Consider the following 63,099-nt stretch of genomic DNA (forward strand, 5'->3'; position numbering starts at 1 on the left):
AGGTTTTGGGACAGGGATGTCTATGTGTTCAGATTGTAAAGCACTCTGAGACAAATTTGTAATTTGTGAAAATGGGCTGTACAAATAAACTGAATTGAATTGAATTGTTCTAGTCCCTGTCCCCTAACATCTCCCTGTTCCCTATGTGACAATAATATGACTTAACATATCCATCTTTTCTCTTTCTCTGTGTATCTCCAGTCGGGTCGTCAGGATGGAAGCAGGGTGTGTCGGCGTGTCCGAGGACAGCAGCAGCAGACGGCACCAGTCATGGAGGCGGAGGGCACTGCACAAGCAGCCTTCGTGGACGTGGACCAGGGCGTGACTCTGGCCTGCATCGCCTTCCTCTGTCTGCTGCTGGTGGCTATGATCATCCGCTGTGCCAAGGTCATCATGGACCCCTACAGCGCGATCCCCACCTCTACCTGGGAGGAACAGCTCCTGGAAGACTGACACACTCCAGCATACATTTACATAACAAGGATATATGTTTTCCTCCAGGCATCCATATATGACAGTTTCCAGACAGAAAAAGGTGGTTCTTCAAGGGCCGTGTAGTAAGAAAGTGTTATTGTATGAAACCTATGAATCCACATTTTACAACCATGTACATTATTTTCTTTTAATAGCCTTAAGAGCATTTCTGTTATTCTAAAACTATGACGGAGACAGTGAAAGTACACGTCTTCATGGCTTATTTTATTTGAATACACAATCTAAAATAGTTCTGCTATGGTCGTATTATATCGTCTAGGTCTAGTCCATTAATCATTTACAGAGCATTGCACTTTGGTTATGGTAGAAAAACCCTCTTTGGTTATTATACAGAACAGTTTGAGTGTAGAAATTCACACAAAACAATAATTTACAAGAAACCCGCACAGCAGGTAAGGTGCACATTGGGAAGATAAAATGGAAAGATTGCTTTATCCACAAATGGAGAGACTAAAAAGAAAAAGTGGGTAAAGCTCTCACTGATACAACTACAGAGTAAAGCACATATACTTGGCTTTTTGTATCTACCTAGAGATGTCTTGAGGAACTGCCTTACATTCCGGTCGCACTAACAAAAACAATCAGTAATGCCAAGTGGATGTCAACTTTTTACTGCATGCACTTTCTCTTCGTTGGCTGGAAAGCAAAATTAGCAGCATGTCAATATGAAGAAGAGATGTCACAAAAGCTTAAGGGCAAACGGTTGGAAAATAGAACAAAAGATTTTTAGAGGCCCGTATGGAGACAACAATCAAGGCAAAATGAGTGAACAAAAAAAGCTCATTCATAATCAAAGAGCGTTGCCATCACTTGTTAGACTAATTTCAAGCATACTTCTGGTTTACGACAACTTGGTTGTACATCCTTCTGCTCAGTAATATTAGAATACTCATCCAGTTTATTGCTGAGGTCGGGCAACATAGCAAATCATTATAACGAATAACACAACTGTCTGATGAGTACACATCCATCGCAGTTTGGATTGAATCCCTGGTTTAATTTTTACCTTCGCATTGAAAATGCGGAAGGTTATGTTTTGATCGCCGTGTATTTATTTATTTATTTGTATGCGTGTTCCTCGCATAACAAAAAAAGTCTTTAACCGAATCACATGAAATTTGGTGGGATGGTTGGTTATTATCCGGGGACCATTTGATTAGATTTTGGGATCGATCGGGTCAAAGGTCAAGGTCATGAAAAAGGTCAAACTCTTCTTGAATCGCATGAAATTTTATGGGATGATTGGTTATTATCCGGGGACCATTTGATTAGATTTTGGGATCAATCGGGTCAAAGGTCAAGGTCATGGAAAGGTCAACATCTTCTTTTTACCATAGCACGGTCAATTTTTATCCAATTGGCATGCAACTAATGCCAACATGTTCATAATTCAATGCCCAATCTTGTGATATGCGAAGGTATGCGCTCTACCGAGTGCCCATTCTAGTTTACACTATGGTACTGAACTTGGTGGTTTCAATAATCTGGTTCAATGGAATGCTTATGGTTCCTTCCATGTAACCATTTCTAACCAAAACTACAAAAATATGATCCAAGTTGTGACAGGGAATAAACACAAAGCTTTGAAGAGAGAGTCACAATAAAGTCAACTGTACACATTATAATGTGTGTGGAAGAGTATGTGCACCCAAAAACAAAACTGCAAAACAGGAGGCATGCTGTGTAGTATTTCCCAGTAAGTACTAGTACACACCATTGCCTCTATTGATAAATGGGCATTGTCTGCTTTTCCTTTCGCAGACATTAGTTTAGAACAAGCAGATGTCTTCTTGTTGCTGTTCAGTGAATCCGTCTCTGACTTATGTACCATGACATGTTTGTTCTTTGCATGTTATGAAGTGCCTTTGCCAAAAGTAAACCCCAGAAGAGCAATTTAGCACAACAGCAGCCCCCAAATCTCTTTATCTTAAATTCCTCAGACAAATCAACACCATTGGGATGGGAAAAAGACGGATTACGCTTCTCTTCAGGCCGCAGGGTTTCAACAGCTGAGCTAGTGAAAGTCAGAAAAATACTGCTATGCTTAAAACTTAACCTTATATGCTGTATAAAAATGAAGTAAGCCCCATAAATAGAGGATTGAGAAGACACAGCGCTACACACATCCATATCATTGGAACAGAGGTGTGTCTCTAGCTTTAGGTTATGGGTGTCCACATCTCTCAGAGGACCTCTGTTGGACCCTCAACACCTCAACCTTGGTCAAGAAGGCACGCCAGCGTCTCTTCTTTCTAAGGACAAACAGCCACATGTCTCCTCAGATTCTCCCGCGGCACCATCCGGAGCATCCTTAGAAACTGCATCACAGTTTGCCATGGGAACTGCTCTGCTTCAGATGGAAAACTACTGCAGAGGGTGGTTAAAACTGGCCAACGCATCACTGGTACTCCACTCCCTGTTCTGTTTCTCCTGTGTTCCGTGTCTCCTATGTCTCCTCTGTGTCTTCTCTGTCTTAATTGTTTAATTCCCTGCACCTGCCCTCAGCCACTCTTGTCTCGTTACTGTCTGATGTCGTACACCTGTTTCCCCCCCTATATATTGTGTCAGTCTTTCCCTTGTCTGCTGTCGGATTGTCGTCTATAGTTCCGTGTCCTTTTCCCGTCGTCCTGTCCGTGTTCCTGGTTCTGCCTGTTGACCCTGCCTGCCCCTTTTGGACCTTGTTTTTTTGTAAACTGTTTTGCCTCATTAAAGAGTGCTTTTTTGTTATATATATTGCGTCCAGCCTGTCACTCTGCGCCTGAGCCTCACCCCGTCACAAGAACCTGACGCTCCCTGCCATCGAGACCATCCGCCTCAAGGGCTGCCTGCGGAGGGCACGCAGCATCGCCAGGGACCCCCTCACAGCCCAGACACAGACTGTTTGCCCTCCGTCCCTCTGGGAGGTGCTACAGGAACCTCGGTTCCAGGTGCAGAAGGCTCGGGAACAGTTTCTTCCCCTCAGCTGTCAACATTCTTAACTCTACACCACACATACTTGTGCGTACTTTCCTCTACTTGTGTCCTCGTGACTCGTGAAACGTCATCAGTCTCAGCCCGAGTACATGTTCCAATTCAAAGTTCGCTTCTCGCAAAGCACGGTCAAAATGCCCGGATGTGACTTGATCCTCCCACTTTCCGGAGGACGCATCAGAGGAGACTTGTGCGTACTCTGGCCAGCCGATATCCCAGAATGCATTTCACCAGCAACCGGAAACTGTAGCGGAGGAGAAAATAAACAACTGACAGATGACTTTTTATAAATACTACTGTTGATAGGCCGCAAGGTGAACATCGAAAAGTCCTTTAGAAAATGAATCCCGCTCCACAGTCGCGCATCTACACAATATTTAGTTCATAAAAAAGAAAGTCGTGCTTAGCTACCAAAAAAAAGTTTGTCGCTGAATTTGCCGTCGATTCTCGATGCGACTATGTTTTATGCCGAACTAGTTTCTTCAGAGCGTAATATGATCTTGGTCACGAGTAGTGGCACGGTTCGACACGTGATCGGTCTACACCAATGAGGTAGCTGCTTTTTGTCAACAGAATGGCAAGATGGCGTCCTCGAGCAGTACGGAAGACGAAGAAAATACACCGGAATATATTAATAAATCAAAAAACAAACATTGTTTTATGCATATTACTTCAGTCAAGCACGAGGAGGTACATCATTTCACCACTACACGATGGAATACATACAGGACAAGCCTACAAACGTGGCTCGGGTTGGACGGTGAGTCTCGGGACGTGGCTGAGAACTTCGAACACTGTGTTGATGTGGAGTTTGACAATATTCCCGAGGATGCTGGCTTCCATCACACGTGCTACTGTAGATTTACGGACAAAAAATCCATGGCAAAGGTGGAAAGAAGGAGAAGTTCGTCAACCGAGCAGGCAAACGACAAAGGGATACTCTGTCAAAGGCTGAAACATTAACAGCAGGTAAACACACACACACACTGTGGTTGAGTGACTGAAAGGTACATTATGTGTGAGATATGTCAACAAACTCATTGAGCTATCCTTTTTGTTTTGTTCAGGCCAATTGCAGAAAGCTGCCGAGTTGAAGGACGACCAAAGTATTCTTTTGCATATAAAAGACAGACTGTGTGGCTCTGGAGGTGCAGTACCACAAAGGCTGTTATAATCAGTACACCAGGTTTTTGACGAGGCCTGAAAAACCAGAGAAAGACCAGTAAGTTATTTATTATATTGCATTTCAAGGAGCTACTAACTTAAAATTGCATAAGTAAACATTCAATCCGCATTCTGTTGTATGTGCACACAATCACAACACATATTCATTTATTTCCTTCTCATTCATATGTATTCTAGGAATGAGCCCACGTTTGATGTCAGCGATAAGATATTCTGTGAAAGGATCATTGGCCAAAGGCTGCTTGTCAACCAAGAGGTGCTGAGAATGGGCCAGCTGAAGAAGGCCTTCATTGAACTGGTGAAAGCAAATGAAGGTCTTGATGCTTCAAACTACAGGGAACTGCAATGCATTTTTCTCTCACGTCTTATTATTTGTCATGTGCAAGTCCAGCTTTACACAACATGTGTGTGACAGGCCTGAGAAACTGTTTTTAATTCTTGCTGTTTGCACAAACATGTACCAGTTGGCAACAAGGAGAAGTGTGTGTGTGTGTGCGTGATGTTGTGTGCCTTTCTTGGGCATCTTTGGTGTTAAATGTGCTGTATGGCAGATAGGTTCTAGCCTGTAATGTCTTGTACCACCTGCACCACTCTCTGCTTTTCATGATACTCCTGTGACTCTTAATTGTCACTGTTTTATTGTGTTGCAGACAGGATATGTTGAAGGAGAGGCTGGCTCGTGATTTCCCCCAGCTGGTGTTTCACATTCCCACCAAGCGCAACATCTGCGAGCTGGTTTTTGCAGAGACCCTGTCAACCATTGACATTACCAAGGTGTCATCAGCTCTCGGAACCAGTGTGTGTTCAGCCTTGATCGGGAATTCACACATTCTCTGGGTGTGACTCCACAAGTGCCTTTTATGGCAAAGGGAAAAAAAAGACATTTTCTGTTGCATGTGAGAAAGGTGAGTACCTAAAGGCTTTTAAAAGTTTAGGTACTCACTTTAACTTGGAGCAGTCAACATTTGCACTTCTTTGCCAGTATGTGTGCCGCTTATATGATCAGCCAGCTGCCGATAATGTAAATGAAGCTAGGTACAAGGCTTTCTGTATGGCATCATCAGCCTTGCCAGAAATATGCATTCCCCCAACTACTGATGCCCTCCAACAGCACTGCAAACGGGCAAACTACCAGGCTGCAATAATGAGGTCCTGTCGCAAACAAAAAAGAAGTGCTCCGTCACCTGCTGGATATGGTTGGCAAATAGAGGATGGGACCTTGCACATCACCTGGATGACCAGAAATCCGGCCCCTGACAGTGTTTTCCATGTCATACACTGCAGCTGCAAAGGTGCCTGTGAGACAGGAAGATGTTCCTGTTTTTCTGCAGGATTGTGTTGCACAGACTTCTGTCGTTGCTGTAATTGTGCCAACACCAAAGACACCGAGCAACTGGAAGACAACTGTCCTGACACTGACAGTGAGGACTGAGCGTCCTTAATGTTATTTCTTTTGTAGTTTTGTACAGTTTTATATATGTCATATTTTTCATAAAGATTGTTTCTATTGTTCATCAGTGTTGTTTTCATTTGTGGAAGAATGAATGAACGAACGAATAAATGGTCATTGGTATAAGTACAATTACTGCCTTTTACTGCCAAAGACTGTACTTCCTCCTGAGGTAGGAAGTACAGTCTTTGCCTTGATTTCTTCAGTGTGTGCTGGGTGTTCACAGTCCATGTTAGATCGTCAGTAAGGTGTATTCCCAGGTATGTCAAACTTGATCTAAATGACTTAACATAAGCATAACATGATCGTATATTTGCCTCATTGTTCTTATTGGACGCGGCTATGTATACAGCACTATTTAGAATCCATTTGTCCCTTTTAAGGGTGTTTTCCTCTTTATCGGTAACGTTGAATCCAACCACGGGAGCCGCCATCTTGCCATTCTGTTGACAAAAAGCAGCTACCTCATTGGTGTAGACCGATCACGTGTCGAACCGTGCCACCCCTCGTGACCAAGATCCTATTACGCTCTGAAGAAACTAGTTCGGCATAAAACATAGTCGCATCGAGAATCGACGGCAAATTCAGCGACGAACTTTTTTTTGGTAGGTTAGCACAACTCGTTCTTTTTTATGAGCTAACGATTGTGTAGATGCGCGACTGTGGAGCGGGTTGAAACGAAAACTGTGTTCACCTTACGGCCTATGAGTCACGGAATGTAAATGTACGATGTTTTGTTTATTTGACTGTAAAAAAATATTTACAGTGAATAATTAGAGTAAACCCAGGAGCAAGAACAGCTGATGTGGTGACGTCATCAAGTCAGCTGCTCTTCCAATCGCAGAAAGACCGTCCTCCCGTCCTCCGGAGTCTGGACTCCCAAGACCAGACTCCCAAGTCCAGACTCCAAAAGAACACAAGTCTGTACTCGTGTACTTTCAATTGAGAAACGCCGACTGTCTATATTGCATTTGTCCAGCATAGACAGTGCACTTCTACTGCTTTCTTCTGCACCTCTGGTCAGATGCTAAACTGCATTGCATTGTCCTCGTACTTTATACTCTGTGGAATGACAATAAAGTTTAATCTGAATCTGAACCTTGTGATTGTAAACACTGATGAATTGCAGCCGGAGACAAAGACAGTATAAACATGTGTCTAGGTAAAGAAATAAACTGTTGAATTTATTCAGCGTAGGCGTTGTCATGTGCAGCGCCATCTTGTTCGACAAAGGCAAAAACCACCTCAAGCATGTTTTTGTGAGTGAGTGAGTTTTGGGATAATTGAAGTGCCTTCACATATGAAAACAGACTGGATTGCAGTTCAATAAAGATGAATGTGAATTACAAAAATCCCTGCCCTTTGTTTGCTTTTTATCATTCAACATAAATGAAACTGGAAGCCAAGATAATCTCATTATTTTGGACAAGTAATTACATCACACCAAACGCCTGATTTCATACTCATCCATGGGGAACATCTGCCAGCTCAAAGGCCTTTTTCATCAACTTCTGTCTCATGTAATAGGCTAAATGTTCCAACGATGAAAATCTGTAATCAGGCTTTGAGTCAAGGGCATCCTGTGCACATTTAACCATCCACAGGGCTTTGAAGGTCTGGTTCAAGGTACAGTATATTATGGTAATGAGGCTGGCTCATTGTGAGAATGTAAAACAGTGATTTAATTTGCCTTGACAGTTAAACTGTTTCCCGTTTCTCTCTTTCCTTTAACCTTGGCTCTGTACTGGCAGCCTCCTGTCAGCTTCAGCTCTGTTTCAATGAAAAGGTCAGCGTGCCTCTCATGTCGAGCATGTTTATGGAAGAGCGGGACGCCGTTCACAGCATTCGGTATGCGCTAGCTTCCTGTTAACTCTACACATTTACATTTTGCTGCACATTTCACATCAACTTTCTTTGATTCTCTGTGTGTTTTGAGGCATATGGTATGTCGGTGTAATAAGTATTCCCATTAAAGGAGAGGCCACAGTCATATTACTTATGGAGTTCATGCCATATGGTGATTTTCAAAATGATTCTTTATAACAAATGGTAAGATTTTGCCAAAAATAGTAAATATTCAGCATTGAGGAAACAGACAAAACATCATGAAGTAATTATAGTATGATTAATACAGACAAAATATGGAACACAAGCCAATCAGGGCAGACTGTTTTTTTCCCCAGAAGACGTGCAGAAAGGAGAGTGTTTCAAACTGAGTTTAGTTAATACAGGATTATTGAGACAGATTATTCATACTGTACACCGATGGGAGGAGCCACCTGCGCATCAGGACAAGCTAACATTCACACAACGTAGGCACAGCCACGGGAGTCATTTTGGGGTTCCATGAGCCTGTTCCATGAGTCTGTTCCATAATTCTGTTTCATGAGTCTATTCCATAATTCTGTTCCATGAGCCTGTTCCTTCCTCTACCCGGTTGTCACGATCCTAAAATTATAACTTCTATACGATACCTGCCATAAATATCATGATAGCCGATACCAGAATTCAATACAATACCATAAATACGATACTGGTATAACACACATACAAACAATTATAGTCTAATTATCGTCTCGCCGAGAGGTAATGAAAACACCCGTAACTCTTTGAGAGAAAGATAGGCCTTCACCTTGGCTGAAGGTCCTACCTTGAAAAAAGTTAGTTTTGACAATGGACAATTTGTAACTCACAACTAGATTCTGAACAAAAGTTTGCTTTTGAGAAGCTAAAGGGACAAACATGATGGTATGAGTCTTAAGATTGAGATCCATCGGAGTTTTGATATCATTTGACCACAGACATCTGAGAGGAAAACAAAAGACGCAGACACTGTGATATGAAAAATGGATGATTTCATTACAAAGCCAACACATATAAAACATCAATAACACTGATCTTGGTTTATAAGTAACACTGACGTGATGTGGGAGCATCTCTCGGCTGGATAAATATCGAAGAGGATTTCTATAAAAGGTCGGAGTACAACGCTACAAACCTTTGAGACTGCATTAACTGAATGTGAGAAAAGCATCAATTAAACTGGAAACAAATCCCTTTCAAAGGAAGACAGGATGAGTTTGTAAGCAAATTGTTTGCTTGTAGTTGTCTTCATTCTGAGGGTGAATGTTATAGCAGAGTGAGATACTTTGGGTTGTATGTTTGTGTCTGCCAGTATTTAAGCTTCACAGAAGGATGCTCCCTGAAACAACAATGTGTGTATCAACGTTGCAGGGCAGGGAGAATGGTTCCCATGCAGGGCCCGAAGCCCACTCTGTATCCATCTCCTTGGCCGTAACCTAGACAGAATAAAAGACAGGAAGTTAAAGATAAATACATCAATATAAATATATACATGTGATTATGGACATGATTATGTGACGTAAGGTCATCTGACAACACTAAATTAATGTTTTTTGGCTTAAACATTTTGTTGAACTTATTTATTGTTATTATTTGTATTATTAAAAGGGGAAAAGAATCGTTTGAGGCCTGTTAAACGTATTTCTGGGGAATAGTGAGTAATTTCAAACTGGACATGGAGGGGCATGGAGAGGCAAACAGCGCCAGTTACTGTCGCATACAAGTAAAGGACACGGATACATTGAATCTGTACCATAAGGTTTAGTAAAAGATTATGATTTGGCTTGAAGTAGGTTTGATTCTTTTGGTTTCACACAGGACACAACAACTGGTCTCCTGGGAGAAAGTCCCATGTTTGACCCATCCACCACTCTAACCTCCTCCCTACGAGGACTTTGATTAAACATATTGGTGATACATCAAAAACAAATGTAATTAATTTTGTTGGACGAGAAAGATATTTTCAAGAGACAAGTTACCACACAACACAGTTTAGCCCTCAAAAAACAGAAAGAAAATATCGTGATTTTTTCATCATATTTTTGGGGAACATATGCTTTTATAAACTCTTTTTTAAACTCCGACCTGTGATAGTGACTTCATCTCCATCCCTCAGGAAGGTTCTGGTTTCTCCTCCTCCCAGATCAACATTTTTAGAGCCCCTCCATGACAACTCCAGCATGGAGCCAAAACTCTCTGGATCCTGTTGAGACGCAGTACACAAAAACACATTGAGACAAACAGTCTTTCATTTATAGCCAGTCCCTTGGCAAACATGTATCATCCAACACACTAAAAAGTGATGAAATTAATGCTAGTCTTGTTTGAATTTATTACAGCCTCTTTTTGAATTAGTCCGATATTTGCTTGATTATAAAGTCACCAGTTCATATCCATAAATGTAATACTAGAAGTTACAAAGTTATTTAAACAAGAAGGAAAAACGAAAAGAAAAGAGTGACAATATACAAAAGCAAGGAGATAAAAATGTGCAACCCCCTAGAATATGCATATACATGTATAGGGTTATGGAAAATAGAGATCCAAAAATCCAAAGTTTTTCACCCCGGAGTTCTGAAGATGCTAAATTCAAAATTCGAATAAAATCTATGATTGAAGGATAACCTCAGCATTGCTGTCAGCATGCCGACAGCTAGCTGCTAACGGTGCTAGCCGCTAACGGTGCTAACAGCGCGAACAGTTCAAACCACAGCAACAGTGCTGACAGAACTAACGCCTAGCAGCTGTCAGCTAACACAGGGAGAGGGGCTTCATTTTCTGCTCAGGTAAATTACTTTACTATATATGTACAAAGACAATAGTTGTTCGATAACGTGTGAAAGCTCGGCATATCGAACCAAGAACATTTAATGCAATATTTAAATATTGCATTAAATGTAATATTCGGGTGAAAGGTCAAGGTCAAGGTCATGAAAAAGGTCAAAATCTTCTTGAATCGCATGAAATCTGGTGGGATGATTGGTTATTATCCGGGGACAATTTGATTAGATTTTGGGATCGATCGGGTCAAAGGTCAAAATCTTTTATATCCAATTGGCATGCAACTAATGCCAACATGTTCATAATTCAATGCCCAATCTTGTGATATGCAAAGTTATGCGCTCTACCGAGTGCCCGTTCTAGTTTCAAGCTGTTTTACAGGTAACAGATTATTCACCACTCACTTTAACATCATAATTACATGTGAACCGTGGCGTCGTTAGGCCTATTTTAGGGGGGCGTCTAGGGGAGGATGCTGTCTCTCGTCAACGACAGCCAGGATGACAGACAGGAGTTAAACTCAAAGTAAATGATGCACGGAGTGAACTTGTAAGTCCAGGTAGTTACAGAATGTGGCTATCGGTGATTGTTAAAGATTGTTACCCGCTTACATTGCGCTCTACTTGAGGCAAATGTAAGGGAAGAGATAGAAACTGTCTCCAGTGAGCGAGAGTGTGAACAAGCGAGTTCGGAATACAAGAAATAACCATCGACATCATTCTATTCTTTGCATTAATATATATTATTATAATATTTGTATCCATTGAATTGTTAATGATAGTGTCCAAATGAGCATGACATATCACTATGACCCTGAAATTCTGTCCCTAACAATGAATAACCGGACCCCCCCCCCCCCCCCCCCAAAAAGCGAACATAACCAGCCCCTTGGGGCTTAGCCCCCCCCCCCCCCTTCTGTGAATCCTACAAACACCCCTGCATGTGACTTACCTTGCCACAGGGCAGTCATGTACCGTGTGTGATAGAAGATGTATTCACATACACAGATACACAAATCAAATAATAGATCTTAACTGGTGTTTATCGAGGACTGAGCATAATGTACGTGCACACACTCACGGGTCCACTTATGGTACCAGAAGCCAGCAGGTCTCCAGGTCTGAGGTTGCAGCCGCTGACTGTGTGATGGGCGAGCTGCTGCTTCATGGTCCAGTACATGTACTAGAAACAGAGATAAGAATATGAGGGAAGCGAGTATGTGCTTGAACGGTGAATAAAACCACATTGTGCTTTTGGAAAGCTGCGATGGACATTTATGATCGATAGACTTAACAATGACCAAAAAAGACAACCAAAGAATTACCACTGACAGGAACTTAAAGACCATCAGCACAAAATCCAAGTCAGATAATGTCACAGTTCTAAACACAGAGGCTAGATTCACTCTGCAGACACAAATGGCTGAAATCAACTCTCTTTTTACACACTTAAATTGTTTTAAATTGTTTTTTTGGCACACATTTTGAATCAATCAATTCTGTTTCAGGGCACTTTCATATGTGCTCCTCCATCAGGTCCACGTCTAATTCGTAATGAGCCAATAATACAAAACAGGGCTCCAGACTGCGACCAAATGGTCGCATTTTGCGCCTAAAATTAGACAGTGCGAGTAAATTTTTCATCAACTCGCGCATGCGCGACCAGTAAATTAGCAGATTTCTTTTTTTTGTTATTAAATATTTTTGTTGTTTACAAACTTGTTCTACACTTCAGCCCACTATAGTTAGCGGTAATGCCTGAATGACTGGTTTGCTAACCGACATTAACTCCAGAAGAAGAAGAAAGGAGACTAAAACCGAAGAAGAAGGCTGGCCTGTGTGTGAGGGGGGGGGGGGGCTAATGTGTGAAAAGAGGCGCACCGCAACGGAGACGCAACGAGGGCGAGGGCCGCAGAGTGAGAGGTCAGAGGGGATCCTCACGCACCGAGCGGCGTCCCCGTCCCCCGAGTTGAATCTCTGGGTCAACTCAGCCGACTCTCACATGTCTGCCCCGACAGACTGATGCTCACGGTAAACGCATTCGATCGGGAGCGCGCGAGGGTTTTGATAAAGTTAGCGGAAGGATTTAAGTGACAACATCCGGTTTTGCAAAGTTAGCGGAAAGAACCACGTGAAACAACATCCGTTTATCAAAATAAGATGTCGACAAATCATACACTAACATATAAAAGTAAACAATGAACTGATGTTGTATCTTTATAGATCGTTTCTGAGATTTAGCTTAAATTATGCTAACATTAAAACATTTTTACTGTACCAAGGAAGAGTTTATAAAAATTAGTCAGTCTTTTGTATGCTAAACAAAGTCCTGTCTATAGATTTCCCCAAGAGTTCCAGGAAATGAATGATGCAGATGTGTTCCATACATATCTGAAATCCCCTACAATAGCAATCAAACAATTTTAATGTATCAATTAGGTAAAAGTCCTAAATGTTTAAAGAAATCGGTAATTTCTTTAATGTTTGAGGTGCTTTATATATGTATTTCCTCATAGTCCTAGGCAATAATGCTACACAATAAATAGAATGCTTCAATCGACACCGTGATCGGTGATCGGTATTATCGGATCGGCAGATACTGATTTCAGTGATCAGTGATCGGTATTATCGGTGATCGGCAGATACAGATTTCAGTGATCGGTGATCGGCACCAAAAACCTGATCGGTGCATCTCTTGAAACCAACAAATATTTTGATTGGCCACAGGGTGACGGGTGGAGATTCCCCCTGTTATAATAGTAGGGGAAACACTGCAGTTGATAAGCGTGTCTTCTTGTCTGATCAATACACAACTGTGAGGTGCGTGAATGGACAAAGCGGCCAGCTGCTGATCACTCACTCAACAGCTCGACCTGCACGAATAGACGGTGCGCGCGCAGCGCGCAAACATTTTTTTTGGGGAGCACCGAAGACCCATTTTGACGCAGGAAAAACCCTGTGTGCGCCCCTAAATGTTCTGCTTGCGCCCCTAAAATTTTAAGTTAGGGGCCACTGTGCTCCTAGTAAAAAAAGTTAGTCTGGAGCCCTGCAAAAATATGACTCTTGCAAATGCCCCTAATAGCCGTTTACAGAAATTAGCAGATGTGGAAATTTGACGAGGAAACGTTTGGATCTTTAACACTCTGCAATTCTCAAAGAACCTCAAAGTTCCCCATGTTCTCTGCCCGTCTGTGTCTGCGTCATTAGAACATCTTGGATGTGCACAGACACTCGCAATCATGACGTATGTCGCATGCATTAATTGACCATACTTAAGAAGAGAGGGCGTGGCCTATGTGGTTGACCTGTTAACTACCGAAACCGCCCTACATGCTGTATGATTCATTTCTGACATTATGTAGCTCGGTGATCTAGCACACTGAGTTGTTACCTTAAAGTTTGACTTGCAGATGTTCGCTGCCTCTGACATGCCTTGTCCTGAAAGAGCAAACAGATGAAAGCGACATATTGGAACACTCATTCACTAGCTGGGTCATTGCCAACATTGATGGTCTACTTTATGATTGAACAACAATAGTCTCTTCATCAGAAACAATGATCTAATGATGTTTAGTAGTATAAAACAGAGATGCTGTTGAGAGAAACAAAAAGTGACTTTTTTTCGTCCCGATGTGTGCGCACACGCCGGCATCGGAGCTCTGCGGCGCGCGAGACGGAGAGCGGAGAAGAGTTAACGCGACAGTAGAGACAGAAATGACATGCTGCTGTGTGGAGACGATCAATATCAGATCGGTCAAGTACGCAAAGGCGCGAAGTAACAAAAGTGGCATTACGCATTGTTGATTATTTTCGCCCATGCGTACCAGTTATGTGCACCCCTGTTTACAATGCATATGTTTTGTGCTTGCGTGTTTGGGAGGCATGGGAAAGTGTGGAAAGCAATTGGTGGTCAAATATTAAGCGAGAGAGAGAAAAAAAGAGAGAGAGACAAAGAGAGAATATGGGTGAGGGAGAACATGAAAAGCCTTTAATGGCTCCCCATTACCGTGGATCACCTCAGGGCTTTTAGTGCTGTGTGTGTTAGTGAAACAGTCGATCGGAGGTTCAACTTGGTGAACTGTACCTTTAAGTGACACAAACAGGTTAATATTGAGAGTGTAAGGGTCAGGGTGCTGAAGGTAGGGGAGGGGCTCTGGGTCCTGTAGAAAGAGGAGAAACAGAAACTAAATGAACAAGAACCAAATGAGGAGGAGGCTCTTATGTCCACAGACACACATCACACACACACACACACACACACACAACAAAATAAAAAAGGAGGGAGACACAGCTTTTCTAATTCTTAAACCCGTTAACTCCAATAAAATAAAAAGGTGGCACCGAAGTTCGGGTCATGTAATCACCAATCCGGAGGTCTCAAACGTGAAAGTCTGTCAATCAGTTTTGAAAGACCGAGTGAGGCCTGTACGCAGGTTTAGTTGGTAGTGCATCAAAGGTTTTCTACATCACGGTACGGAAGACCTGAGGAGCCAGTTAGAGAAAAAAAAAGTAAAATCTAAATAGTTTTTCCAATGTGTCTATAAGATCAGGTGAAAAATAGGTTTTGGCAATCTGTCTAAAGGATCACCAGAATCACATCATCTCAAGGCCTGTGCACCATCGTCTGATGACTCACCAATACTTTAAAAGTGAACGTTGTGGCTCCTGTACTAACCTGGATGGGGTTGGGTTCTGCAAAAGGTAACAGCGCCTCCATTGGGATGACCCAGGGTGAGATGGTTGTCCCGAAGTTCTTCCCCAGAAAAGGACCGAGAGGAACATACTCCCACGCCTGGATGTCCCTGGCTGAGAGTGGACACAGACAATTCTGCATAAGTATGCAGGACTGAAACATCTTCTGGTGCCTTCTGAACAGAAGTATCCGTCACAGCACCAGCATGATGGAGATGGTCAGTGTGGAGGATGTGATGCATCGTGTGCAGGAGAACATTTCAAAAAGGCAAAACACTAACTCTCCAGAAAACTTTGAAAGCAGAAAGAACACACTATTGCTCTAAGTGAAGGCAAGAAGAGAGTCTGCCTAATGTCAATAATAGTCGCTAAAGTATTTCTCATACATCCGCCATTCACTCCTCTCACACACGCTCACTCATAATGCCCTTGCTTGTCGTTGTTTGAGGCTGTCAATCATGACATTAGCTATGTCTCTTCTATCTAATAGCACAGTGACACAACTATCATGTTACTGCCACTTTAAAAAAAAAGTAACATTCTCTCTCAGCCTTTTTGAAAGCTCATGCTTTCACTCAAAGCTCCACCTCCCCATCACTGCCCAGTCTAAATCAGCTCCATCCGTCTCATCATCCATTGGGATTTATGTTGCTGCTGCTCAGGGTAGACGTCTACTTGCGCATGCAACACACTGTTTCAGGCAACATATAATTGATCCTCACCAGAGATATATTGTCCATGCATTCTAAAACATGCTGCAGCAGACGCATGTTATCCTGTACACAGCATGACATCCAGGATAAACCGCTCTGTATTTCTACATGAAAAGGAATGTGATCAACACTGTTGATTGTGAGTAAAAGTAAAACTGAAAGTTTTTCACGAAAGTTTGATAAAAAAAAATCGAATTCAAATCGAATTCAATTTAGTCCGAGAAGATTTTAAGAGGACGTTTTCTTTCGGGTCAAGTTGTGCACATCAGTAATTCACCTCTTCAACTTCAACTTCATCTTAAGTAGCAGTCTTCCAGTTGATTCAAATGGCTGCTCTCTCTGTGTATTAGCTCTGAGCCATCACTGCTCTCAGGCATAGGGGCAAAGCGATAGCATCAAATCAGTCCACAGCTGAATTCACAGATTCCGTGTTCCTCACATGACTGCTGATGAATGATGCACGTGGATCCAGTGGTGTGAGGTTTTCAGAGAAGGTCCCAGGCAAAATGAGAAAACGTTTATTTACACGAGAATGTTTCAAAAACCACCAGAAATTATCCCAATCATAGAATGTTTAAGGATGATTATTGTCCTGACATGTTCATATGATATGATATGATATTCCTTTATTTGTCCACCAGTGGGGACATTTCAAAAATCACAGCAGCGGTGCACATAAGAGCATCAATGAAAATAAATATAAAACACAAAACTAAATCCTAAAAAAATAAATAAATAAAATAAAATTAAAAATAAATAAATAAAAATAAAATAAAAATTAATATTGCCATATTTATTATTTCTTCACATACCATTTGGACAGTTTCATTAAAAGTCTTGGGTCTTTAGACATATGCAGCAAAAGGGATCTTCAGTGATCTGGAGATAACTAATATAGCTAATGTCCTTTGATATGATGTTAATTTGATACATCAAAAAATCTAAGAATATTTGTGACATGCAATTTTTTTTAGCATAATTTACGCAATGAACATCATGCTGTATTGAAGAAGACTTGAAACTAGAGATTGAGACCATAAACTCATGTTTACTGAGGGAATAAATCAAGAGAGAAGTAGTCATTTTCCCATAGACGTTAATACAAGCAGAAGAGATTGCCCCCTTGTGGACATTAGAGAGAAAGCAGCTTTACAAAAAGAAGCATCGACTTCACTTTGCGGACCCTGAGTTGCTGGTTGGTTGTGTTGGAGTTTTCATAATAGACGAGCACCATCAGTTATATCTAATGTTTAATTATATCCAAATGTTTAAAACTCACTGATATGACATTGGCATAATGACAACTGGTGTGAATATAGTGTGTCTGAATGGTTTAACATATAGCCTTGATAGACTTTGATTGAGTAGGGTTTAACGTATTTATTTTCTTCTTAATTGCTAAGAGTCAGCGCACCCGAGGGTGCGAAGAAAGTTTTTTAACTCCTATTAGAAAGAAGTTATCTACAGGAACATTTTAATTATGGGGAAGTAGACATGAAAAGGGACTTTCCCTCAAACTGTGATAAACTGGGTTTGATTATAAAATAGACATATACAAGAAAACAGAGGAAGAGCTTAACATTTAAAGGCAATGTCAGTCAGCCACACACACACACACACACACACACACACACACACACACACTCACTCACTCACTCACTCACTCACTCACTCACTGCCAGATGGTTCCGTTACAAAAACAACATTTAATACCAAGTTCCCTACTTTTTAATAATCCCATTATTAAACATTTTAAATATTTAAAATTTTCAATTCCCTAAATACAAGCATAACAAAAAGTAGAAGGACATTTATAATAATAATAGCCTTCAATCTTATATAGCGCTTCTCTAAGTACCCGAAGTCGCTTTACAGAGTCCAGAGTCCAGTAGCCATACACACACACACACACACACAGTCCTACCGGTGGTGGTAAGCTACATCACTAGCCACAGCTGCCCTGGGCAGACTGACAGAAATAAATAAATGTATTTAATCAGACCTGAACAGATGGACTTTCAAAATCGCTCCAGACTCGGATTTCAATTGTGACGGTGGGTGTTCTACCGAGACTTAATTTCTTTGCATTTATGTAACCCTTATCTCCACCACCTAATTATAGGAACTTTCATATGGGGTGTGAAACAACCACGAGTTAAGATGTCCACACTACAAAGGCATACAACTAAAAGGTGGTCTTTGAGTACCCAATTTAAAATATTTGTTGGGGTCTTTTGACTTGAGACCAATCTCAATCTGGTTGAACCTAGAACTATCGGTATCTTGGAAACCAATTGAAGAAAATCTTGCCGCACCCCGGAGGTTAAAGGACCTACAATATTTTGTATAATTCCCATTTGCTGTAATTGATTTGTGCTGGGAGAGATGGAGGAACGTGTTCAGCAGGCTGCAGGATGACTGATGGAGGAGTAAAGAGGGATATTGGAGAGAATGTCAACCGCACCATGCCTGTCTTCTCCAGAGACTTCATCTGAATTAATAATGCATATACATACCCACTCATGTTTTGATGTGGACTGACTTCGCCATTTAATCTAAATCCATTTCTAGCCGAGAAAATCTGAAGTGGCATCGACATGTATAATGCAGAGCTAAATATGTATGATGATGAGTGGAATGTCATTGCTAATAAGAGCTGTTGATACGTCAGCATACCATCAGCCTCATAATTATAAAACCACAAGCAAATAATGATGATGTTGATGTGATGTGTTGTGCTCTTACCACTCCAGTCATTCATGAGCACCATGCCAAAGATGTGTTCATGGGCTTTCTCAATGGGAATGGGCTCCCCGAGCTGATTCCCCCCGCCAACAAAGAAGGCCTAATCAGAGTAAAGAACAAATATGACCTTGTGCCAGATTAAATATCACACAGCCTGGTGAAAAGAGAATATTATAAACATGCCAGGGGATCAGATTAAGTAAACACTGTAATCACCATCTCCAGCTCAATGTCCAACTGCTTAGACGGTCCAAACACGGGAGGTTTTGCTAGGAGAAAGAAAAAAGGAAGCGTTTATTATAGTGTTTATTCCTTTTTATTACTTTAGGTGAGAACCTTGTATAATACCTTTGGGATTCTTTTCTCGACTGCACTCATTTCTGTGTCTTTTAATAATAATGTTACATTTGTACTGTTCATCTTTTATTTTGCGAATAAATAAATAAAGAGCGGTTAATCAGCCATAATAAATTCAACTCTACACAAACACACACACACACAGACACACACACACACACACACACACACACACGTGCATGTAGAGATCTTACTCTGGTCAGGTTTCATCTGGCCTGAGGGCCGGCGGATGGGGGTCCCAGATACAACCACTGATGATGCTCTTCCATGGTATCCAACTGGAAGCCTCAACCTGCACAACACAATACTGAAGACTGAACAAGGCCCACAGGATGTCACACAGGTCAGTCTACTTTGTGTATTTTGAGAACTCCTCTGAGAGTAGTATTTACGTCATGATTAGCGCAGACAAGTCTTCAGCTCAGTTACATTAGAAAGACAACGAGGGACGGTAAGATTTTCTCAATACTGCCAGGGTGATCAATTGGAAGTCAGGCGCAGAAATGTCACAGAAACGACTCCTTTGAGTAGTTCAATACATTGCTGCGTGTGTTGGTTTTGATCACGCGCTGCCATTAAACCTCCACTGAGGGTGAAACATACGATATGATAGAAAGCTTGAAGCCACAGTAACAGATATATAGTAGTGTGGTCTTCTTATCTATATTACACAGATTAAAAAAGATTTAATACATCTTAACCCTCCTGTTACCTTCACATTTACTAACATATTCTACCCTCGGGGTCAATTTAACCCCAGCAATTAAAACCTCCAGAAAATTATTAAAAATTAATATTGTTTCCCAAGTTTAAGTGTGAGGTACTTTATGTTTACCTAAATAGCCCTTTAAATATACACTACCGTTCAAAAGTTTGGGATCACCCAGACAATTTTGTGTCTTCCATGAAAAATCACTTTTATTTATCAAATGAATATAAAATATAGTCAAGACATTGACAAGGTTAGAAATAATGATTAATATTTGAAATATTAATTTTGTTCTACAAACTTCAAGCTCAAAGGAAGGCCAGTTGTATAGCTTATATCACCAGCATAACTGTTTTCAGCTGTGCTAACATAATTGCACGGGTTTTCTAATCAGACATTAGTCTTCTAAGGTGATTAGCAAACACAATGTACCATTAGAACACTGGAGTGATAGTTGCTGTAAAAGGGCCTCTATACACCTATGGAGATATTTCATTAGAAACCGACACTTCCACCTAGAATAGTCATTTACCACATTAACAATGTAGAGAGTGTATTTCTGATTAATTTAATGTTATCTTTATTGAAAAAACAGTGCTTTTCTTTGAAAAATAAAGTCATTTCTAAGTGATCCCAAAGTTTTGAACGGTAGTGTATAAAAAAGTTGATATTTCTTATATGTTTGACACAGTGAAAAACAGCCTGGGGTCAAATTGACCCCAAAGAACACCGACGTTAAACATTGAATGGGGTCAAATTGACCCTAAAGGTAACCGGAGGGTCAACGAATTATTGCCAAAACGTATCCTGAACACTGGAATCAGTTAGAGCAACCTCGTAGTGTCCCTCCACATATCACTGTTACAGAGAGCCTGGAACAGTTAGTTTAAAGCTCTCTCTCAAAGTCTGCCCCAACACTTGAATTGTATTTAAAGCCTTTTTTTTATTCCCCAACCAGCTGTTAGTGTCTGCTGCTTAGATTGATAGTGTACCAGTTTGGCATCAGTGCATTCTCCTTCCCACGGAACATGGTGCCAACGTTGGTGGCGTGGTCTCTGGAGGAGTAGAAGTCGGTGTAATCGCCTGTGAAAAACAGATCAGACAGTTCATGAGTGGAAAAGACTGAAATATTCACACAGCATGAACCCGACTGGGTGAGCCGAGCGTTACTATGGAATATGTTGTTAAACAGAGCCCCCTAGTGGTGATGTACCTCAAGTCACTTTAATTATGTGTATGCATTTATTAATGTGTTGAAGGCAACTATTGGTAACTTTGATTAAAAAAAAAAACTTATTATTATCTCAAAGTGTCACTCTATCCTGACAGTACATGAGAACGATACTCAAGTAAAGGTAAACCACCAATCACAGCCAAGGAGTCACGCAAGATTCTCTAACTGGACTGCCTATTTCTTGCCTCAGATGTGTTTAGAAACATGCTTTAGTGTACAAAAAAAAGAGAAGAGAAAAGTGTGTGAACCGGTTGACAAAAGTGAGTCTTTAACTTGAAAAGCTCAACTAAACACATTATTCAGGATGTGTGACATCAATAGATAGAAGTGAGGTCACAGCTTTAAGATTAACAGGACCGGCTCACCAATGTCTGCAGGAAGGTGCATGGTGGATGCACTCTGATCGACAAATGCTCTGCAGAGACGAAGGACAGAAAAACAAAAAAATATTGGTGAAATAAGCCATTTAAAAAAAAAAGGAACAAGAATATGCAGGCAAATAGAAAATGATTAGAAATAGCCTGGGTTATAATAAAGACTCTAGAATTAACGATTACCCAGAACAATACAAGTGATGGGTTTGACATGTTTCTAAAAAATGATTTTTTGATGTTGTCATGATTACATGATACAGCAAAGTGCTGCTGTCCCATTCATATTTACACCATTTCAAGCCCTCACGGCCTCTCACACTCAACCACTACCAGACTGACCTGCTCTGAAGGCTGACATCATCTCGCAGAGTGCTCTCATTGGCTGACAGCAACCCCTGCAAGGTCCTCCTGGCCTCCCTCCAGGCCTCATAACCAAGAGCCATGAAGGCATTCAGTGTGGACTTAAAGGGAGACACAGATAACAAGTCTGATACAAAGAGCAGAAATGCAAAATCACAGGTCCAATATAAATTAAAAACAGCTACTGGCAGAAGTAGAAGACCTCAGATCCTGGACGTAAGAGGAGCCACGCTGTGATATCGCAATAATTCTTTAGAAGAAAAAGTTCTGTATTTATACTTTGACTTCAGTAGTACTTGCGGAATGTCAAAATAGCAGGACAAAAAGTACTGATGATACATACCGATCTTGCCTGTATTTTTTATATTATATTATATTTAATATTACAGAATGAATGTGTAAGCATCATATTAATGTATCTGATTATGCAAGAGCTGATTAAGGAATATTATCGACTTACTGGACTTACCGTAGTATCAGTATGATGCTAATTTGATTTTTCAGATGGAGTACAACTGATTGATGTCAGGTAGAGAGCTAAACTGATTTATGGTCCCTCTTCTCTGATTATCATCAGTGATGAAACTTACCTGCTCAAAGACATCCTGATGTTTGGAAAGCACAGGTCCTCGAAACAAAGACTTTATCACACTCAGGTCCAGAATCTGGTCTCCAATGGCAACACCAATGCGACGTTTGGGCTGGGGAAACAAAACACACTGACCTGATGACCCACAGACACTTCCACTACCCTGCATCTATCAAGTGGTTCTAAAAATGTTCTTTTAATTTACAATGTCTCATTCGGCAAGCCAGGTACTTTTAATGCTTTAAATTAGGAGCCATGAAAAACATGAATTAAGTAAATAGTTCCAGCTATTAAAAACAAAAAAAGGTGGAATATGGACCCCAATACAAATAAAGAACTTGTGAGATGTAATAAAAAGTATACCTCTGCGGTCAGAAGGGACCCACGTTTGTTTGCTGAGGTTAGTTAGACCAGTGCACCCTTTCAAAACTTAGAATTATTCAAGGGAATAAATATAATTACAACAACCAAAAAACCGCTTTTTATTGTTTTAATATGTATCAATAAAAGTTATGTTTGCATTTGCAGTTATGCAATTGTATAGCATGAGTATAATAATGTTGCACTCTTTTAATGGTGTTCGATTGGGTGTTGGACTAATTCTGGTATTTGGGGACTTCATGAGGAGAGTGGAACGGCCCAGGATTGTCAGTGCACTCCACACACACACACACACACACACACACACACACACACCCACACATCCTCTCCCTCAGTACACTTCAGCATGATCAGATCGTCTTTATCCACATAAACGTGAGTATTTTATTTTGAAAACCACGACCATAAGTCCTCAACAACACTTTTCCTTTATGCAAACCCAGTATAAATAATAAAAACTGCACTTACATGATCAGGTGTGGAGAATATTCCATAAGGAAGGTTATGGAAGGAGAAATCCGACGAAGCATCTACTTTTAGGAAGGACATCTTCTCTTTTGCAGTGGTATTCCTCTCAACTACTGAGTGAGAGTAAATGAGCAGCAGCAGCAAGCACTTCCAGATGTTTGACATGAGACAAGCCCAACTCCTACTGCCGAGCCAATCACATGCTGCCACTAGTATCCACCCTCCTACAGCCTCTTTGGAAGTTAATGCAAACCAACCTGGTCAATGACTAAGCAAAATTAGAGTCAAGTTACTGATAAGCCTAAGTTTAATGTAGCGCCAGTTTAATGAGGGAAAACAATCTTTGAAACATTCCAACATGTAGGGGAAGATGGAGTCAAGCAATACAACATAAAAAAGAAAGGAAATAAAAAGGGTTAAATAATAATTATTTCCCAAACATCTGAAGTGTGATGATACATCATGAAGAACAAAACGGTCTTGATAGAGACTTCCAGCAGGTTTGCCTACAGCTTTAGGCTTATAATACTATGATATCAGATATATTGACTTAAAGTTACTTAAATATTCACGATATGATTCGAACTCAAAGATGCTGACGAGACACACGTGTATTTATTGAGCCGCTTTTGATTATTCGGTTAAAAGAACTACAGATTGGACTGCTTATACGCTCCTTATACTTCCGGTATGCAGCTGACGTCACAGACATGCGGCGTTGCGATCCTACTTTACGTTTCAGTGCTTGCTGACAGTAACGTTCGCGGCTTTTGCACCGTCCTCTTCGACTCTCATGTGTTGACATACTTGTTAATGTTTAGCTACTGGAAGCACACACAAAAACGATGTCGTAATAGTCTCTTCCACAGTAACGACAACCGAAACACACTTCACATAGTTTTTTGTCACACGTCATTTGCACTTTAAAGTTAGCCATATTTGAAGTAGTCCGGCACAATGGCCACCTTGCGGACAGCAAAGCAAGCGCTGAGAAAAGAAATAAAGCGAAGGGTTGCAGCGTTGAGTGACGAGGAGAAACAACGACAGTCTCTCGTCCTCTCACGGCAGGTAAGGAAGAGTTAACGCAGACTGGCTGATGTGGACACTATTTTAATGGTTATTAATAGGCAATTGGATGTTGTGGCTATAACCAATTAACACTAGTCTAATACCCCAAAACTGGCACTTTCACCTCGTCACGTGTTTGAGTGTGACCACATGTCGTTTGGACTGCAGCACTTTTCATTTGTGTTCACACATAAAGTAAATAAAATAAATGTCCGTGCTAGCAATAATTATATTAATGCTGTTATTTTCACAAGTTAATCATTTGGTTGTCGCCACAATTCAAGAAATAGTTTTCACTTACTTATTAGTTCGTGTACATCAGATAGTTGTGGTCAAATCAGCTGATGCACTCATTTACTGACAGTCCTGGTAAAACATTCAGCATTTAAGCATTCGAGCTGACAATAGACTATAAAGTAGTCTGTTTACAAGAAGAACGCTATAAGCCCAATATATATATACACAAGTCTTTGCAGCTGACAGCTAGCATCGGACATGCAAAAGCTAGCGGAGGTACGAGTGACTACGTCCGGTTTGTAAAACAAGGGTATGAAACTAATATTAATTAAAACATATTTATAATATGTATAACAGGTGTTACATGTGCCCCATATACCTTTATTATATTCTTATAATTATTAAAATACCAATAAATTGTGAGGAAAATATCTGAAAAACAATGTCTAACAATGACTGACATTCATTTGATTTGAGGTCATCACACAGCTTTTTGGATATATACCTTTTGTAAAACACCTTATTTTAAAGACAGAACACAGAACGCAAAGGCTGTGTCTTCCAAAGGAGGCAGCCGCTGGATTGGGACACAGCTATTGTGCTATTATAAGCTGTGTGACCAAAAATCTGTATCAAGGTATTTGTTTCACAGTATTTCACAGTATTTAGAAAAGAGATATATTTGTGCATGACTGGGCCTTTTTATATTCAAGGATCCAAGGATCAGTTATTGTCAATATACAACAAAGAGATACACAATGAAATGCAGCTGTAGTCTATTCTAGAAGGACTGAAGATATAATATATTATATCTTATCTTTAGTCCTCCTGTCCAGAGGTTATAGTTGGTTATAACCTGCCACATTTACAATGTATTAATGAAATATGTTTTGTTTTCTTTGTTATTAAAATGAGAATTTCTTCTAATTGTTAACGAGGGAATCTTTTGCATTTTTGCCTAAAAAAAATTACTGAAATAGTTGTTCAACTCATAGATTAATTGGCTTATTGTTTCAGCTCCAATATAGTGAGTTAACTGAGGAGAAACTTAAATGTTATTGATAGCCTTAGTGTTTATGAATCAATCATGGAAGACGATCATTAATTTAGACCCCCTGCTCCTGTGCTTAATAATGTCACATTTGTAACTTTCTCTTCCTCTGTATTTTCTTTTAGCTGTTCAGACATCCCAAGTATCTGTCCTGTAAGAGGATTGCTGTGTTTCTCAGCATGGACGATGAGGTGCGCACCGAAGAAATCATCAAAGACGCATTTAAATTAGGTAAAAGCTGCTTCATTCCAAGATATGAGAGCAGCAGCAGCCACATGGACATGCTGCAGCTCAACAGTCTTCAGGACATGGAGACGCTGCCTCTGACATCATGGAACATCAGACAGCCTGCTGAAGATGACCACAGAGAGGAAGCACTGGCTACAGGTAAGCTTTGACACACACACAGACACACACAGACACACACACATCCATTTATACTCTAAAATGTACACTCACAGGTCAGACGGTATATCTCCACCAATGTTTATTCTTAATGTAGCTACAGCTGTTTTTCCTTTTTCTTTTGTGCTGATCCGATCTGTTGAGTTTTATGATCCGTTGCATCACTAGTTAATTTCTAAATGGATTTTTATTCATATGTTAATTTATTTCATAATGTGTTTTTATTTGTTATTACTGAACCCTTTGAGGTCCCATAGTGTCAGACCCAAAATATTGTCTCACCGTGATGTTCAATGGATTCATTCTCTGGAGACCACAGTGGTGTGTTCATCCTGAATGGGAATCCAGGTGTTATGATGAGATTTTAGATTTAATAGAAGTGATAAACCGAAAAACATAACAACTTGTTCAAATCCATAGCTCTGCTGTGATTTTAAAAGTGTAGTCCCAAAAGAGTATCATCATAGATGCAGCAGTCTCTATTTACAGGCAAGGGCTGGCATTTTCCAGATCTTCATCACCGATTACACTCATCTGCTCTGATTATCTAGGCGGTCTGGACCTGATCTTGATGCCAGGCCTGGGCTTTGACCAGTTGGGGAGACGTTTGGGAAGAGGGAAGGGCTTCTATGACACCTACTTGGAGCGCTGCATCCGACACTCCAAGGGAAAGCCCTACACCATCGCCTTGGCCTTCAAAGAGCAGCTGTGTGAGGAGATCCCTGTCGACGACAACGACGTGCTCATCGATGAAGTCCTGTACGAGGCGGACGAGTAGCCATTCGGTCACCGTGAAGTCAAAACCGGCTACATTGACATGTCAAAAGTCCGCCAATCATTTAACGTGGCCTTTCACATGAACACGATCGCTGTGGTTACACTCGCATCTCACTGTGACCTTTGTGGTCGTATGCAGCAGATGAGAACTGAGCTGTGTCCACACGTCACATTTTAAGGGTGACCCTCCTGATCGCATAGTGATCGGATATAATTTGCGGTCAAATGAACGGCTGTAAAACGGTGAATATATACATTTAATTTCCTATATATTCCTCACACTAAATGCCCCTTGATATGTTTGTTTTTCAAAAGCTTTTATTTTGAAGCAGCATAATCGTGAAATGTTGGCATCAGTATTCATGTAACGGGACGAGCCCAGAATAAACTAATGTTAGTTATTCCACCTGTGATGTAACTAACATCCTGCTATGACTTGTCCTATATGTCATCTGTTATTTCATGATACAAGTTACGCTACTAATTCATGTATTTGTTGATACTTGTGATGACAGATGTTGTGCCGGTGTTATGCTCTATTGTTATTTCATGCTGCTGACGTTGCCATAAAGAAATGTTTGGTAATCAGCAACTGCCTAAAATGAACAATTGCTTAACGCAATTATGGACATAAATGAACGATTCAATTAAAGGCGAATAAATGTTTAATATATCTCCGAATGGCGGATGGGCCCTGATTGCTGTTTTATATATGTAAGCCATCAACCATCTGTTTCTACTGCTCTCACATGGTGACACAGTAGTGATGTTATTAGACGATTGAGCAGCACTGCTGGAGCATAATGACTGTGTTCTTACAAGTAGAACTAGAAGTTCTACATGCAGGTTTAACAGACTGTTGACCACATGACCGAAGGTCACACGATAACTTGGCAAACTCCGTCCATGCGTCTTCCTCCTCGTACCTGGGGCGGAGTTAAAGTGGCACTCTATTCATTCATATTCAAACTCCAGCTTATAAGGACAATACGATGTCACTCAGCTTGTGGTGCAAAAAGCACCAACAAAAATATATTTTAAAAACGATGTAGCAATGTCTCTTTTCATTCTGGATTAGCTGGAGGGACTTAAGGGACTTATTAGAGCAGCCTGATAAGGAATTGCAGTAAATATATATATATATATATATATATATACACTACCGTTCAAAAGTTTGGGATCACCCAGACAATTTCGTGTCTTCCATGAAAAATCACACTTTTATTTATCAAATGAATAGAAAATATAGTCAAGACATTGACAAGGTTAGAAATAATGATTAATATTTGAAGTATTAATTTTGTTCTACAAACTTCAAGCTCAAAGGAAGGCCAGTTGTATAGCTTATATCACCAGCATAACTGTTTTCAGCTGTGCTAACATAATTGCACGGGTTTTCTAATCAGACATTAGTCTTCTCAGGCGATTAGCAAACACAATGTACCATTAGAACACTGGAGTGATAGTTGATGGAAATGGGCCTCTATACACCTATGGAGATATTTCATTAGAAACCAGACGTTTCCACCTAGAATAGTCATTTACCACATTAACAATGTATCGTGTGTATTTCTGATTAATTTAATGTTATCTTTATTGAAAAAACAGTGCTTTTCTTTGAAAAATAAAGTCATTTCTAAGTGATCCCAAACTTTTGAACGGTTGTGTACACGACCGTTCAAAAGTTTGGGGTCATCCAGACAATTTTGTGTCTTCCATGAAAACTCACTTATTTATCAAATGAATTGAACATTTTATAGAACATATAGTGAAGACATTGACAAGGTTAGAAATAATAATTAATATTTGAAGTATTAATTTTGTTCTACAAACTTCAAGCTCAAAGGAAGGCCAGTTGTATAGCTTATATCACCAGCATAACTGTTTTCAGCTGTGCTAACATAATTGCACAAGGGTTTTCTAATCAGACATTAGTCTTCTAAGGCGATTAGCAAACACAATGTACCATGAGAACACTGGAGTGATAGTTGATGGAAATGGGCCTCTATACACCTATGGAGATATTTCATTAGAAACCAGACGTTTCCACCTTGAATAGTCATTTACCACATTAACAATGTAGAGTGTGTATTGTTGATTAATGTTATCTTTATTGAAATAACAGTGCTTTTCTTTGAAAAATAAAGACATTTCTAAGTGACCCCAAACTTTTGAACGGTAGTGTATATATTTTTATATATATAAAATATTGACAGGGAAACAGTATTTGATACAAAACAAGCACATTGGCCGGCGCTCTTCTAGGTTTTTATCGAGTCTCCTTTTATTCCGACAGTACAAACATGAATGCACGTGTATGGGTCCAGTTTGAGCATGTGTGTATTTCGGACCTGAGTGAATTAACTAACAGACACTGGACCAAAGCATAATTGTCATATATCTTTCTTGAAAAGTACCAGATGTGATTGCTTGGAACAGTTCTCTACTTGTGCGAGGAGCTTTAAGAGCGAGGAAGGGTTGTATGGAAAGAGCTTCTTCGTCTGCAGCCTCGCCACCACCTCTCGGAGCTCTGACACACAGAGCACTGCTCTGGCTAATGTTTTACAGGGCGGCCGTCCCGACATGGTTGGACATGAAGACGGTGAAGACCCTTCCCGTCTTCTTTCCCGTGTGGCCAAAGGTTTAGAGGCCGACGACTCGTATTGTCGCTGCCCGATGGACATCGGTGATCCACTCATCTTTTGTTTCACATCCAAGGCACAAAATCTACTCGTCTCACATACAGACGGTCCTGGTTCCTCCGGAGAAACCTCCATGCTCTCTGGATCAGACTGGTCAGAGCTATCGTAGTCGACGAGGTGAAACCCAGCAGCCGGACGGATGGTTCCCACCGGGGGAATAACACCTGTGAGCTGGACACGGGAGCCGACTTCGACTCCATCGGGCTCGCCTGTACAGGTCACCTTCAACGCGTCACCACCGGTTAGTGACTGCTGTGCTGACCGATGACCGCCTGGCAAGCCGATTCTTCCGCATGCTGCGGCGAAGCCCCGCCAGTCAGCTCTGAGGTACTTGAGGTACCGCACAAAGTACTCTAGAAAGCAGGTTTCGGTGGAGATCAGGAAGTCGAGGAGGATGCTGTGATCGAAGGAGATGCTCTGAAGCAGCAGCAGGAAGTGGCAGTGAGGGTTACAGCCAGAGGAACACGCCGCCTCCAACACGGCAGAGTCATCCAAGCCGGAACACCGTCTGCAGGCGGGGACAAGCAGTCCGGTTAGACGCCTGTTGAGAACACCATACCTGGCGCTCTCTTTCGGACTCTTCCTCTTCTCTGATTGATTGCAGGTGTTAAAGGTTCACTTGGGGTTTTTTTCAACCTGGATTATATTTACCTTCGCATTGAAAATGTGGAAGGTTATGTTTTGATCGCCGTGTATTTATTTATTTATTTGTATGCGTGTTACTCGCATAACTCAAAAAGTATTAAACCGAATCGCATGAAATTTGGTGGGATGATTGGTTATTATCCGGGGACCATTTGATTAGATTTTGGGATCGATCGGGTCAAAGTCATGAAAAGGTCAAAATCTTCTTTTTACCATAGCACGGTCAATTTCTATCCAATTGGCATGCAACTAATGCCAACATGTTCATAATTCAATGCCCAATCTTGTGATATGCGAAGGTATGCGCTCTACCGAGTGCCCGTTCTAGTTTCCAATGTTTTTGTTTCTCAGTGACTGCTAGGGACAGTCATTTCTGAAACTGTTCCAGTATTGAGGGAAGGTGCACTTATAATAACACATTACAGTGAACCCCATATAAAACCGGCCCAACTAAAACAGAACAACGTGGGAAAATAATATCCAAGTTCAAAGATCTTGTTTTAACACTTTAAGGTAAGGTCCCATTCCCCCTCCATCCTCTGAACATATGCTCCATCTACCTTTCACATCAGTTACATGTGAGTGACTGCCTCTTTTTTTTGCTCCACCTTCAAATCATACAGTCACGTGGTCCCATTAATAAAAGTAATCAGCCAAACCATTTTTTCTCCCGCAATTCATTTTCCTGTCATGTTGATGAACATGAATTACACAAATGTTACCGTTGTACCTGTGCTGCATGAAGATGGAAAACAAAGCTTTGGCTGCCTCCATCATGTCGTCGTCCTGGTCGCCAAACAGCAGGCTGACCCAGCAGCAGCGGTGACTGACCTCCGTCAGCTGGACACCGCACCGCCTCAGGAAGCCCCACAGACGGTGCAGATACCCGTAGACCTCTGTGGCACCGCCCACTCCTGCTGTGACGGGACACAGTGACGGATTTGGGAGCACCAACAAGACACTGGACCACGTAAAATGTAGCTTCACAAAACATAATTGATAACATCGTTCTAATTTACTGAAGAAGAAAAAAATTAAACGCGACACATAAAACCCATGCTGCGTTTCCATCGTGGATTCTCACCTGTTGCCCCGGCCGATTGGATGTGAAGCTCCAGGGACTTGAGGAGAAGCAGGCTGACGGCTCTCAGCATCACACAGTCGGGTGTCTGGCCGTCCTCGCCTTCGACACGCCTGGTCCCCCCAAAGAAAGACGCAGACCCCACTTCGACATTCTGCAGCCAATCGGCAGCCACCGCCGTCAGCACACTTTGAGCCAGCGCGTTAGCGTCGGCGTGGAAGTGCTCGTGTCTCGGCCCGGCGGGCGGCGCGTCTCCTAAAGCCCAGTCCTCTCCCGCCTTCTGCAGCACGGCTCTCTTCAGGAGCAGAAGCGCTCGCTTCTTGACAAAATACTGTGCCGAGCCGCTGACCGTCGCCAGCAGGGCCGGGGAGCGAACGTGGGTTATCCTCTGACTCTCCAGACAGACGACACCTCCACGTATCACACTGGACGCGGTCAGCACCTCCAGCAGGTCCAGCAGGAGGCACGAGGCGGTTCCCCAGCGTCTGCAGCTGCTGAGATCCACCACACAGCGTGTTCCCTCTTTTCTCTCTCCGGGGAGAAACGTTGAGCATAAAGCCGACAGGCTGGAGTCAAGAGCGGCCAGAAGTTTCCCAAAGAAGTCTGCTGGGTGAAAATGAATGCATTCAAAACTAGAACGGGCACTCGGTAGAGCGCATACCTTCGCATATCACAAGATTGGGCATTGAATTATGAACATTTTGGCATTAGTTGCATGCCAATTGGATAGAAATTGACCACGCTATGGTAAAAAGAAGATTTTGACCTTATCATGAACTTGACCTTGACCTTTGACTCGATCAATCCCAAAATCTAATCAAATGGTCCCCGGATAATAACCAATCATCCCACCAAATTTCATGCGATTCGATTAAATACTTTTTGAGTTATGCGAGTAACACGCATACAATTAAATAAATAAATAAATGGCGATCAAAACATAACCTTCCGCATTTTCAATGCGAAGGTAATGAGAGATCGGACACAAGGATCACTACAAGTCACCCGGGCTCCTCCATTAATCTTTTAAACGGAATACTGTTGGAGCTATTTATTTGTTGTTGTTGTGTATTTTATTATATACTTTATTATATACTCATATACTGTAAGCCTAAATAAGTATATTTATTATTTTTGGACAAAAGGTTAAATGTAACCCCGAGACGAGTTTCAAGTTTAAAAAAGTGCCTCCAATTTATTTTTAAATGCCCCTGGATTTCAGTCAGTGGGGGTCAAAATGGCCCCCTTCAAAATATGTAAATGTCCTACCCTGTCACAAACACATGCATATTCACTCAACTATGCATATTTGTAACACTTCCACATGAACAGTCCCTCACAAATTTCACCACGGATGATTTTAGTGAGGAGGAGGCATGTATTGGATCACCGCTGGATTCTCAAAATGTTTCAAACCATCTAGCTCGCCAGGTTTGTGTTTGAGGAGTATCGGGCATACGGTTGGATAAATGAGACTTGGATTCGACTACACGCACGTTTTTAAATGCACGTTTTGATAAAGTTTGGCCATTGTTAATTCAGGGTTAAACAGGGCCAAACAGTTCTATACAAATGATCATTTTGTGGGTGGAGTATTCCTTAAATTAATTCATGAAAATATGCCAATTATGCAGCTACTTTAGGGAAAGCAATTACTGCTTTTCTCTGTTGTTTTATCATTGAAAGCTAAATATCTTCGGATTGGACTGTTTGGCTAAAAATCCATCCGAGATGGACTGGCGGCCTGTCCAGGGTGTCCCCTGCCTTCGCCCAATGTCAGCTGGGATCGGCTCCAGCGCCCCGCGACCCTAATGAGGATAAGTGGTATGGATGGATAATAATGGTTAAAAACAGAGGAATTTATAGAACACATTCTCTGAAGGTTAATGTAATTACTTATTATTAATAGCAGAAACATTTACTGTGTTTTTTATTTTTCGCCAACGTGTAGCAAACCTAATGTAACACTTTTAAAATGATGTTATATTCTTCATATGGGAAAAACATCAGCTCTCAGTAAGTGAACATGGAACTAAGCTCGCAATGGAATTTCATTGAAAAGTTTCAACGTCTGCATTTGCAATACTCTTCCTGCAACAAATGCCATGAGCCTAGTCTTAGTTTTGGGAGATAGCAAAGAATCAGAATCAGAGGAACATTGAGCAGAGGACATCCGAGCTTCTGCTGGCTCATTAACATGAGCTGTGACCAACATGTTTAGTTTGCCGGTCACTAAATTAACGGACAGCGTGAAATGACGAAAAGCACCTGGTTTTACCTTGATGAGCTCCTTTAAGAAGTCTTTTCAGGATTTCAGTCAGTGACCACAGACAAGCATCTAATTCCGGACCGAGGGCCGAGCTGTAAAACGCCTGCTCACACTTCTGCTGCCAGACAGGACTGATTGTATCCTGAGAAATAAAAAGTATATATTATACACATATAATGTTGGAACATAGAGCAATATGTCAGATACTATATGAAGCTATTATTGATCGAATAACTGCTGACCAGCTCAGAACCAGTTGGTAGTTTTTGTGTTTCCCTGTAATCCCAATCCACCCTGGGCTGTTCTTGTCCAGATGTGTCGGGCAGCTTTCAGACACAAAGCAGGAAACACACTGTACAGTTGTTTAGCCTCTTTTTATTGTTAATTTGTGTGCGTCTTTGTATGCATTTTTGTGGTTGTTTTTCCCATTTTCATAGTTGTTGTGAGTCTATTTGCAGTTGTTTTGCATCTCTTTGTTGTTTTAGCATGTTATGGATCTAGAACTAAAAATCTTTTGAAATGAGGACGGATGAAGCAGCAGAAAACTAACCAAGGGAACTAATGGCCAGCTGTTCTAAGCACACATGGCGTTTAAGAAATGTAAAACTGTATCCAAAACTGTAGATACTAGCGCCTATGTTTTGTACATGTTACCACCTTCTGCATTGTGTTTTCTTTTATATTTTCTCTTTCTTATTATAGTGTTATTTCTAAACTGTTGACTCGGAGAGCCCTGCACTAGATCACCAATGGGTCTGGACTGTTGGTCGAGACGCAAATGGAAAATACAACCTTGAATTTTTTTTTTTTTTTTTTCCTTTTTCTTTTTTTCCCTTTATTTTAAGACAAAAGACAATACATAGACATAACACCTAGAGGACAATAAACAATGCAGACGACAAAACAATGGACATAACATCATAAAGTCAAAGTATTTCTGAAAAAAAAAGAAAGAAAAAACAAAAACAACAAAAAACAAACAAAACAAACATAATAATAATTAGAAGGAGAAGAAGAAAGAAAGACAGATGCATGTGTATATGTGTGTGCGTGTGCATTTATGAATTAACTAATAAATAAGAGGAGTGGTGTCATGTTTGTAAAAATATAGTGAATGATGACCAGATGTTGTGGTGTTCTGTTGTATTGTCAATGATAGATGAGGTGAGTTGTTCCATTGAAATATATTCTTACATTAAACTTTTCCAGTGTGAGATATGTGTGTTATTCCTTGATTTCCAGTTCACGAGGATTGTTTTCTTGGCGATAGTTAGGGCCACGAGAAGTATTTTGCAGTTTGTTTTGCTCAGGTTTATAGATGAGATGTCTCCCAGTAAACAGAGTGAAGTGCAGTGCAGCTCAGAGGACTCACAGACTGCTGGAGCTGATAGCAAACACAGGTTGAGGCAGTCTTTGCAGCTAGATGAGAGATGATCTGGTCCTCCGTCTGGAAGTGGTCCATCTGTGGAAAAGTAGTCCTTTCAGAAAACGCGTATGCTGTTAAAATACATTATGCTAAAAAAAAAAGGAACACTTCTTTTCTTAGGGTGAACTCAAGCTGCTAAGACAGTTCAGTTGGACAAGAATATGCATTTACGTTTTTAATTTTTAAATCAGCCCGACCAGAGTGTGGGGACTTACAAGATGTGACATGAGATCCATGTCTTGAAACAACACCTCCAGGACCTCCACGCAGTACGACGCAGCCGCAGGAGACAGGCTCCCAGACGTCAGGCTGGATGTGATCTTCTCCACCAGAGTCAACGCGAGGCAGCTCAGCTCCACGCTCCTCGCAGATGGAGAGCGTGCTCCGTCCTCGCCGGGGACGAGTCCACACACCCCGGAAGATATCAGACGAGCCGCATCCGCAGCACTTTGGCCGGGGCATGAACCCCTCTGAAAACATCTGTACACATCTGCCAGAGAGTCGAGGGGCTCTCTGCTGCTCGCTTCGCGCTCCATGATGCTGCTGCCTCTTCCGTGTGGACCGGCCATGTGACACACGCGGAAGCAGGGTTGCAACAAATAACAAGGATGCCAGTCGGAATCAAGTCACCCAGAGTGAACGTAATAAGACCGGATGTATGTCGCACAAGCCTTCAAAATAAAAGCTGTTTTCATTGTCGCGGACTAGATATCAAGGAGGACCATGGCACGAGTTGAATGATGACAGTAAACATGCATGACTGATCAAGTTAGCAGCTTGTATTAGCAGCAGCTCTGTACAGCCTTCGGATAAATATTATTGGTGGCTTCTTTTGATATATTAATGTAAGTTGCAGGCACGTACACAGATAGACCCCTATTGTTGCTCAAGCACCTGCCCTTATGCCCTGGATGAGAAAAGTGCCCTTTGTCAACTCTGTCACAAAACATTTTTGGCAATGGGTAACCTTTTTCTGTTTAAGCACCTGCCCCCCAAAATGTCTGTGCCCGTGCCTCGTAAGTTGTATTGTCACACAATTTTACAGCACAGCATCCAGAGAAGTTCAGCCTCTGCATTCAACCCATCGTAGCGCAGTCCGTGCTTGCTCTGTGTGGACACTAGATCCAGACATGCTCAGCTTCCCACTGCACTACTGCCACACCAGATAGCACATGAGATAACACACATCTTTTGATAAACAAGCAACTTTAATTTTACTGTTGAACATTCATTTACAATGTCCATAAAAAGTGGAAGAACGAGGAACTGTTAAACTCTATAAGTGTGGCCTTTGTTTTGACGTAAACGTTCTTCAACAGGTGTATATATATATATATATATATATATATATATATATATATATATATACTACCGTTCAAAATGTTGTGGTCACCCAGACAATTGTGTATTTTCCATGAAAAATCACACTTTTATTTATCAAATGAATTGCATATTGAATAGAAAATATAGTTAAGACGTTGACAAGGTTAGAAATAATGGTTTTATTTTAAATATTATTTTTGTTCTCCAAACTTCAAACTCAAAATAAGGCCAGTTTTATAGCTTCTCTCACCAGCATAACTGTTTTCAGCTGCGCTAACATAATTGCGCAAGGGTTTTCTAATCATCCATTAGTCTTCTAAGGCGATGAGCAAACACAATCTATTAGAACACTGGAGATGGAAATGGGCCTCTGTACAACGATGTATATATTTAATTAAAAACCAGACGTTTACACTTAGAATAGTCATTGACCACATTAACAATGTATAGAGTGTATTTCTGATTAGTTTAATGTTGTCTTCATTCTTTGAAAAATATGGACATTTCTAAGTGACCCAAAACTTTTGAACGGTAGTGTATATATGACCAGAAGTTTTCAAACGGTAGCCTACAGTTAACATAGGGTAGTAGAATATGTTATCTTCCACAGTGTGTATGTTAATCATTGTTTGGTTCTCGTTAGTTTTGTAATAGTTTTTGTTCTCCAGTTATGTCAATTGTACGTGTTATAGTCATGTTTTATTCTGAAGGATTGGAGCCGCCGGAAATCGTATTGTTTTTGCTGCTGGGGTCAAACTGTTCACAGAGAGACTTTGTTGTTAAAGCGGATTGTTCAATAACGAAATGATGCGCAACACTAAAAGCGACTGACATTTCGGCAAGTTTTAAGAGACACTATTGCCGTTAAGTGATGGATTTGAGTTGAAAGCGACAGAAATATGCAGCTTTCACAACTTCAGTTCTTCCTGTCTGGAAGCTGATTGGCTCAGTTAAACGTCGGCTCAGCGTCTGTCAAGTATGTTAAGTCTTTGTTTTATAGTATCAAAGCTGTTGTGTTCGTCAGTACATTTGTGGAGTCCACTTTAATATCGATGTATTGGGGTTTCATCTGGAGTTACCCACTGCAGCAAGTCGCTTAACGTAACAAAAAGTCAACACAAGCTAGCAAGCTAGCGTTAGTGAGTTTGTTAGCTTGCTGGCTAGCCAGCGGTAGCTAACTGTTACCAGCCTTAATCCGAAGGTTTTGTCACAGAGTCTTTCATTTATTACATATTCTGCAATGTGTGAAATTAATTGACTGTATCTGCCCGTTTGGCTGCGTCGGCGTCTGATAGTTATTGTCCTGTTTTACTTGTGCGTGGTTTGTATTGTTGGTTATTTTAGCAAGTAAAGCCTATTGTCCACTGTTTTTTCATCAACCGGTGAAGCTAACCAACTAAAAAGGTGTCGTTCGTGTGAGATGTGACAACCGGGACATGAAGAGTGAGAGTAAGATGTGCTCAATAAGGCGTTAACGTCATTTAAAACCTGAGCTCTTTTGTATTGGCAAGTTGAGAATTTGCAACATTCCTCTCATTTGGCATTCCTGTCATTTATTGATAATATTGCTGTAGTTGTTATTAGTAATCGTCATAATGTATGCATACCAAATCCATAATATGTGGTGACGGTAATGGCTCAACAATGCATCAAATAAAGATGATTATTATATCATTTCTGTGTTTCTATCCAGCTTCCCACCTTTTTTCTGACCAGCTCGAAATGATTTGTGTGTGTGTGTGTGTGTGTGTTGCAGGAACAGCAGAAGAAGACAGAGTCCTCTCAGCCTTCCTCACAGTGCAGCTGTATATTTACAGGTGCAGCTCCGATATGACTAAGAGAAGCCCGTCTCTTCAGCTTGTCAAAAGGTAAATTAGTTTTTTCTTTACTTGAATGTTCATTAAATAAGTTTAAATACTTCAACAAAGTAAGATTGAAATGGGTGTGATATTCAAATGTGTGATGATGATGATACAGTAATTTATGTGCCCGCCAAGGACGAAGAGCAAGCTGCACTTAAAGCTCACGTCCACAATGACACGTGTAACTAAATGGCTTTCAGATTCCCGCAACCTGGATGTTAAAAAGACTGTTAGTAAACTTTGTATGTTCTTCACAAAGAGGCCTTGCAAAGTGTTACTGGAGCCAGATGTTTATGTTATGCTGGTGAGAGGCTACAGGTAGTGTCAGATTTGAAATATTTAGGAATTTGTATTGATTCTAATCTCTCTTTTTAAAAAGCAGGTAACACATATGCCAACGGTTTGAATGTTCGAGACACAACCGGTCAAATTTTTTAGAACACCCACAAATTACCAGTTTTTATTGAAATGTAAGCAGTTCAAGTCCAGTGAATAACCTGAAATGGTACAAAGGTCAGCGGGAAACTGCCAGAGGTGAAACAAAAATGTTTAGGTTACCAAAAACTGAAAAATAATGCTCATTTCAGAGTTATACAAAAGGGCCTTTTACAGGGAACAAGTAAAAACAACCTACAAGTGCAACACATATGTGGGAACTTCTGCAACAGTGTTGGAAAAGAACTTCTGAACAATATTTGATTTCCATTGTAGAAAGAATGCCACGAGTTTGTTCGGCTGTTATATCTGCAAAAGGTGTCAAACATTTAGATTACATTTTGTCAAGACGAAATAATTCCATGATTTAATTTTTTGGAATCTCCAATTGTTTATTTGTTCTATGCTTTAATTTCAGAGTACATTGAGAAATTAAACGTTGTACATTTCAATAACAACTGGAGAAATTGAAGTATTCTAAAACTTTTGATAGGTAGTGTATCTAAGAAACATTCTAAACCATGCAGGCTGCAAAATTGTCATTTTAATGCAATGCGTATCCCCCATCTGACTTACTGCTTAACCAGCTGGGCACAAGCCAGCAGCAGAACATTAAAATCCATTAATATTCTCCATAAACAAGCTCTTAAAAAAAAAAATCACCATCACTGAGATATCCTCATCAAGCACCATATCTTGAGAACATCATTACATTCACAAATGTGTGTTAATGTGTACATTTTACACGGTATGGCTCCGCCTCCGCTGAGTGATTTTATTAAACATAGCACTCTAAGTGGCAGATATACAGAATCTGCTTTAAGAGGTGATTGTGTCATCTCACATAGGTCGAGCTATTTGAGTAAATCTGCATTTCCTGTGAATTCAGCGACCTCGTGGAATGCTCTTCCATCAAACATACGCACAAAAGACACGTAGAAAACATTCCAACAGAGCCTTAAGGAATGTCTGGTTGCCACTCAGGTGTGCAGCATTAATTTTCCCTCTGTCCTGCCTGCTTGTTTGGTGTACAAACAATACAAGATGTTCCATAAAACCAATTCCCTTTGCAGTTGTAATGTCAGCTGGCAGAATATTAATACTGCAGTGGATTGTTAGGAGACCGTCTTTATTGAAGGGCGATGTTCTATGATTTACCTTTTTTTTATATAACAATCTGAGAAAATTCAAAGTACCACTAGACTAAATAATAAAAAGCTACTGATATTGTTTGCTGTTTTTCAAAATTCCCCAAACAGTTTTTTCTGAACTCATTCTAAATCACAGCTGAGCTTGTGTGATGCCAAGCAACTCCACAAACAAATTATCCTTGATCATAAAATGTGTTAACTTTGTATCGCTTGTTGAGTTTTGCCTGACAGTTTTATGTCAATCAATTATTATAAATGGGTAATTTAAAATTTAAATTAGTTGTATAGTCTCACACATGATCGTGAGCCGAGGACAGACGCTGGCTGGCCGAGGGCAGTCATACCAGGAAAGAGTTGGCCTGTTATGACTCTGTATTAATGTGAGTTAGTGACCACTGAGAGGATATGCTATTGGAGATATTCGTCATTTTAACCAACGGAATTTAACGCTGACTCAAAAGGAGCAGCTGCGACCTGAGTGTTTGGCACACTGCTCGGCCACTTGGTGTATTTTGCGAACCACGTTGTCAGAACTCTGAGTCACTCCCCCATGTGTGCACACAAATGATTTGTCACATTCAAATTTTTCGCTCACATATTCGGTGAAATGTTCACACCATTAGCAGGCCAAAGAGGTCACAACACAGTTGAGTAAGTGAGTGTGTGTGAAGATGTTATTTCATATTGCGGCTTTGAGCGAACGTAGTGTGAACAATGTCAGAGTTCGTACGGTCATGGGAAATCTGGAAAAGTCATGGCATCTAAAAATGGTTATTTCCAGGCCTGGAGAAAGTCCTTTAAAAAAAAAAAAAAAATCACAAAAGTTTTGGAAAAGTCATGGAAATATGTTCTATTCACATGTTCATTTACGCTGAGTTTGAAATAATTCATATGTTTTGAAAAGAAAGACGCTCAAAATATCAGCAGGTATACCCTCTCATACTCGTGGCGCAATTTCTTTTTTTCCGCGCTGCGAGTGAACGCACCTTCACTGAAAAGTCCGGTGACCATAGCAACAGAAGCTCAGGGATAATCCACTGTCATGTATACACAACATTTTCGTTTAAAGTCATGGAAATCCATTGGTCGAAATGTGTACGAACCCTCCATTAGACTATGTTTAATTCCAGTTTAAAAAGCACTGCCATGTGAAAATATGCATATTATTTTGGATGGGAGAACATGATCATAGCACAAAGGTGAGGTCACCAACCCTTGGTGAGAACCTTCCATACCCACCCAGTTCCCCCGAGACATACTGAATGGGCTCCCCGGTTCTTTCCTCGGTTAAGTACACATTAACGTTCCCATTCCGAACTCTGACAGGATGCTGAACCATCACTGCAGAAGGAACCCTGAGCTTCATGAGGAGCTGCAGATCCAGGCTGCGGTGGCAGCGGGGGATGTCTGCACGGTCAGGAGGATGCTGGAGCAAGGATACTCGCCCAAGATCCGCGACGCCAACGGCTGGACGCTACTTCACTTCTCTGCCGCCAAAGGAAAGGAGAGATGTGTTCGAGTCTTTCTTGAGCACGGAGGTTAGAGCCGTTGTCTTTTTTTCTCTTCTTTTGTCACGTTGTTGAGGTTGGCTTCCTGGTGAGCATGATGTCATGATGGGTCTTAACACTAGAGGTCACTGTCGTACTGGAGGAGACAGCCTCCTTTCATTCACCTCTGTGTGAATGAAAAGCCATTCAAGAAAAATACATATCATGACGTCACACATGTGTCTTCAGACAGTAACATAATAATAATAATAATCATTTGTTTTTTATCGTGCTTCTCAAGTCACCCGAAGTCGCTTTACATAGTGCAGAGTCCAGTAGTCATACACACACACACACACAGTCATACCGGTGAAATATGTGATGTAGAATATTTTTTAAATCTATTTATTAGGATCTATAGTACAGTTGGCACTATGAAAAGCATTTGATGTACATAACAAATCAAAATACAACATACTTACATTTAGGTTTTAAATTTTCACTAAAGCAAACGAAAACACTTTTTATCACATATATCCACATTTTAATGCATAATAATAACTGTAAACTATAGTGTATTACATAATTACAACTATGGTCATTATAATTAATTTATAATAGAGTTCACTGAGTGACCAGCAATGATTAAGTATTATATACTATATAATACTGGCCCTAAAAAAATCATCTTAAAATGGGCCGATGAGAACCACCTGCGGCTGAACGTGGCCAAGACCAGAGAGATGGTGGTGGACTTCAGGAGGAAGGCGACAGCTCCCTACACTGAGTGTCCTGGGAGGAGACGTGACATGGGGGGAGGACATGGTGGAGGCGTCTCCGTACCACAGACTGATGACTGGGAAGCCAACTCAACGCGCTGTACACAAGAAGGATGAGTCAATTTTCCTTTCCTGACTTTTTTTCCTGTTCTTGCAGGTGCAGCAAGATGCTGGAGTTATTCTACAGTCGGTTGTCGCCAGTGTGCTGCTGCTGGGGCACTGGGGAGCAGCAGCAGCATCGAGCACCAGCCACCAGCCGCCTTAACAAACTGGAAGGGGAATCATCGCTCAACAATCGCACCTGGAAGGATTTGAGAGGTAGGTGGAGAGGAGGTCGTTGAAGAAACTGGTGTCCACCCCCTCACCCCCTCCACCTTCCACCTCACTCCCACAGGGACAGAGGAGCTCTTCTCCAGACGCGCCAGATCATTACAGAGCCACAAGGAGAGATACAGGAGATCATTGAGGCAGTAGCCCAGAGGCACCTTGCCCAGTCCACCTCTGTTTTTTATGTTTTGTGTTTTGTTTTTATTCTTGTGTGTTTTTGCTGCGATTGTACAGCCTATATCTAATCTAATGTGTTATAATTATCGTTATAAAGCACGATGTACGTGGGCATTATGAAAGGGTTGCAGCGCTTTTCAATACAGATGTTACAAAGTACTTCACATAACAAGAAAAGCAAAAGAATTGAGCACAAGTAACAATACAATAACGATTAAAACAGACCAGCACAAAACATCAGTAATAGTTATATTACCTAGAATTACCATAACTCCAATATTGTAATATCACAGCATGGGCATGTGAACCGGACATATATTAGCCCTCCTGTTATGTTGTGGGTCAAATTGCCCGTTTTCGAAGTTTGAAAATCTTAGAAAATATTTACTATAATATGTACTATGAGTACTTTTTCTGCATAAAACTTCTGCTGCTTACCTTTTTGAGTGTAATCCCCCCCCTGGTTTATATTACAGAGATGATGTTCGGTTCAATTTGACCCTGAAGTGAAAGTGGAGGCTTTAAGTGGTCAGAAGTGTCAAGTTTACACCATTTCTTTCTTTATAAATGTGAGACAATCTTTCTTACTCCCTCCCACCATGTTTCACCACATTTCTCACACACGCACACACACACACACACCCCTGTTCACAGCCCCATATATATATATATTGAAGTTGTACACATTTCAAACTTCAAACAAAAAAATCGGTTGTGTGTTTTGGGAACCATCTCTATCCTGCTGTGTGCCCATCACCCCAAGTGAACCACACTTCCCCGACTAAACAATATTTCTTATATTCTCACTTTCCCCCTAAATACACTTTTATTGGACATGAAACACTAATGTAAAGTTTTTTTTCATGTCTCTCCTAATAAATATGTACTATAGGATTTCTAATAGATTGTCTGTCTGACTGACTGAGTGATACACACTCTATTGCATCACAATCCCAGACGCACGCACACTCTTTCTAACGACCCCACCTGTGCGAGAAATACAGATACTATTTTGACGGGAACCTTTAAAACTCGGCCCATATTTAATTGGGGAGGTGCAAAACATACAAAAGGGTTGCTAAGAAGTCCTACCTACATTACATACTATTGCACCAAAATAATTACTGGCCTTTGGTCATCTTTTCTAATATAATTGCTGTATCTTCATTGTCATTCTAAATAAACACAACTAAAGTTTACTTTCAATACAAATCCTTATGACATATTTGGCTTGATTTTGAGAGAGCGGGTCAATATGACCCTGAACATCACACAGGTGTCTCATCTCTATTTATCTACATCACCCCATGAAGGAAAAAAACGTACAAAATGCAAATAAAATTTAGCAGAAAATATATGTTATGATTACTGCAATTTATATCTAGATTTTTCAAATGTACCTAAAAAATAGTTTGAACATGTATTTTTCATTAAAAGGAGTGAGTTCTCCTGATTGAACTCACTCTCTACGAAGGAGTGAATAACTCCATTCCACTCGAAACTGATTGAATTGTTTTGGATGATTCAACATTCACTGTGACCCGGGAACATCATTGCTGTACCTAAGAAACAAACTTAACAGAAGGGTTAAAGAAAGAGTTATTGATGGCATTTCTACAGCTGGGAAACCCCAACGTCTATAACCTCTGTTTTGGTTACAATTCTATAAAAGTTTCCTGTAGCTTTAATTATATTTCACACCTTAAAGACATCTGTGTGTCCTTGCATTACCTAAACGCAGGAATGGATCCCGAAACTCGGTATTAAACATGCCTCGGATTATTAAAGATTGAAGTATTGATAAGCTCCGAACTTACTCGTGCTTCTTAATCGTATTTTTTTATTTTATGGTGTAATTTAATATCACACTGAAGCGAGCATTTCCACCGCTTTCTGTGAGCTCCTCAAACTACACACAGATTTATTTATATATAAATTATAAATAACTTCTAATCTTTAAAATCCTATTTGTTTTTTAAAGCAATTAATTAGTCCTAAAAAAAGTATTGATAAGAGTAGCTCCATGTAGTAATACAATCCTAAAGATATCAATTCCTACCTGAGGGTCACCGTATCCCTCAAACGTTGGATTACTCCACTAAATCTCACACACTTTCCTTTTAAGTAAACGTTGAAGCTTAGTGAATCGGCTCTTGCAATCTCAACCCTGACACATTATCACCTAATAAAGTCCCGATGGTGTGGACGTCTTGGCCACTCTCCAGCTGCCATCGTTAGCACATCGACAAACTGTTCCCCTTCGAGGAGATTTCTCTAAAAAGAAAGTGATATGAAATGTCCTGCAAAACAACTGTTGACACGAGTGTGTGAAAATGTTGTTCTGTCTTTTGGATGTTTAACAGGGTTCGTACGGTCATGGAAAACCTGGAAAAGTCATGGAAAAAACTTAAATCATAAAAGTTTTGGAAAAGTCATGGAAATGTGTTATAATTACATGTTCATTTACGCCGAGTTTGAAATAATTAATATGTTTTTTAAAGAAAGACGCTCAAAATATAAACCGGCGTACTCTCTCAATCCGCAAAATGTTCTATATTTTTAATGTTTACACCAAGATTTCAGTTTGGTCATGGAAATTAGGTTTAAAGTCATGGAAAAGTCATGGAAAAGCCATGCAAATCCATTGGTCACTGAGGAAATATGTTGCTTACTAATAATGTCTAGCTATGTCTCAATCCTTTAGTTGTAAAAGTGTATCTAGAGTATTCTAATAATAATAATGAAGAGTTTCACTAAGAGCCTCACATTTCATCTCCTGCTGTATTGATTCTCCTCTCTTTTCCACTCTCCCATGTGCAGCTGACCCAACAGTGAAGGACTTTATTGGCGGCTTCACTGCACTTCACTACGCCGCGATGCACGGCAGAGCGCGCATCGCCCGCCTGATGCTGGAATCCGAGTTTCGCAGCGACATCATCAACGCAAAAAGCAACGACGGCTGGACGCCGCTGCACGTGGCCGCCCACTACGGCCGAGACTCATTCGTGCGCCTCCTCCTCGAGTTCAGGGCCGAGGTGGACCCCCTGAGCGACAAAGGGACCACGCCGCTACAGTTGGCCATCATCCGCGAGCGCTCCAGCTGCGTACGGATCCTCCTGGACCACAGTGCCAACATCGACATTCAGAACGGCTTCCTGTTGCGCTACGCCGTCATCAAAGGCAACCACTCGTACTGCCGCATGTTCCTGCAGCGGGGGGCGGACACCAACCTGGGGCGGCTCGAAGACGGCCAGACGCCCCTGCACCTGTCTGCCCTCAGGGACGATGTGTTATGCGCCCAGATGCTGTACACGTACGGGGCCAACGCCAACACCAGGAACTACGAGGGCCAGACACCGGTCGCTGTATCTGGGAGCATGTCTGGGATCAGCCGGCCGTGTCTGGACTTCCTCCAGGAAGCCACCAGTGAGTCTCAGCAAACACTCGACCCGTCACACGAGCATGTGCCACTGCGCTCCATAGTCACACACAGTTGCAATTCAAAAAAACGATGATGTGTTTTATCTCGGCAACATTTAAAACCCTAGAGGTATTAAATATACTTGATAGAACCACAGAAATGAAAAGAAACGACAAATTGGAAAGTTTAAACAAGCAAATGGTTGATGTCACACACTTTAAGTTAGTTTGACTTTAACCCTATTCTTAAATTAGTCATAATGTAATTTCCTGCAACCAATAGATTAAATAAAATCTTATTTTTTTGGAATTGGTTACAAACTCAAATAGGAAGAAAATAAATTATCCTCAGATGCGCTGAAATAAATGATTTTAATAGAGGGCTATACTAACAAAGTACAATGTTGAGAGTTTTTAAATAGTGGTATTTAATGGCCTACTGTTGCTTTAAATTACTTCACGGAACTTTCATTCTGTGTTGATTTTGGCGGTCGCTGTGGGCGAACACGGTCGTGTTTCCGAGCGCCGGAGTCTTTTAACCCTCCTGTTACCTTTGGGTCAATTTGACCCCATTCAATGTTTAACCCTCCTGTTACCTTTATATTTACTGACATATTTACCCTTGGGGTCAATTTGACCCCAGCAATTAAAACCTCCAGAAAATTATTAGAATTATTATTGTTTTCCAAGTTTAAGTGTGAGGTACTTTATGTTTGTTTGTTGACTACCTAAATAGCCCTTTAAATATATAAAAAAGTTGATATTTCTTATATGTTTGACACAGTGAAAAACAGCCTGGGGTCAAATTGACCCGAAAGAACACCGACATTGAATGTTTTAATCCATCATCATCATCATCATCATCCTTATGCAACCATTTGTAGCAGTAACTAGCACACTCACAACCAATGCTCACTCATGCGAACATTTTAGTTGCAGTCTGGAGCCAGTGTCGCAAGAAACTTCTTTGTTACATCTATTATTCATTCATTATGATACACATATACTTTAATTCATATATATGACACCTTAATCGTTGATATTCTCCTTTCCACTATATATTGGCTGACGGAATTATTCTAAAGCTACGGGTTCCGCGGTAAAACAGATTTGTATAAATTGGTATCGGTGCAAAAAAAAGTCCCGGCATCTCTAAAAGTCGTATTTGCTCCCTTTATTCGTTGGAGCTGATCCTTGACTCAAAACCACCATATACTACAAACCATGAGTTTCATGAGATTGATACACGCCTCTAGTATTGAGACTTTAAGACTTGCAGTACGAGTACAACTGAGACCTTCGCCATTAAAGGAAATCAGCGAAAGTGAGTGGGATGTAGGACAGGACGACACGTTCAGCACAAACAAGCGATAGAGCTTGTGAGGAGGAAGGAAGGCGAACAATGTAAAGGGTTCACGATGGCTGCTTGCCAGCACAAGGTCATAATGACTAGTGTTCAGTCTCGGAACAATCCCAGGGTGGAGGAACTGGAGAGCACATTACCTGAAGCGTTATGATTGAGTGAACAATGGCTACATTCCTCCACTGCCCCCTGCACTTTGATATCAAAGATATCAAAGAGCTGTGCACTGATTCAGACAAGTCCTTTCAGAGACTCCAATCCCTCAGCCAGATCACATATCTGTGGGTTATTGATTACACCTCTGCCTCCTGGATTAACTCCTATGCCATGAAAGGCTTGTCCCACACTGTATGACAGGCACCTTTTCAACTGCTGCACACATCAACGTTTCTCATGTCAAATACTGCGACATGGACGGTGCATCCGGAAAAGAATTCACAGCGCTTCACTTTCCCCACCTGTTGTCATGTTACAGCCTTATTTCAAAATGGGTTGAATTTGTTTGTTCCCTTTAAAATTCCACACGCAACACCCCATAACGATTACGTGAACGTTTTTTTTTTAGGAAATCTTTGCAAATTTATAAATAAATAAAAAAAGTCAAAGTATTTACAGCCTTTGCCGTGACACAAAAAAGTGAGCTCAAACTCAATGTCAAATGTTATCCAGGTAATCGTTATGAGGAAGTGTAAAGGTCAAACCGACCTGATCTCTGACCCAGGTGCCTTCTGTCCGTTGTCCCCCGTGTGAAACAAGAAGTTAGCGTTGATTTATCCGTCGTCTAACTTGCAAACTTCAGTCATGATACTTCTGTAGTTATTTTTACCCAAACGACAATCTTTTTTCTCATAAACCTAACCAAGCAGTTTTGTTAAACCCAACTAAGTTGTTTCCTGTTACGGTGGAAGTAAATTGAAATTGTGTTGCTGGATTTCGTTTTTAAAAATGCACAGAAAATGACATCTTTAAATCCTACACACGTCTTTTCGGTGCCGTCAGCCTTAAACTGCCATGAGACTGTATCAGCCTTATACGTTTTACTAAAAGGACACATTATGGTTTAATATCATAAGAGCCATGTATTTAGCACTTGAATGAGCCATTTTCTATTAAGACGTAAAGACCCACACAGTCAGGTTGTGCCACTCAGTCAATGGTCCGATCAGCTGGGATGTTTTCAAGGAGCTGGATGAGTGTGTTGTCTCCTGTTGACAAACTATGCAAAATGGACATATCTTTATCTTTGGTTTTCCTTTTTCCTTTTCTTTTTCTTGTCGCTGATTTCCCAACATAAATACCAACTATGTTGGTAGAGCGCATACCTTCGCATATCACAAGATTGGGCATTGAATTATGAACATTTTGGCATTAGTTGCAGGCCAATTGGATAACAATTGACCGCGCTATGGTAAAAATAAGATTTTGACCTTTTCATGATCTTGAACTTGACCTTTGACCCGATCGATCACAAAATCGAATCAAATGGTCCCCGGATAATAACCAATCATCCCACCAAATTTCATGCGATTCGGTTTAATACTTTTTGAGTTATGCGAGTAACACGCATACAAATAAATAAATACACGGCGATCAAAACATAACCTTCCGCATTTTCAATGCGAAGGTAATAAAGACATTGCACCAACGAATGAGTCGGGCTGTAGTAACGAGCTCCCACTCGAGGCGTTAACCCCTTTGTGTAATAACTGTTTCTGTTCCTCTTTCAGGACAACCTCGGACTCTACAGGACTTGTGTCGTATAAAGATCCGCCACTGCATCGGCCTTCAAAGCTTGAAGCTGTTGGAGGATCTGCCGATTGCAAAGGTTATGAAAGACTATTTAAAACACAAGTTTGACAATGTGTGAAGGCGACAACAATAGAAGAGGAGACTTTAAAACAAAACTCCCGTTGATCATTTATAAAGACTATGCAATCACGATCCTCCTCGTCTGGAAGAAATGTCCACAGGGTCGGTCTAGCGTCCGGTTCTCTCTGCTCCTTTTCTCTACGTCAGCCTTTTTACATTAGGAACGGCGGCTGAAGAGTGAAATGCATCCGTCTCATGTGAATGGTTATGGTCTTTGTGGTAAGAAGAAGATAGCAGTTGGCATTATTTCCATGTATGTTGTCACTGTAAAAAATGTGCATGTTGGTTGTGATCTTCGTCATCACGTGCATACTTGCCAAGTCTTTTTTTTCTTTTTTTCTTCTTCTTTTTTTTAAACACCGAGCTATAGTAAACTAAACACCAATTTTCTCTGGTTCAAATCCGCAAAGTGTCAAACTACTTGGATAATAGCTTTTTTTTTAAACAAAACTCCCTGATTCTGTTTCCTCGCCCAATTGTGAGATACATTTAGGTTGTTTTTGTCTTTGATTGTTTCTCCATTTAATTTAATGCCTATTGTTATTTATTCTTTATTATGTGCATTCCTTTTGGAAAATTGTTAGGAAGAACAGAAATAAATTATTACTTCCCAAAAGTCCCAAAATAGCCTGGTTCCAAACCTTTAAATCACTGCCCGCATCTCCACTGTGTTGAATAACTTATTTAGCATCGTGGCGTTGTACCCGTTGACAGCTGACCAATCAGAGCCAGCGAGCTATGTTGGAAGAAAAAAGCAGCGTTTTATTTTGAAATTGTGCTTCAAACAGAACGCAGGAAGGAGAACATTAGTATGGAGCTGGAGATGTCGGCAGGTAGCCCATCCCATCATTTAGTTGGGGTCAAATGAAATGACCGGACGGATTTATTACACTAACTTATTGTCACAACTTTTGATTAATTGATTGCTGTGAGGATATCATGATAATTACAACAAACGTAACAAAAAGGATTACCAACCCTAGCTTTAATCTGAGTCTGGCATATATTCAGCTCTTAAATTCTAAATGTTAAAAATGACAGTTAAATTGGGCTTAATCTGAAATAGTGCCTGCCCAGCATAACATCAATATGTCAGATCAGCAAAATGCGCTCATTGAAGTGCTTTTTTAGAATTTCAACAGTGAGCTGAGAGGACATGTTGAGTTTTTGGGACCGCCACTGTGTGCTGCAACAAAATCAGAGTGTACGAGTCCAAACTAACACACAGGGTTTGATTTACTCAAACATTGCTCAAGGGTTTCTTCCTCATACGGGAGAAAAACTTGCACAGATACATTTGTATTTTATACTAACGAGCAAGAATATAACGTGCAGTGGAAATGATTTTGGAATCTTTTGATACTCATGTCTACACTATGTGTTGGACTTTGAGAATGGAGTAAATGCACTGTGATGGAACTCTGTTCCGGAAGCACTACCTTTACTCCCGGCAGCCGTTGTTTATGATCATCGTGAATGATGACGAAGGTTTTGGATAACACTGACACAATCGCCACAAGCTACAGTCAATGTAAATATATTAAATGTACAACAGATATTTTTGTAGAATTTATTTAAGCAATGATCTCTGGTATTCTTAATGTATTTAAAGTTTGGAAAGTATTGTGATCCGTTTGGTGTGTGACTCAAGTATTTTTTTAATTTTTGTGTGTGTGAGTTAAAGAACTCTGTTGTATGAGAATCATTTTGGAATCTACATTTAGATCTTTATGGCAGAAACGTTGGGTGCTTTCTTAAAATTCATCATCTCTTGCAGGTCACTCTGTTTCGGAGATTATACTGTGAATTTTTAATTTTGAAGAATTCAAAATAAAATATAGGTTTTGGGATCTAAATGATCCCCCGTGCTCCAGGAAAAACTAATGTTTTCTGTGTCTCTGCATGTTTTTTTGTTTTTTAATCCATGGTTACATTGTGTTGCACCTAAAGTATGTTTTTCTAAAATGTTGTATTCACAAATTAATTCAAACAATTCTCCCCTGCATTAACATGTCAGTGTCATTTTCATATTCAGATTTGCCTGCAGCTTTTGGAGCGAGACATTTGGTAGAAAAGTGCACATTTCTGACATGTAAACTGTGCTACATGCAGGTCAACTGAGATTAACACTTGAATACATTTCAACAACACTATAAAGAGGAGGATGAATAGTGAGTGTGTAATTTAGAGGAGTTGCATTGAACAACCACAAAGATACACTCATGTGTCCTTTTCAGGGGCTGCATCCATCAAAATCTTCCTTTAACCCTCCTGTTACCTTAGGGTCAATTTGACCCCATTCAATGTTTAATGTCGGTGTTCTTTCGGGTCAATTTGACCCCAGGCTGTTTTTCACTGTCAAACATATAAGAAATATCAACTTTTTTATATATTTAAAGGGCTATTTAGGTAGTCAACAAACAAACATAAAGTACCTCACACTTAAACTTGGAAAACAATAATAATTCTAATAATTTTCTGGAGGTTTTAATTGCTGGGGTCAAATTGACCCCACGGGTAAAATATGTCAGAAAATATAAAGGTAACAGGAGGGTTAAAAAAAAACGAAGAAAAAAAGTGAGTCTAGATTGACAGGACCAGTCCTTTTTTGAAGGCCCCTCCTAATGCAGTCTGTTTTCTTTCTGGTATCCTCTGTGTTCCCAAAGGCCCCTTAACTCTGTGTCACCAAACAACACACCTATTTCCTCTAAGGCGGAGAAAAGTATTGATATTCCATCGATATTATGATATGAGACTAGTTAGTCTTAAATGTCCGATATGACATCACATGGGTTTAAAGGCTGCATTACACAATGTGACGTACGATGGACCGGTAAGATCGCCGTCGTCATCGACCACTTTACGTGGGGCCTTCATCCATTGGATGCTGCGTTGATGCGTGTTTAACGGTGCCCTTGGAGGTTGGTAATGTTTTTGGTGAAGATTTTATATTTTCCAGTGGTCGTTAAGAGTTTACACATGATTTTATTTTGTCAATCACTACAGATTTGGGAGATAATATATACTTTGAATACCTCTGTGTTCTACTTTGACAGCCATTTGAAAGCTCGCAACACTAAACTTTTATTTTGATAAGGATTCACTCGAGCAGACGGTTTCCTCTGAAAGAGGCGGTCGCTGAAATGGAACGATCACAAAACCAGACAGTATTTGTTCAATTAGGCATTTATTATCTATTTGACCAATTTACTCTTTTGCTGATACATTATTGATGCAGGCCCCTCCCCTTTCATCTCAACAGATTATTTTGATAATACAGTATTCCTGGATGTGAGAGAAAATAAACTTGTGGTTATCGTGCCAGAATATTATCCCCCCCGGTTCTTGTTTCGTGTTCCATTGTTCCCATCTCTCTGTACGCGATTCTGAATTTGATACGATGCCATTTTGCAGAAACGGTTTTGTATTGTGTGTGAATGAGTTTGTCATACATCGACTGCCTTCTCCAATCGGTTCCTCGGCAGACTTTGGTCGTCATAGTCAGGGAAACACTTCATGAATGTCTTATGTGGCTATCAAATGGCTGTAAGTCTTCCACACCATGAACTACTGAATGTACAGATTATGCAGAAGGAAAATGTATGAATAAACTCAAATGAACATTTCCTTTTGTTAATTTGCTTTTTATTTGTGTAATTATTGGAGTTCAAAATCTGGGTTTTAAACAATCGGCCTCCCACTATAACCAGTCCACTCAGCCTTTATGTTCCATTATAACCAGTCCACTTAGCTGCTCTGTCCCACTAGTACCAGTCCACTCAGTCTCTCTGTCCCAGTATAACCACTCCACTCAGCCTCTCTGTCCCATTATAACCAGTCCACTCAGTTTCTCTGTCCCATTATAACCAGTACATTCAACCTCTCTGTCCCACTATAACCAGTCCACTCAGCCGCTCTGTCCAACTATAACCAGTCCATTCAGTCTCTCAGTCCCACTATAACCAGTCCACTCAGCCGCACTGTCCCACTATAACCAGTCCGCTCAGTCTCTCTGTCCCACTAGTACCAGTCCACTCAGCCTCTCTGTCCCATTATAACCAGTCCACTCAGCCGCTCTGTCCAACTATAACCAGTCCACTCAGTCTCTCAGTCCCAGTATAACCAGTCCACTCAGCCTCTCAGTCCCAGTATAACCAGTCCACGCAGCCTAACATACATGGTTGGAGATGTAAAGGTGTGTCCAGCAGGGAGGGCTGCAGGTTAGAGCTTGGCCGATGTGGTGCTTGCTGTCTTTAAAGGTATCGCTGCTATGACAACGGTACTAAAAGGGATTTATCTTCCTCAGTGTAAGAAGTTAATGACTTTACTTTGTAAATACCTAACACGGCGCTTTGATTTATAGCGCCAGATGTCAGCTCTTAAAATCACAACTCCCAACAGGATGTATTGAACATGATCAGACTGGTTTTTTAATATTCCAAACAGTAGTAGCGGACATTCTCTGATGACCGTTGCGACACAGAGGGGTCTGCTGTGTTGCATCCCCGTCACACGCGGTCATCGTGGTGAGCTGAAGGTTTGCAGCAAAGCAGAACTGTGTTACTATAAACCATCAGATCACCGAGCTTCTTCAATTCGCTTGATGTTCTCTTTAATATCAAAGACGTTGCAAGAGAAGACACAGACAGTCCAAGCTGACCAGTGACAATGTCCACATGATATAAAGAGACACATGCTAACCCGTTAGCACACAGCTATTAACAGCCTTTAAACAGGCCTCACACCCAATCTGGTGGAGACGGGACTAAAAGGTTATTTCTCTTTTGGGGTATCATTTGGTTATCAACAATAAGACAATAGATGGATGGACATAATTGATTCCAAACAGGGAAATGGTTGTTTATAGCAGCATGTGATCCATGGCAACAGTACACATTAGTAATGGTTACAGGTACTGGAACCCAAAAGCATGACAAACACAGGAATGCAGGAGGAGGCTGTTTACTTAATCTTTCAGGCAGGGTCAAAACCGGGTGGTCAGTCAAACAGGGCAACAAATCCAAAAAAGGGGCAGGCAAAAATCTCAAGTCGGGTGAACAGGCAAACAGGGTCGTAACAGGCAGATCAGAACTAGTACAGGGAATTCACTGGAGAGTTTGGCAATGACACACAAGACAATCTGGCAGAGGACAAGTGGAAGTGAGGGAGCTAAATAGTGAGGGACTAATGAGGGGATGGGCTGCAGGTGAGAAGGGCGTGAGGACCAGGTGAAGGGAATGAGGGACTAACGAGGTGATCAGAGGCAGGTGAGAAGGGCGTGAGGACCAGGTGAAGGGAATGAGGGACAATCAGGTGAGGATGACAGGATCTGGAATGACAGGAGAGTTAATTAAACGTGTAAGCAGGATGAATTTAACTAGGAAGGTGGGGAATTCGTGATAACATTTAATATACATATCAACACAATACTCAGTACATTTACATATCAACACAAGAGATGTGTATCTACAGAATATACAATACAGAGAATATATTACAATACACTATAGATACAACAAACATCTACAACGAAAATAGAATAAACAAAGGATAACATACTATTTAAATTTTGTTATAAAATAAAATAATGTACAGTGGTAGTGTAACAAAGTGCAAATTCACCATGTGTAGGTGGAGCAAAGGTGGAGTAGAGTATAGTGGTGTTGACGGAAACGATGAAATGGAGAGTTTTCGGTTCAACAGAGGTGAGGTGTTGTCGATTTGGGCAGGAAGGATTTCTTGTATCGGTCCTTTTGACACAGTTGAATCAGTCCATCAGTCAGTTCAAGGTTTTTTGAGGGGGGAGTTTTTCCTCATCTGATATGAGTTCCCAGGACAGAGGATGTCAATGTGTACGGATTTTTATTTGTGATTTTGGGCTATACTAAATAAATTGAATTTAAATGAATTGTCCAGTTTGAAAAGTGGCATTTTTCCATTTGTATTACATATTTATTGGATCAACAAATCAAATATGTTCATATTTTGGGACTTTTCATATGTGGAAGATAATGTGACAAAACGTTTTCCTTTGTGTGTAGAGAGTAAGTAATCTCATGAGATTCAACCACCAGCAAGCCCGTTCATGTCATTCCACTCACACTGGCACAGTACCAGGGTGTTACCTTTCAGAGGACAGCACTGCATATGTGTGTGCCTGCTTAGCTTGGAGCAGCTGTAAGGTTTTTGGAATGAATGCATATTTGATTGACTTCTCCCACACCCAAATAATAAAATATCAAAGCAACAAGAAATCAGAAAATGGCACTTTGTCAGGCATCTCTCTCCCGAGCTCTGTATCATTTTACAAAAGGCATTTCCCCTTCTTTCTTTATTTCCCCTTTCTTTTTTTTCTCTGGAATGCTGTCTTAAAAGAGGTGGTTTCTGCTTTCGCTTCCATTTGTTCTCAGCAGGACTCTGTCAAACACTACACTGCGCTGAGATGACCCAATAGTGGCTGTGATATACTTCTGTCTTACTTTACCAAACACGGGTGCTATCGTTGAACAGATCACTGGTAGCATTACATGATAAAACAATGCCATCCCTCTGTGGGCCAGCAAGCCTTCAGACAGTAGGAACAATAGCAGCTTTGTCAGGAGTCTCTACAGCTCTGTGTGCCGTCTAAAAATATCAAAATGCTTCTTCCTCTCCTACCTAATACGGCACGTTCATCCTATCCCACCTAAATCAAGTATGTGAACACATCCGCTATGATGGATTCCTGTAAAAATACTAATGCAACTCTATTAGATTTAGTTTGTTGTGATGTGAGAAAGGAAAGTCCTTTCTCTAGGCCACATCACAATGCACACTGCACATTTATTTATAGTGTACTAAGAGTACAGACTTGTTGGTAGCATTCTTTTCCAGATTCGACCAATGTATCAGATGAATTTATGTGAACAAAAACAATTTGGGAGTTTTTCCTGATGTCTTATGTGTACAGATTGTAAAGCCCTCAGAGGAACATTTTTAATTTGTGATTTTGGGCTATGCAAAATGAACTGAATTGATCTGAATCCTTGTCCCAGGACCTCACATCACAACTCCCCAAAAACTGAAAAATAGGAAGATACCTTCAGGAGAGCAGCAGAGGAGGACCCCTCTCCCTGGATGGACAGAATCGATAGATGCCATGTGTACAGAAGGAATCATTACAGAGTTACAACACATTCAATGAATATGACAGAAATGTATGAATAATGGGTAGTAGGCATGGACCTGATTCAGCCCTAACTTTTTTATGAACTACGAGTAGCCCAGGATTTAGTGAGTGCAGCTCTCTATTATTGATGAGTAATAGGCTGCTCTGACATTACGGAGGGTCTTCTTATATGTTTTAAGACCATCTCGCCAAATTGAGCTTGATTCTTCCAAATTGGTGGAACGCCAGATGCTTTCAAGCTTTCGCGGTGTTGGCTTTAGTCGCGGGTCTGAGGGTTACACCTGGGAGAAAACCGTCATCAGGAGACCATTGGGTTTCACATCTATCCTTGTGATACTGTGCTCCACAGCAGCATTTCTTCAGGTGGCCACTTCCACTCAACACCTTATTAGTGGGCATGGCAAAAAAATATCAGAAACATTTAACTCATTTCAATTTTTTCTGTTTCATGTTTGTACAAGATTATCAATACAAATAATTTGAGGGATCTTCATATAAGAGGACTAAAAATTAATGTGTGTAGCCCTGAACCCCAGAAAGCCTGCAACAGGACAGAGATGTGTGGTTTTCACACTGAGCTGTAGATTAAATTGATCAACAATGTTCATAAAATACAAGCTGACTTATTGTATGTGATTCAATAGGAGCGTTTGAGTGAGGCTGCTGTGAAAGAGGTTGGGATGCCAGCGTGAGAAAATTCCTGCAGTGGCCTCTCTGGCACTCTGTTCTGCCTCAGTGGCCTTTTACATCTGGCAAGAAGGTGAAGTTCTTTCACCACGAAATGAAGTTGTGATAAAATAGTTTAGCTAACAGCTGCTTATGGTAACAGGGGACGAAGGCCATCAGAAAGAGCCTCTTTGTTTTCTCAGCGCTCGACACAAGGTGACCACACGTCACACAGCTGACCCCTGCTAGTTGCTTGTCTCGTGGACCGAGCAATAAGATAAAGAGTCCCTTGAGAAAGTTCAGTGGAAACGAGCCAATGGCAGCTCCTGGAATGCCTTTTAATTTCCTGGAGGACGAATGTGCTTCATTCATCCTGCAACAATAGCGTACAGGCCTAAGTGTGTGTGTGCAATGAGAAGATCTCAAATCATTTTCTTTGCAGTACCTACTCGATTGGCTTCTGTCAGAGGACAGAAACCCACTCACTGCTTTGGCCACAAACTCGACCTTGTCCTTGCATGTGGCATTGACATTGAGCATTTGGAGGTATCTCCACAGAATCCTCTTCTATCAGACCATTACCTCGTGCCTTTTAAGTGTAACAGTTTAGCTCCACACCTTCCCTTTTTTATTAGTTGTTTTCATCCTGTCTCTCAAATTATCATGTAATTCCAGATCCTGCTTCCCATCTCGTCAGTCCAACTCCCTTCACCTGCCTCTGATCACTCCCTCGTTAGTCCCTCATTCCCTTCACCTGGTCCTCATGCCCGTCTCACCTGTTGCCCATTCCCTCATTAGTCCCTGTCTACTTAGGTTCCCTCACTTCCACTTGTCCTCTGCCAGATTGTCTTGTGTTTTCATGCCAAGTTCTCCAGCGTTATTAGTGTATATTCCTGACCTCTGATTCTCTGCCCCGCCCCTTTTTGGACTTGTTTGTTTCTTGGACTGATCTCCCAGTTTTGACCTAGCCTGTTTTCAACTAAAGACATTCATCTTTGTTACTCCTGTCTGAGTCGTGCTTTTGGGTCCACTCTAATAGCACCGGGACATATAGTTTATACTTCCGGAGTGTACACCGTTGGTCAAAGGTTTCTACACCAGATGTCTAACTGACAGTGCTGTCGCTAAATTTAAAGAAGTGATTCTTTCTGCATTTGATTCAACACCACATTTCAATGTGACGAAGGACTCCTTCGTCCTAGATTTATCATCTTGTCGATTGTGCTACAGCAGGGGTCAGGAACCTTTTTGACTGGGAGAGCCATAAAAGCCAAATATTTCTAAATATATTTCATTGAGAGACATATTGTATTTTTAACGTATAATACATTAAATATGTCTTACTTTTAATGGGATTTCTGGTGCTGCATGGTTTTGCTGATGGCCTTGTAGTCTGGTTCATACGTGGTGAGGCTTCCATCAGTTAAACGTGAGCGTAGGTTAAGCTGCTATATTATTATCTGCTAATATGCTTCTTCAGGCACCTCATCACTATCTGCCAACTGTGGACGACAAATAATAGAATAAGTGAATAAATACAAATTTAGCCTTCCTTATTGAGATATAGTTTCAGTGCTTTTATCCGTCTTCATCTCTTGTTTCAGCCATGTCGTTGTCTCTATAGTGGACTTTTGTTTCCAAGATTATTGAGCCTGTTAGTGTGAAAGCCTTTGTAATCCCTTTCTCTTCTTAATGTCAGGCATTGATTCCTACTTGATTCAGAGATCAGTTGAATGTTTAATGGTGTGTTACACTATCAGGACGCGACATAGTTGGACCCAAGCATAGATGGATTGATGAGCAGGCAACGTAAAATGATATATTGTTGAAAAATGGCTTTCAATTTAAGAGTCCAATGGAAGGCAGGGTAGACAGGTAGCAGGAAACAGTTTACAGACAAGTGGTAAATACAAGATGCAGAATACATTAGAAAAACAAAACCATTAAGAAAAAGACTTGAACTCTAAACACAAGGTAAAACGAACGATGATGAACTGATATTTAAACCAAAGGGAATACACATCATAAATACATGTGTAAAGAGGGACAGCTGAAACTATTCAGGGCAATGCAGACAATCAGAAAGACAGGAAATCACAGGTGACACATGAGAAATGTGGCTTCCAGGTAAACGTGTACTATTGATGTTCTTGTCTTTGGTCTTAGAATCCTCATATACTTTCTGGGAAACTGGAACTGGAACACTTTAGCATGCAGTACAATTGTATTGCTCTGTTTCCTATCCTATCACAAATACAATCTACAACAGCACTTAAGTAAACGACATTCACTGTAAAAGTTCTAATTTAGATTTTGTTCAGTTGGCAGAGACACATTTCTATTATACTCATTATAGACCCCTACACAAACCTTCTGAAAGGGGCCACAGCAGGCTGAATGACTCATACGCATGAAAGAAGAGTGTCGATACAATACAAGAAGTTGTTGCTTCACATTTCTCTTCTAGTAAAGCCAATTTAAGCTTTGCCTGTGTTCAGCCGCATACTGCAACGCACTGAACAACAGCCTTCTTTTGAAGGGAGACCAAACCCAGAAACCAGCACGAGAGTTTCAAGTGGCAGATGCAAATCTGAACGGGCTTCCTGACTCTAAAGGGCTTACTCGCCAGCAATTTAAAAAGTTTGTCTGAAAAGTTCATTTACAAACAGATAAAGACTATTCCTAAACCCAACGCCAGTTTGATTGATTCCCTGGAGTGCTAAAGAAACATAATTTGATACATTAAGTTCTTCATTCAGAGCACTCGGTAATATGATTGTAGTTTATAAATAGAAATGCTTCTTTCCTCTTTCATTCTCGTCTTTGTCCACATTAAGAGTTCTTGATCCTTTCTTTCTTCTCTTTTGTGAACGGTTAATTGCTCTCATTAGAAGTTGTTATTAGCTCTTTTCTGTAGTTGCCATTTTGATGACAATAATCTGAAGATTTGATTTAAAACATATATTCAATAAATCAATGTATCTTATTTCCATGCATTTCTTTCTCTGTGTATCTTTCCACTGTCAATGAAGTCATTTTCAGGATGACTGGATCACTTTGTTTCAATTCAGCAATTGTTTTAGCCAAAGAACAAATAGGTTAAAGGGGGTCAAAGGGGAAATTAATTCCAAAAATGTGGGTGTAGTGTAGGAAAATACTCATGTACCCATTGGGCTGTGTGATAAGGGAGGTCTGTGAGATGAGCAGGGGAAAGATTATGAAGAGCTTTAAATATTAGTAATGAATTAGTGATTGTTTAAGTGTATCCATTGTGTCACAGGGAGCCAGTGCAATTGGCATGTTTAGTGGACTTCATTTACAGTGACATGAGTATGAGATTTCTTTCTTTTTCAGTAGTGTACAGTAAGGTATTAGCTGTTCGACTAGGCGTGGGCAACCATCAACTCTCTTTGTCTCCCACTGGCAAAGAAGGACAAGACTCTCCGCCCATGTATCTAACGAGAACTCAATGACATCACTATCAAAAATAGATACCCCCTTCCACTTATCTTTTGTTCTTTGGAGCTTTTGCAAAGACCCATTTTTTACAAACTTGAAAGACACATGGCTGTGTGCTCATCAGGGAGAGGGATACATGGTACTTCAATGAATACCTTGTAATGCCAATTGGTTTACCCAATGTTCCTGCTGTTTTCCAGGCCTTCCAGGGAACTACAGAGTAGTTTTTGTGTACCTTCATGACATTCTCATTATCTCAGACTCTGAACAGTAACATGTGCTTTGGATTTGGATTGGTTTTGCATTGTCAAAACTGGTAGCATAGTTGACCCTGGCAGATAAGGCTTATTGTATCTTAAACCTACGTTTCATCTCAACGGATGGTGGTAACGGTGGAGTCCTCTTGATCAATACCATGTTAATCACAAGCTCCTACAGCAGCAGTCCTGGTGGTCTTCATGGACCAGGACACAGAAGTGTTTCATTTTCTAACTCTGCACACACCATTCCACTACTTAAGTTAACTACTGCCAGAGAGACTGGCGAACTCAGGTTGCAACACATTTCCTACAACCTATGCACCTGATCAGCTCCTGGGGGATTAAATATGCCCATAACACTCCCTTCAGCTATGCCATGTTCTGTTCCAGTTCTCCCGGGGTTACCAACAGCCTCTCTTCCCAGAGCGAGAACAACAGGCCATCAATTGCTGCTGCCGATGCGCCTGGATGCAGACTCCCTTCTTCAAACCATTGTTCTTTCAAGTATCTCCGGTGAGTTTTGTGTATTTTCCAGTGTTTCCTTCCTTTTCCTTTGATCTATTATCTGCGCATGGTCTTCAATCCCAGTTCCTGTCATCCTTAAGCCACATCATTGCTATCCTGCCTGCCTATCTCCTCCCTTTTTACCCCTGGTATCCATTCAATACTCTTTTGAATCTTACAACAGAGCTCTTCTTCAACACGTGCGTATAGCAAACTGGAAGCATTATCAAACCAGTGTACAAACTTAGTTTATGTTCAGGAGCTTCGTTCGGCCTATTTTAGGGGGGCTTCAGCAGTCGTTGATATTTCTCTTCAACGACAGCCAGGAGTTTAACTCAAAGTCAATGATGCACAGATTGAACTTGTAAGTCAAGGTAGAGTATGAACGAGCGAATTCGAAATACAAGAAATAACTATTGACATCGCTCTATTTTTAGTATTAATATATATTATTATAATATATTTTTTCTATTGAATGGTATATTGGTTTATAATGGTATATTTGACACTGAACTCGTTCATCTTTATCTCAGTGATAGTGTCCAAGTGAGCATAGCATATCACTTTGACCCTGAAATTCTGTCTCTTGTGTTATAATGAATGCAAGAAAACTACAGAGCAAAATCACTTTCTGATTAAACCACTCACGAACTGTCTGAAACAATGGATATCCAGGGCTCCCCAAAAAATTGCAGAGAGCCTTACCAGCCTTACCACTACCCATGGGGCTTACATTACATTACATGTCATTTAGCTGACGCTTTTATCCAAAGCGACTTACTGTTACAATCATACACTGTCGACGCAGATACAGGGAGCAATTCAGGGTTAAGTGTCTTGCTCAAGGACACATCGACTCGGGCGGGGATTGAACCTCCAACCCCCTGATTGAAAGACAGACCTGCTACCCACTGACTCACAGTGCTTAGCCCCCCCCCCCCCTTTCTTTAAATCCTACAAACGTCCCTGTTTATGTCCATTACCTAACTGCGATGAACATGAGCAGGGGTTGTGTGTCCTGACTGAAGGGTTTTTATCTGAAAGGGAAAAAGATCTGAAACATGTGGGAATGTGTGGAGTGTATGAACTGTTCTCAAAATGATTGAACTACCTGGGGAACAGGCTTGTGGATAGTAGACCGCCATGATAGCTTTAAAACAGACTTTAAAGTTTGATTAAGAGAAAGTTAGAGAGAGAAGTTGTGATGTGTATCCAGACAGAACACACTCTGTGCACTAGTCCGAGATCCACTCACGTTTACCTGAGCAGCAGAGGAGAGCGGGCCAGCTGTATCATAAACGCTGTGGGAGTCTCTCACAGAACTGCTCTGACCTTCCACACAATAGAGCGTATTGATTCAACATGTATCCAAAACAGTTCCACTGGAGCTGTGTAATGTGTACAAGAAGCCTCTTCGAATTTCTCTGCAACAGGAGAACAGTTTATGTGTCCTCGGGCACTGCCATTAAAGCATTGCATTTCTCTGCAGAGAAATACAGCCCGAGGTGTGGCTGCTTCTCTGTGTGTGTGTGTGTGTGTGTGTGTGTGTGTGTGTGTGTGTGTGTGTGTGTGTGTGTGTGTGTGTGTGTGTGTGTGCGTGTGTGTGCGTGTGTGTGTTTCTGTGTGTGTGTGCATTTTGGGCAACATTAAACTAATATTTAAAACCGAAAGATACTCTTAAGATCATTTTTTGATAATTTTAACATGACAATTGGAGTAAGACAGGACCGGATAGGATGGGACAGGACAAAATAAAACCGGATTGGACAAGAAAGAAACATCACTTTTGAAATGAATGAAGAGGAGCAAGTCTGATAAGATGT

At 40.8% G+C, this 63,099-nt stretch overlaps 5 protein-coding genes and 1 long non-coding RNA gene across 9 annotated transcripts; 4 read left to right on the top strand and 2 right to left on the bottom strand.

The window, feature by feature from the left end:
* Window positions 1-270: 270 nt before the first annotated feature.
* On the top strand, window positions 271-453 carry LOC130192233 (cortexin domain-containing 1 protein-like). Its single transcript, XM_056412028.1, has one exon. The coding sequence runs from the start codon at window positions 271-273 to the stop codon at window positions 451-453; it is 183 nt and encodes a 60-aa protein (XP_056268003.1).
* Window positions 454-3,770: 3,317 nt separating this feature from the next.
* LOC130192234 (uncharacterized) lies at window positions 3,771-6,162 on the top strand. Its single transcript, XR_008831353.1, has 4 exons — window positions 3,771-4,434; window positions 4,533-4,687; window positions 4,828-4,948; window positions 5,301-6,162. It is a non-coding gene; the product is annotated as an uncharacterized LOC130192234 (long non-coding RNA).
* Window positions 6,163-8,938: 2,776 nt separating this feature from the next.
* fah (fumarylacetoacetate hydrolase (fumarylacetoacetase)) lies at window positions 8,939-24,908 on the bottom strand. Of its 3 annotated transcripts, none has more exons than XM_056412020.1 (15): window positions 24,735-24,908; window positions 23,366-23,475; window positions 22,518-22,628; window positions 21,907-22,028; window positions 21,559-21,608; window positions 20,952-21,042; window positions 19,445-19,542; window positions 19,110-19,162; window positions 18,894-18,993; window positions 15,419-15,549; window positions 14,828-14,903; window positions 14,135-14,181; window positions 11,825-11,926; window positions 10,049-10,166; window positions 8,939-9,399 (listed from the first exon to the last, which is right to left on the bottom strand). In XM_056412020.1, exons 2-15 carry the CDS (start codon window positions 23,444-23,446, stop codon window positions 9,323-9,325), a joined length of 1,257 nt encoding a protein of 418 aa, XP_056267995.1. In that variant the 5' UTR covers window positions 23,447-23,475; window positions 24,735-24,908; the 3' UTR covers window positions 8,939-9,322. The 3 variants fall into 3 exon arrangements, with proteins under 3 accessions (XP_056267995.1, XP_056267994.1, XP_056267993.1); XM_056412019.1 differs by having other exon boundaries at window positions 23,366-23,478; XM_056412018.1 differs by lacking the exon at window positions 24,735-24,908 and having other exon boundaries at window positions 23,366-23,626.
* On the top strand, window positions 24,322-27,577 carry mthfs (5,10-methenyltetrahydrofolate synthetase (5-formyltetrahydrofolate cyclo-ligase)). Its single transcript, XM_056412024.1, has 3 exons — window positions 24,322-24,433; window positions 25,847-26,108; window positions 26,678-27,577. The coding sequence occupies exons 1-3, from the start codon at window positions 24,323-24,325 to the stop codon at window positions 26,902-26,904; spliced, it is 600 nt and encodes a 199-aa protein (XP_056267999.1). The 5' UTR covers window position 24,322; the 3' UTR covers window positions 26,905-27,577.
* A 294-nt stretch (window positions 27,578-27,871) lies between these two features.
* Window positions 27,872-35,346, bottom strand: lins1 (lines homolog 1). Of its 2 annotated transcripts, none has more exons than XM_056412013.1 (6): window positions 35,242-35,346; window positions 34,973-35,062; window positions 33,610-33,742; window positions 31,335-31,934; window positions 30,981-31,164; window positions 27,872-30,113 (listed from the first exon to the last, which is right to left on the bottom strand). In XM_056412013.1, the coding sequence occupies exons 1-6, from the start codon at window positions 35,260-35,262 to the stop codon at window positions 29,297-29,299; spliced, it is 1,845 nt and encodes a 614-aa protein (XP_056267988.1). In that variant the 5' UTR covers window positions 35,263-35,346; the 3' UTR covers window positions 27,872-29,296. The 2 variants fall into 2 exon arrangements, with proteins under 2 accessions (XP_056267988.1, XP_056267989.1); XM_056412014.1 differs by having other exon boundaries at window positions 30,981-31,167; window positions 34,973-35,078; window positions 35,242-35,300.
* Window positions 35,347-37,008: 1,662 nt separating this feature from the next.
* asb7 (ankyrin repeat and SOCS box containing 7) lies at window positions 37,009-52,845 on the top strand. Its single transcript, XM_056412022.1, has 5 exons — window positions 37,009-37,325; window positions 38,106-38,217; window positions 41,124-41,335; window positions 45,388-45,993; window positions 49,078-52,845. The coding sequence occupies exons 2-5, from the start codon at window positions 38,180-38,182 to the stop codon at window positions 49,215-49,217; spliced, it is 996 nt and encodes a 331-aa protein (XP_056267997.1). The 5' UTR covers window positions 37,009-37,325; window positions 38,106-38,179; the 3' UTR covers window positions 49,218-52,845.
* Window positions 52,846-63,099: the final 10,254 nt, after the last annotated feature.

This window comes from Pseudoliparis swirei, chromosome 4 (genome assembly GCF_029220125.1).
Source record: "Pseudoliparis swirei isolate HS2019 ecotype Mariana Trench chromosome 4, NWPU_hadal_v1, whole genome shotgun sequence".
NCBI lineage: Eukaryota > Metazoa > Chordata > Actinopteri > Perciformes > Liparidae > Pseudoliparis > Pseudoliparis swirei.

Coding starts and splice junctions, on each gene's coding strand:
- LOC130192233 (XM_056412028.1), top strand. CDS start 271: ATGGAGGCGGAGGGCACTGCACAAGCAGCCTTCGTGGACGTGGACCAG.
- fah (XM_056412018.1), bottom strand. CDS start 23,530: ATGTCAAACATCTGGAAGTGCTTGCTGCTGCTGCTCATTTACTCTCAC. Junction 19,543..20,951: donor AATGCACTGATGCCAAACTG/GTACACTATCAA, acceptor TGTGTTGTGCAG/GTTGAGGCTTCCAGTTGGAT. Junction 19,163..19,444: donor CCAGATGAAACCTGACCAGA/GTAAGATCTCTA, acceptor TCTTTCTCCTAG/CAAAACCTCCCGTGTTTGGA.
- mthfs (XM_056412024.1), top strand. CDS start 24,323: ATGGCCACCTTGCGGACAGCAAAGCAAGCGCTGAGAAAAGAAATAAAG. Junction 24,434..25,846: donor CTCTCGTCCTCTCACGGCAG/GTAAGGAAGAGT, acceptor ATTTTCTTTTAG/CTGTTCAGACATCCCAAGTA. Junction 26,109..26,677: donor AGAGGAAGCACTGGCTACAG/GTAAGCTTTGAC, acceptor CTGATTATCTAG/GCGGTCTGGACCTGATCTTG.
- lins1 (XM_056412013.1), bottom strand. CDS start 35,262: ATGGATCTCATGTCACATCTT. Junction 31,935..33,609: donor TCTTAAAGGAGCTCATCAAG/GTAAAACCAGGT, acceptor TTCACCCAGCAG/ACTTCTTTGGGAAACTTCTG. Junction 30,114..30,980: donor TCCATCTTCATGCAGCACAG/GTACAACGGTAA, acceptor CCCCGCCTGCAG/ACGGTGTTCCGGCTTGGATG.
- asb7 (XM_056412022.1), top strand. CDS start 38,180: ATGACTAAGAGAAGCCCGTCTCTTCAGCTTGTCAAAAG. Junction 38,218..41,123: donor TCTCTTCAGCTTGTCAAAAG/GTAAATTAGTTT, acceptor GAACTCTGACAG/GATGCTGAACCATCACTGCA. Junction 45,994..49,077: donor CTTCCTCCAGGAAGCCACCA/GTGAGTCTCAGC, acceptor TTCCTCTTTCAG/GACAACCTCGGACTCTACAG.